The sequence below is a fragment of the Zosterops lateralis genome, assembly GCF_965231275.1.
Source record: "Zosterops lateralis genome assembly, chromosome: 2".
Lineage (NCBI taxonomy): Eukaryota > Metazoa > Chordata > Aves > Passeriformes > Zosteropidae > Zosterops > Zosterops lateralis.
Genome location: NC_139763.1, coordinates 72,928,208 through 72,993,238, shown reverse-complemented (window position 1 = coordinate 72,993,238; position 65,031 = coordinate 72,928,208). Strand labels below are relative to the sequence as shown.

At 41.9% G+C, this 65,031-nt stretch overlaps 1 protein-coding gene across 2 annotated transcripts; it reads right to left on the bottom strand.

Moving 5' to 3' along the window:
• Positions 1-15,906: 15,906 nt before the first annotated feature.
• LATS2 (large tumor suppressor kinase 2) lies at positions 15,907-64,661 on the bottom strand. Of its 2 annotated transcripts, XR_014589438.1 has the most exons (9): positions 64,615-64,661; positions 60,147-60,722; positions 28,122-28,254; positions 24,692-26,229; positions 21,387-21,969; positions 20,583-20,765; positions 19,289-19,395; positions 16,955-18,571; positions 15,907-16,924 (listed from the first exon to the last, which is right to left on the bottom strand). XR_014589438.1 is itself a non-coding variant. In XM_083855890.1 (8 exons), exons 2-8 carry the CDS (start codon positions 60,483-60,485, stop codon positions 18,077-18,079), a joined length of 3,378 nt encoding a protein of 1,125 aa, XP_083712016.1. In that variant the 5' UTR covers positions 60,486-60,722; positions 64,615-64,661; the 3' UTR covers positions 15,907-18,076. The 2 variants fall into 2 exon arrangements, 1 of the variants encoding a protein (XP_083712016.1); XM_083855890.1 differs by having other exon boundaries at positions 15,907-18,571.
• Between the last annotated feature and the right edge of the window lie 370 nt (positions 64,662-65,031).

The window sequence follows — 65,031 nt, the reverse complement described above, 5'->3', positions numbered from 1 at the left end:
CCATCTCTGTTCTTCAGCAGCAGCCCCTCAGGGACTTCACCATGGATTTTCTTAGTACTAGAATCAACTTTGCATAGGGCAAATTATTTAGACAACTATAAAGAAATTCTTAATCCTTATCATAAATAAGGAACAGGAATTCTCCATCTTGCAGGTGGACCTGGAGGTCTCAGGCAGCTCCATACAAATTTTAGATTATATCCTCATGCCGTGTATGTGCCCACCTCTTACTTGTTTAGCCAGCCCTTTCTAGGAGGAGTTCTAGAGATGCCCAGCCAGTCCCTCTTTCAGCAGCTGAGATCCCTGACCCTGCTTTGTCTTCTCTCTTTTGAGGTTTGATATGGTAGCAAATGGGTACCTTGGTGGCCAACCCTGTAACCTTAGCTGAAGAAAGTGGTCAGCAAATCCTTTTACTGCCACTCAATTTCTTGTATGAGCATGGGAGAACTAGGGGATAGTTATTTGAAGGTGCTTTTCCTAGTTAAGTTTCCCTTTGGTCCCCAGATGTGGTGTTCTAGGAGATTGATGGACAAGTCTCTCAGCTTGTCCCTTTTTTGCAAGGAGGGGTTTAGCAAGATCAGTTTTTCCCATAGAGATCTCACCTTAGTTAAGAGTTTTTTGCCTGGAAGCGACCAGAGAAGTCCAGGTGACTGCTGCTGCTTGCTTACCAATTATGTGCCCAGTTTTAATCTGTCCAGCTGGGGTTCCCTGACTGCACTGCTGAGACGCTGGATCTACTGCATGGCAGCTGGAAGCTGCCGCTGACAGGAACATGTGAGGAAAGCTGTCAATGAATTGATCTTCATGGCTCTAGATGCTCCTCTAGACTATCCTTTCATCTCATTTTCCTTCCAATACAACCCATTCTAGTTCTCTCTTTAATAATTTCTATTCTAATAAGTTCAAGCATTTTTAGTTTAACTAATAATTTCTTCGTGACAATGGAGCAACTGCTTTTGAACTCCAGAAAATTTTATCTGGAATAAAATAATGGTTTGACTCTGTAGTTTTTTTGTTTCTGTAAAACAAATTAATAGCTATGTAGGCTTTCCCATTCTGGATCAGACTTTATACAGATATAAAGACTCTCTTGTCTTGTCAGATACACATAAAAGGTTTAGTGACCATTCCACCACAGAGTTATTTTACAAAGTAAGAACAATCATGGCCAGCCCCTTAACCCTTTAGCACTGCAGCTGATTTAGGAGATGGGTTCACATAATGGCTGGGGCTGAAGACAAGTACTTTGAGCAGTATGGATATGTAGATTTTATAAGCCAATGCACTGTTAGAATGTGCTTCAACTCCTTGAAGCCATCACAGCTTTCTCATGTCACGACTTCCCTGTCTTCTTTCTCAGTTAGCAGAGTATTAATGGAATGCATAGTAAAAAGGATTTCAACAATGATTTCATTGTCAGTTGTCCATGTGTAATGTTGTCAGTGAAGTTACGTTCACATGATTATGCAGATAAATTCAGGTGAAGTTGCATTTGTTTCTTCGGATAAAGGTTTAGATTTATTTAACCACACAGCAGTTTTATTTTGTAATTACATTTGCATCGACTGGAAAAGAAAATGCATAATAATCTGGTTAGCCAGAAAGAAAGTGAAATATTACATTATGATATAAAGTATCATATCTCACAGATAAGCGGCTTTGACTTGTCAAAGGTATATTTGTAGTAAACAGATGAAATTTCCTGGGAACATAGCTTCCCAAATTAGATCTTTTAAGATTGCCATTGCTTGCAAATATTTTTGTGAATAAAGGAAAACATAATGTTGAATTGATTAAATAATCTTTTTTTCTTGATGAGCTCCTGGTCTCATAGGTGCAAAACCTTGAGACCTATTCCAGGTGTAATTCCCATGGAAGCCTGTGCACAGGGAAGGATTAGAGGCAAAAGCTGATGCCCTGAAATCAATGTGTGATCTGTTCCAAAAGAAAAACAGAAACACGGACACTGATGACTCATGTACTAATGGATTTTCCTGCAGTGACTGAACTACTTTCAATAGGATTACACTGACATTTTTCAACAAAAGTAACACTTCTGGCAGTCCCACCCTACCCACCCTGCCACTACCATTCCATGCCCTGCACTTCCTTGTGCTCCTCCGCTGTGCTGGCATGACTGTCTGTGTCACCATCACTGCAGTGGCTCAGAAAATCAATCCAGCTAAAATTAGCAGCCAGTGTTTCACTGGGTTGTTTTTTGACCTAAGGTCTCTGCTCTCAGTGTGCTGACCAGTGGCTCAGTTATGCCAGCACAGCCAAGGGGACGTGGCAAGGGCAGTGGGCAGCAGCAAATCCAACTGGCACCATTTGGGTCCTTCCATTGCCTCCAGCACTGCTCTGGCACAAGCATTTGTGAGGCTGCCACTGACCCTTGCCGGGCAGCTTTCCTAAAAAAACCCAAAAAACCCAAAAAACCAAAAAACCAAAAACCAAAAACCAAACCAAACCAAACCAAACCAAAACAAAACAAAACCAAACAAAAAAAAACCAACCAAAAAAAAAAAAAAAAAAAAAAAAAAAAAAAAAAAAAAAAAAAAAAAAAACAACCAAAAAACAAACAAAAAACAAACCAGAACAAAACCAAGTCATCCCTCCAGGTTTATTTTTCAGCAAGATTAATTCACTAATCTGGAAGGTGCCATCGATGGTCACAAAACCCCTCGTCTCAGGAACAGAATGACATGGGCCTGAAAAGCCAATGGAAAGAGTGAGCACGTATTCAGATAGTGCAGTTCCTGGATGTCACATTACAGATTTGGGAGCCTAGCAGTTCCTACTAGTAGCCTAGTCTGCCCCCCCCAAAAATACTCATTGAGGAAAGAACAATAACAATCTTATAATAGAGATACCTTTTATATCTTACATATTTTAAAAATTTACTTCCTAAATACCATGGGTTTGACAGAATCACTCCTACTCCTCCGGGGTTGAATTTAGTTTGGCTTGGGGACTTGGGGGGCATTGGTAGCATGCTTCATTATGAATTTATTGTACAAAGAGAATTCAAGTTTAAAGCCAGCTTAAACTAAAAAAAAAAAAAAAAAAACCAACAAAATTTAGCGAATGAACAACCAATGTCAAATTTAAATATTGAGAATAATTGTCCTCTACAATGAAAATAGTAGGTAAGGGTCCTGCTTTGGTGAATGGAAGGTAGCAATCCTAATTTGTAATCAGTATCCACACATGATTTCTACATGCTGTGACAGTTTGCCTTAAAATTTCAAAAGCAAATTGATAATGTATTGATGATTTGCCATAAGGAAAATATTCCCAATTAGGAGCTCAATGGAAAAAGACAAGATCATTTGTCACATTACTCATCTTTATAAGCAGAAGTTCTCCCTGTGCAAATCACCTATCTGCTTCACATTATTCTTAGCTGCAGTGTTTGCCAGCACACTTTTCAGTAATTCTACATAATGTGTCACTTGAAAGTGAGCATCAGAGTAAACAGTCTTGCCTAAATGACTAGAGCAACTGAGATAAACAGTTCTGTTAGCCTTGAGAAAAGCAGTATTGATGATTTACTCAGAGGATAGTTTTCCTCAGACTAATTGTTAAACAGTCCAGAGGGGCTGAGTTTTCAGGGTGTCACAATAAAATGCAGGACAATTCTAAAGCTTGGAAGTGACATTTTGTGTGCAGAAATACTGACTAAAAATTGGCATTTACCTTGTCTTAGAAAAAATGGTGTCATCCAAATGAACTTTTGATACAGATAAAGGAGGTAGAAATGCCACACGTGTAACAAGATTTCATGCTGAGTTAGATTTGCTCAGTTTGTGTCAGGCATTCAAAGGACTTTTGCATTGAGCAAAATGCTGAAGGAAGTTTCGTTTGGGATGTTGGGACAGTAAGTGTGATAGGAGTCAGGTTAGAACTGTGTTTACTCCTTCTATGGCTGCTGTTTCGAATCTCTCAATCTTTAAAGCTGTTAGTACAGAATTTGTTTGCTACCATCAGTATAACTGTCAGCAACTGCATTTAGAAATAACCCCTCCAGAATAATCTAAGTAAGATATGCATTAGTGCTCATGTGTTGGAAAATGGGAAGAAACACAACACAGCAGGCAATTGCAGGTCTGTGGGATCCAACAAAGGGACATTACAAGAGTTCAAACAAAGTAATGTCCCCTGTCCTGTTCCTTTGCTAGCTGTAGTTATGACATCAGGATGTGTCTGAAAAATAAAACAAACAAAGAAAGAAGAAAAGCAAGAGCATTGTTTTGGACTGGATGAACTCTGAAGCGGAAGGCCAAGGTGATTAAGGCAAATAATCTATGAGACTGTGTTTATTAGCCAGGAAATGGTCATTACTAAATTGTCAGGAAATGCGCTAGAGGCTGATGAACCAACCCCAACATAGCTGTATGTATCAGTCATATTTTCTCAGAGTTGTTGAAATCATGGAATAATCATGGCATCTGCATTAACTTTTGTTTGGGAACAAGCAATTTCATTTCTTTTCAGCCACTCTTGCAACTGTATCCATCTTTATTTAGAAGGGATGAACCTGGTTTCTCTGTTGTAAATATTTTGGTGAGGATGTTGCTCATGAAACAGGACTGGCTACCACTGTCACAGAGGGTGTTTGGACAGATGGCAGCTGCACTGTGTCATGATGTGAAATGGAAAGAGCAAGCAGGAGAGCCTTGAGGAACACCCGAGAGACCTCTTCAACATTTGTCACTGCTGGAGGCAGCTTCTTAAGAAATGCTATGACACTGTTTGGAGGGAAGGGGGTCCTAGAGGCACCCACCTTCTATTTCATGAAGTAGTTTTGACAAAACACTCCCTTCTGTGCTGGGAGCAGCCATGTAGCTTCCCAGCTGATCAACATCATCCTCAACTGGAGGAATCTCTCCTGGAAACCACAGCACCAATCAGCCTCCATGACCTGTTTAAGTCAGGACTGTATCCAGACACTGCTAGTAAATTTCCCCCATGGACTACCTGAGGCTGCCAAAGAGAACACCAGGTACCAGTGTTAGGATCCCATCCCTCCTTTCCTCATATCTTCTTTCCAAGTAAGACATTGTTGCACTTATTCCAGGGGCGCTGTATATTTGCAATGGAGGCAGAACAGATGGTCTAGCACAAATAAAGGCAAAAGAAAAATTGTATTCTCTGTCCATCTTGAGCAGTGGTCCTCTGCACACTTCTCACCTGATGCGGTTGAGGTTCTTCCCATCATCAATCTTTTATATGACCACAGATGGAAAGGTTGTTAGATGGGGACAATGACTCCTAAACTGAGATCCAGATTGGAAAAGAGCAGGGTAGGTCTGGCCCATCAAGCAATAGTAGTCCCCAGAGTAACATAGTGATTCATCCAGTTTCTCTGGCATGAAGAGATCTTTAAATATTTTGCTGTCACTTGTTATTTGAAGCAGAGTTGACCTTATAGCCAACTCTATGAATAGATGCTTTTTTGAAAACTGAGTATTAAAAATTAGATAGGTAAGTGCCCCTTGTTAGACACTGATATTAACTAAGCCTGCAGTCACAGTGTAACTTTGTTGTAAGCTCCTTGTAAGTTGACAGCTATCTTGGCTTTGCTTCAAAGAATACTGAATGTGTGTACATTTCTGCACTTTGGCCAAAATATGCAGCAATGGAGCATCTCCATTACATTTTCCAAAGCTATTGAGGTCTGGCAGCATCCTGTTCACTTCCTTGACTTGCTGTACAGTAGCCTGCTGTGCTCTGCTCTGGTGTGAAGATGATGACCTGACTGTGGCAGCCTGTGTTTAGCAGATTTGTTAGTCTTGTTTCAGCATACCTGTGGAGTTGTCATAACTATGGTATTTATTTTAAAAAGCATTCTTGGACACCATCTTTAAAACTACCCAACAATTAAATTTAAAACAAGAGAAGTTTCTAAAACATACCTCAAAAAGAAAACATCCATTTTTCTTTGCAGACCAGCTGTGACTGGGGCCAGAATGTCGCTCGTCCCTGTTGTCAAGCCCTTGCCCAGTATGCGCCTACTGGAAAATGTCATCTCCACTTTGGGTCCCTACAAGACCACCAGTGATGCAGAAAGGTGGGGATGGCTCAAGTTATTTCTTTTAACTTATGGGCATCTCCTGATGGACCATTTTTAAAATGACATCATAAGTGCCTTATCACAAGATGGTCTTTACCAACCACAGCTTTGGCTTCCATCTCCCACAGCATCTGGGGATTGTTATCATCACTGCATTTTACTCCACAAAATGGTTTTCCAACGTAGCAAGCCTGTGGGATGTGATTGCTGTTGGGCTCCACAGTTACTAAAAAATGAGTCCTCCTCTCTGCCCAGTTCATGAGGGCATAGACACCATGAACATAAATTTTTGTAGTTAACTTGGTTGTAGTTATGTGAAAGCCAAATAACACCTAAAGGGATCACATTTAGAACGAGATTTCAACATGGAATCAGCAGGTCCCTCAAAGCTGGTGACTGTGGCATTCTGTGAGAAGACAGTCCAGCAGCAGGGATGAGCCCCATGCTGGACACTCATGCTGAGAGATTAAATTAAATTTCCAGAACATTTTTCCTGTCCTTGGCTGCTGGTGTGGGAACATTTAGATCAGCAGTTATTAAGGTTAGCACTTAATCTAGTGAATTCATGGGGTGCTCTCGGCTCTCATTAGCATCAGCAGATGCTGAGGACATCCAGATCTCAGCCTTAAAATTCACCAAGAGTAGATCAACAAAAGGGACATCAGTGCCTGAACTTGTGTTGTCACCTCAAAGTACACAGCCAGGTCCCATAAATAATTCTTAGGGTGAGCTGGATATCTTATTAGAAGCTTATAATAAATGCAACCCTTTGTTGAAGGAACCACCAGAGACAACCAGTTTTGGTCTAGAGAAAAAACCAACACCTATGCCACCTATTTGGCACCTCTGACTAGAGCTTTGCGTCTGTTTGTGGGCAAGAGACACCCAGGTCCCAGCTTTCTCACCTGTGAACAAACAGGAGGCTGCTTTTGCTTGAGCACGGTCAGTGGCCTCATGGCTGGAGGTAGATGGGCTCAGGACCTTGGACCTCAGATCTCCTGGAGCCAAAAGTTTCTCTTACCCCTCTTGTGACAGTCTGTTTCATCAGAGCACTAGCTCTCATATAGTGGAAGCTCTCTTGATTTCACATGTTAAAGATGTTTTATTCTGTATAAATAGCAATATCAATCTAGAGAGGGACCAACTATCTCCAGTTAACAAGACACTCCTTTATAAGATTAATATATGCACTTACCAAAAAATCCCTTGCAGAAAACTCATATAAAATTATACAAGTTATACAGTAGCATCTACCTTCAGATATGGAATAAAGAAACTGAAAAATCATGTTCTGAAGCAGGAACCTCACCCTACACCACACTCCAGTACCCCAAGGAGACACAATTAGCCACCCTTTTCCTTAGAGATACCAGAAAATGTTTAACAAAATATTTTGTCCTGGTCAGGTAAGCACTCCCTTGCCTTCAGTGAGAATCTTGTTTGGTGCCAATCTGGCGTCATCTGGAAGAAGGATCCTTAGCAACCTGTAAGGAGTGGAGCAAGGTTTGGTGTTTGAGTGTCTTTGCACCATGAATTCAGAGACTCCATGGGATTTGGACTTGGGATGGGAGAGACAGTTTGTGATAGCTGTGCAGCAACCAGAGAGTTGCCAGAGCTGTCTAAATGGAGGAGAGGGAAATAAGAAATCAAATGCTTGTAAACACTTTTTAGGAATTGTTTTGCAGCTTCTTTCATAGATTTGACTTGTGATACATTCATCTTTCAAGCCACTGCTCAAGAGTCTGTCAGAGAGAGGGAAGGGAAGCTAATCCTAGTGACAAGCCTTTGCATCCCCTCTGCTTAGCCTCAGTGCTACAAGTGAAGCCAAAGGCAAGGGCAGGCTGATGAGACAGAACAACATGTTTTCTGAACCTGCATCTCCCTTATTTTACTTTTTGTCCATTGAAAGAAAGAGTGGCAGAGGAAGGAAAGCATGCCACCCAGGCACAGGCATTTTCCTCCAAAATCTTCACTGACTCCATACTGGTCACCTCTTGCTTCTTCTCACTGATCAGCTGTAGCTGCCTGTGCAAAGATTTAAAGGGAAATGCTTCACATTTGACTCATATCCCAAGATTTAAAAATAAACTAGAAGCTGATTTGCAAAGGCACAGGTGTTCTTTAATGCCTTTCCCCTGAGCTTCAAACATCCTTTCCTGCCTCTACATTTCTACTGCTTTTGTCTCAGGACATTCACCAGTATCTTTTCTGACAGATTCTGGTTATCCCCCTTGTGACCACTTAACTGCTGTTACTCACTTTAAAAATAAATACAAACACTAGGGGAAAGAATCTTAATAGAGGCGCAATATGTTCATGTTAATATAAGTACATATTAACTCTGGGCTTCCCAGCACAAGAGAAAACCATCTGAAAATCAGGCCACAGAGACTGGATAAATCCACACTATTCTCCTTGGTATTCTGCAAGCAATTAAAACTCATTTAAATCTCAGCCTGCAATCTGAGTTTGTGATCCACAGTGTCCTGCAGCACGGAGTTGTTCAGTGCCCACAGGAACTGTAAAAGAACAGAGAGACAAAGGAACTACCACTGCTGGCATAAATCCTTCATAGGCAAGGCACTGCTGATTGCAAAGTACAAGCAGCATGTTGAATCTGGGCTGTTCAAGGATATTACGCTGTGTACAGAACCATTCCACCACTGTGCTCCTGACGCAGAGTTAATTCTGTGTCTGTTGGTGGTAGAGCATCCCGACAGAGATAAGCAATAATTATCCTACCCAAAAGAGGGCAGCAGTTAAACTTCTATGGCGCAGATCGTGTTATTTTCAGAAATGGTTTTTAGCAATGACAAATGTTGTTTCAAGTAGCTCAATGACTGGGAATTGTGCCAGAGCCTGACAGTAGAAGCTGTTATTTTATTGATATTTCTCAAAAGGAAGTCAAGCCTGATTATGCATGTTGACACTCAGAAAATGCAAAGTAACATTTAAATTCATAATAAAGGGATGAGGATGCTTTCTGTAAAAGTGAGGATGTTAATCATTTAATTTAAGTCAGTCATTGAGCTGTGAAGTGAATTTCAGTGTATCAGAAAAGAGCAAACAGAACCAGAGATCTGCAACCTGTTTTGGAAAGTTTCCTCCCTGCCCCTTGAGCTCCAGCTGCTGTCACTGGGGTTGTCCAGTTGCTGTCTGTGCCACACCATGACTTGTCCTTACCACAAAGTGACCCCTAAGCCCACTGAACAGCACCGTTTTCTTCTTCTTGCTACTTACAGCAATGTTTCATGATTAAAGCTTTTCCCAACTGCTACTCGGCTGCTAGAAAAGAGTTTTTCTTCCAGATAAACTGCTGCTTCCCATCTTATTAATTTTTTTTTTTTTTTTTTTTTTTTTTCCCTGCAGCTGGGGCTTCCATGTTCTGGCCAGGGGAGCCTCCAGAAGCTCCTTGCCATCTTTGGCCCAGAACCCCAGAGTCCCAAGGCTCAAAGGAGTCCTGCAGGTCCAACCTCCTGTGCTGAACTCAGAGCAGGCAGCATAAGGTCATCTCAAGGTGTCTTACAGGAACCAAAGCAGGAATGTGCTGGAAGCAATTTACTCTGCTTTGGGAAAACCATGTATTAAATCAGCTGATTCTTGAGCCAGCTGTTATAAAACCCTCCAAGCTATTGCCACACTGAGCAATTAGAATTTTTGCAGCTTGCCACCAGGTTTCTCACCTCTGTGAAGGAGATCTTGAAGTGGGCTGAATTTAATAGAAACCAAACACAAGAGTCAAGCACTGCAGAGAGAGGCGCTGCTGTCACAGCTGCTCAGCAGGCTGCCTCCAGTCGCCTCCAACCTGCTTGAGGTTCTTCATTTTGCTGTGACTTTGAGTTACAGGCTTCAAGGTCGGGATTGTATTAACTGGCAAGGCCAAGTGCAACACTCTAAGGAATATGGAATTGGCTTTGGCTAGGGAGCTACATAAGGCAGGGGTTGGTCTTGATTGCTATGTGGAATTTGAGTTTAGTCAAACACAAGAAGACCTTTCCATCAAACAGCACCAGTTTATGGGGACATGAAATATGGAGGCACCCCAGAATATTTTTTCCTGTGGGCATCATATGCCACTCTTAGCCTGGTACCTGTGAGGCACCTGATGTTCCATGCTTAGCTATGACAGTAGAGACAAAGGCTTGGCTAACACCCTGGGTAGCTTCATGTCCCCCAGATATGTCCTTCTGTAGCAGCAAGATGAGAGCCATGACAATCTGCACTGCTTGGCTACTCACTGGCCCTGTGTCAGGCTGTCCCAACTAGTGGGGACAGAAAAACATCCCTAGAGGATGGGACACTAGTGCACTAGTGCCCCTAGTATGGGCACAAATGCTTGGGTACCACTTGGTTTTAGGAGTGGTGATTGCTCACTGCTCTGCTTCTGCCACAGCTCATGTAACAATTCTTGCCCTTGCACCACACTCGCTCCTGCTCCTCTGCTCTGGGCCTCGGGTTAAAGGCCTTAAACCTGCCAGCCCTGAAATGCTTCCACATCACTAGACCTTGTCATCGACACTCCTCTTTACCTTCCACTGGGAAAGCTGCCAAGCACATCTGGGCTATGGTTCTCTTTGAAAACAGCAATAACAAGACATTCCTGTATTGCTGCAAACATGCGGCCACTTGGGACACCAATTCCAGCCACCACTGTTCCCCTGACTTAACCATAGTAGAAAAGAATACCTCCAAATCAGCAAACCACAGCATTTCAACAAACTGAAGCAAACTGTGCGCACAGCAGTGTCAGTGCCTCAGCTACAAGCCGGGGTAAATCCCCTTTGCTTGTCCCACTCTGGCACTTCACAAAGCAACTCTTCCCAGTGATGGGCTCAGCCATGGGAATGGGCTGTGTGGAGCAGGCCCAGCAGCTTGGCCAGCTCCCCACTCAGGCTGAGGGTGCTGCTCTGTGTCCTCCTGCTCTGTCTGTCCCCAGTGTGTGACACCCTCCACCAACAGCACTGCAGGCACTGGCTCGCACCATCACATCCTCAGAACCCCTCCTGCTGTGATTCCCATTCCCAACCCTAGCTGGAATATGGATTAAACTTCAGAAGAGAGCAAGAAGATTGATAACATCAGAGCTACATGCAGGATGAGGATGTCAATTAGGTTCATTTTAATTTCAGATATTAGTTGGATTTTTTTGACCTCTTTTGTTATTTTTAGAGCTAGTTTAAGTTGGCAGGTCCTGCTATGTGGGAAATTGAATCTTAAAACAATCCTTCAGGACTGAATTGGAATGCACAGTTGGAAATTTCCATGAAATTGTATTTCCAAAATCTGTTCTGGAAACTTCAAAATGACATAGTCACAGCAGTTCATTTTAATGTTTGGAATTCTGAATATAGTGTGTTAAATATAAAATATAAGCCGTTGGCCTTTTTTATTACATTTTTTTGGTTTGATTTCTTTGGAAACAAAATATTTTTACCATGTTTTAGATATATGATTGTAAATGCACTGGTAAGTTCTCCCAAAATATTTCCATTTTGTCAAACCAGTATTTTCCTATGTGAAATATTTTCTTTGGGGGAAGAAAACCCACTGTGGATTTGAATTCACCTCCTGCCCAGGGATTTTGTCTTCAGCAACACAAATAGAGTTCCCTGAGGGAAACGGCCTGTCCCCAGCCAATCCCTGGGAACAGAAAGATAACTTTCTTCTGGGAGATACTTTTATTTAGATAATTCTTCCAGAATTAAGCATTTGGGGGGCAGAGCACTGACATGTGGCAGTGTCACAGTCCCTCTGCAGAGCAGGGATAAGGCACACATTGAGAAGATGGATAAAGAAAAGGCCTCATTACTCCCCTTGGTGACATACCATGGGTGTCCCACCAGATTTGCAGCAGATCATCATCATTCCTTTCAGTGCTCTGACATTTATCTGGCACTTCTGCCTGTGAAGAGGTGGCTGATCTGTGGCAGTCACCTCATTCACCTACGGCTGTGTGGGTGCACATTTTCTGAAATGGGCTCCTTTTATGTGAGAGTTGTGTTCTGGCCAAGCATGGCTGTACTCAGTGGTGGGCAAAGGCTGGGGAACAGTCAGGGTGGTCTGTGCCCCAACACCTCAACGGCTTCAGAATCCTTCATGCAGCCCTTTAGCTGTACTTTGTTTCAGGATCTTTTGGCTGGGTACTGTCTGACCATGCATTCCTACAGCTGTGGTACAACACTCAATGGTGATATGAGGCTTCTGTGTAGGGCCACAATACCAGGAAGAACAACCACAAACCCCCACAGCCAGGCTCCCAAGGGCTTGGAGACAGCAGATCTGGTTGGTGACAGCCATCTTCTGTTCCACTCAGCCTCAGGCCCTTGTGCTGGGGGAAGATGTGTCATTTCTGGAGGCTTTTCCTGGACAAAAGTCTGGCTGGCCAGTCCCAATATGGGCTGCAGCCCACGGTGAGTCAGAGGTTGGACTGCAGACCTCCAGAAATCTCTGTCAGCTGAGGCATTTCTGTGCTTCTATTGTCTGTTCATCCCTGGCCCCAGCCAAAGCATATCCAGCTTTAAAGCCAGCCTTGATACCTACTGCTCTTCCTGCCAGTCCCTGGTTGGCTTGGGTATCTTTAGTATTCCTGGTTTCCACCCAAGTGAGTTCCTCCTATAAATAAAACCCTTCCTTTTGTTGGAGTTCTGTCATAACATCAGGGTAAACCACACTCTACACAGGTGCTTTTGAAGCTGAATTTTGACCTTTCTTACCTGTTAGATTTCATGCCTAGAAAACCAAATCAAAAAACCTCTTACTCATCCTCCAATGTTGAGGCAAACCCAAACATATAAATAGCCGGAGAACATACCTGTGAACTATTGGACAACTGAGCCTTTCATAAGAATGTGCCAACACACACTTTTGTCCTTGTGCCAAGGTCCCAGTAGCAAAGTTAGACACATAAAAGGTAAATGCATGCTTCCTCCTTTCCTTTTTGCTGGCTGTACTATTGAGCACGATCAAGTCTCTTTTTGGTGAAATTAACTTTGAAATTGGCATCAGACCAGTAAAAAGCAACAGGCAGTTGCTGAGCTGAGCTTACTGCTGCTATTGAGGCCAAGAATGACCAATGCTATGGAAAGCAGTTGTCAAGAAGACAGTAATGCATCAGAGCATGAGGCCACCATGAGAGGCTGAGGAGAGGCTAAGGAGAGGCTGCCCTCAAGAGTGGTGATTTCATTTTCAGATTTTGCATTACTAAAGATAACCCACTTTAGTGGGTCAATTTTGCCATGTTACTGAGTGACCTGCAGATCCTTCTCCTTTGTAGTTCAGTTTCCCCTCTGGCCACAGAAAGCTATCAGAACTCCCTTTGGAAAGGAACAGAATTCTGCAGCCAACTGTTGCCTGAAAAAAGTAAGGAAAAAACCTCACTCATAGCTGCCCAACAGCATAAACGCAGGTAAAAAAAAAAAGCACTATAACTTATGACAAGCATATTTCTGGGAGGCTGATGTGGCCTTCATAGAAACAGCCAGGAGTTTAGGGGAAAAGCTTTCCATCTGTGGCTACACTTTGTGGCACATGATGAGCTCCTTTGTGGCACTTGGCTGGGCAAACCAGCAGCCTTGGGGTGAGCTGTTACTCCGCTTTGCCCTAAAGCAGCCCAGGGATAGAGGTGGTGTGGAAGTGCGGCAGCAATGCAGCTTCCCTGTACAGCAGCACCCAAAGCTGCAGGCCTGGCTCACTGTGAGGACATGTGCAGGGTCCCCCTCCTGTCCAGCAGGACTCCCTGGGAAGGCTGTTATGTTCCCAACAAGGGCGAGACCAACAGGAGGTGCCAAGAATGTTCTCCCCAGTACATGCACCCCCTGGAGTAACCATTGCATGCTGCAGCAAGGCTGAACCATCTTTAAAGTCTTTTCCCTGGCTGCCACTCACAGCCTAACAGGATCAGCTATCTCCCTCGACCCACTTGCACATTCTATTTCCCCACTTCTTATAACAGCTAAGTACCTGGGGCTTTCTTGGGTAATGGGGATGAGATGGGGTGTGCCTTAACTCTATTTTTTGAGCCCCACTGAAATTTGAGAAACACTTAACATCACCCAAGGCCTGCTTCATAAAGCCTCATTTTCTTCACACATTTAAAAATAATGGATGCTGTAACAGGTATTTTTCATTTCACAGCCCTGAAGTAAAGACACTTTCAAAACCATGAGAGCTGCAAGTAAGTGCATCCATCAGTCTGTTCAAATTTCTGTGGTCCATGTCACCAGGCTCCATTTTCTTCTGCAAGGCCGGGAGCTCCTGTTGCACTTGCAGAAGGTGACCCCAGCTTTATGGATCAGATCCTCAGTTTTGTAAGACAGAACCCAGGACTCCATTTTTACTAAAAGCTGCCCACTGTTCATTCACTGCTCAGAACAGAAACACGAAGGAGCCACAGTTTCCATGTTCTTTGCTGCAGCAGATTTCTCTGCCAGGAAAAACATTTTTACACTTTTTTTTGGGGTGTGTGTGTATGTGTGTGTGTGTTTTAATGGTTGCTATTTCTACATTATCTATTCCTAAGATTATTTCCTGTGGGAAAAACTTATTATTTTTAATTCCAATAATAAATTTAGTAACAGTTGCCGTTTTCTGCCAATGTTTCTGCATTTTGGGATAGTACCAAATTATATGTTCTAAATTCCTCTTCTTGTTGCAGTTTCTCTAGGAAGGCTTTTAAGGCAGTTATTTCATACCTCAAAAATTACAGGGAAAAGAATTTTCTTGTGCTCGTGAGACCAATTTTCCATCCAGTTCCAGGCTATCGCCTGCTTCCTGCATAGCCTCATTCTTCCATTTCCATTTAAAAGTCAAATGCTTCTCTCCCTCATTTAGCTTTCATGTTGCTCAAGCTAGGCACCTGGTTACAACTTCCACTGCTAGTTCTTTTGCATCCAGCTAGGAATAATTTGCTTCTCAAGAATTGTTGGTGCTCCTCAGCAAATCTGGCCCTGCTGAAGAGCACAGGTATGAAAGGTTTGCAGAGGCTCCTTTCTGTTCCTGGCAGCCCTCTGGTTTTTTATAAAGTTATCTGGGGTTTTTTTTGGTTTTATGTTTTGTTTGGGGTGTTTGTTTGTTTGTTTGTTTGTTTTGTTTTTGAGGAAGAAATATTTTAATACGAACCCTGAGTTTTTATAACCTCTGAAAAGAAGAGACTTGATTTTTCAGGAAGTCCAGCAGAAACAAGAACTAGAGCCGCCTCAGGAGGTGGCACAATGTTCACTCGTCCAAATTTCATAAAATTTGCTCCCAAGTTTTTGTTTACCTCTGCAATGTCTGCAAAGGACAAGAGGCTTCTACAGACAGTGTCTGATAAACTCAAAAGATCGGTTTTTCAAATCAGTTCTTATTTAGGCGAAAGGGGAGTTGGCTTCTGTTCCCTGCAACACAGATGGTGGTGGAAGCACCTGTTTCCTTCTGGGCTGGTTTCTCTTGTTTTGCTTAGTTGCAGAGATTCTGTATGTGCAGGTGAATTATCTACATTTTAAAAATGAATCAGAGGCAACAGGCAGAGGGGGCAAGCCAAGGTTGTGGCTGCCCTGGCAGCACCACCCCTGCACAGAAAGTGACTGCCTTCAGTTTTATCTATTCCATTCACTGACCTGGTCAGTCCAAGTTTTACCTGTAATCCTGCTCCTTATTCCTAAGGGCCATGAGAACAGAAGGAATTGTCTGAAGGTACCCGGCCAGAGATTCCACATCAAATGCTGCAGGAGAGATGAGATTTGGATCTTATGTTTGTAGCTCAACCCCATCAATAACATTACAAAAAGAAACCCACTAAAATTTCTGCCTTAAAGGACAATTGAATAACACATAACACATCGTAGATTTTGATTCAGATTTTTAATAAATTCTGCCAGTAGAAGCTTTCAAAGGCAATGATATATCAATAAATAACAGTTAAATTGAGTTCCTGAGAAAGAACCTACCACATGAAAGAATGTCAGATAGATGTAAATAACAAAAAATGGCATTACTATATAAAAAAGCAGTAATACTGAATCTTACATGAACTGTCACAACACAAGCACTGCATACCTCAGAACATTCCTTTCATACAAATGTAAACAAATACACAATCATTTTTGTTTAGTTTAGGCTGATGAATTCATATGTTGTTGCTTAGATATCTAAACAATGGATAGGATAGGATATGCTAAAACATTAAGGAATAATATGTGGAATAATATACGGAAAAAATAATGAAGCTCCAGATTTAAAAATAAAATAAAGCAAAAACACATTAAAGGAGTGTTTTCCTCAAATGTTATTAGGTCAATCACTTTAAATAGGACTGTTACACTAATCTGAATTATGGATTTTTGTGTGTGTTTACTTATTTAGTTATATAATATATATATGCAAATATGTATGGCTTAATTATCTTTAGTATTCTGATAACATCTTGAATAATTTTCACTTACATGTACAAGAAAAATGCATATTTTAATATAGTTAAGAACTGGTGTTTCAAAATACGCCTATAATTTGACAGAAATGAAGGCCTATTGTGCTCCATCACAGCAACATTTTAGCCTCTAGACAACGGGACAGAATGACCTGCCAACAATGCCAACATTTTCCAATGTCAATGCCTAAAACACTAGGGTCCTAAATGGATACACAGCCTGTTACATGTGGGGTCTGATGTCTGGAAAGCCACATACCTCCAGGTTCCAGAGGTATCTGTGGAGCTGCAGGCACCCAGCCTCAGCCTCGCTGCACCCGCGGCCTCGATGCATTACGGGAACCCCGTGCTGGGAGATGCTCTGGTCTGGATGCTGTGCTGCCTCTGCCAGCTGGAGCCTCTGTGCTGCTCCCTGCCTGAGCCACAGCCCCTGTGCTGCTCCCTGCCTGAGCCACAGCCCCTGTGCTGCTCCCTGCCCGAGCCAGCCCCATCCAGGCTCTCCCCACAAACCTGCTCCGTTGTGATGTTCTGGCTGCTGATCCTTGGTGGGGAAACATGTGTGCCTGTGACATGTGCTCGCTGAAACCATCTATTACATCAGACCAGAACAGCACTACTCAGGTATAACCTTTGCAATCTGTTTTACAAAATTAGTATTGGATACAATCATAAGAGAAAACCATCCACACAATACATTATCAACACGCGGTTTAAAATGGTCTAATTTTAGACCCTTAGAAAAATGAATCCACAGGACCTGCCTGTGAATGGCAAGAAAAGGCCATTTCAAATAGAAAAACACTGCTCATGCAACATTCTTCACACACTAGACAATGAAATCACACCCAAGTTGCCACTTGCTCACACTTTCTATTACACTCCAATAAGCAGAAGGAAATAAAGCAGCTTTAAGGTTATGTCACAATTTTGAAACGTGGAAAATACATATAATAAACAAAAATCACGGTGTAAATACAATGGCATCAGTAAATTTAGAAAATTAGAGAGCAGTTTTCTTTTTCTCATTTTTCTTTTTTTTTTTTCTTTCTTACATTATTGCACAGAGACCTTTCATCACATGTTCTTCAGCTTTATGCATCTTCCTAAATGTGAAGTAAGTGCTATGGATAAAATAAAAATGTATAAAAGAAGAACAGCAGCATGATTTGTCAAAGTTAATCCCTATAATTTAGTAGGAAAAAAACCCTGCTATAAACAAAATATAAGTGCTCTTTATTCATTTAAAAAATAACGCTGACAGTTGCAGAAGTCTGTAAGTGTTAATCAGAGTAAGGGGGGTGCTGACCTCAAATAAAAATAGGCCTAGAAGTGAAGGACTGCTGGCCTTGCAGATTTTGGTGAAGACCAGGATTTCAAGTGTAATTATCAACAAAGTTATTTACAGTAGAACTGACCTGAACTTTCAAGAGTGCCATCTTTAGGACCTGGCCCTGCAAGCTTCTTTTACTCCCCAGGATGTCTCCAGCCTCAGCTGAAAGTACACCTGAACAAGTGCTGCAGGATCAGCTCTTAAAGGATCAGTTAAAGGCCCTATTGGATTTGAGATTAGTCTTATCTGGAGTACTCTATACAATAATTTACACATATACAGGCTGACAAGCTCCAGTCTGATCCACCACACCTTTGTCTTCTACATCAGACTTCTCAGACTGGCAAACTTCCATTCCAGAAGGTTTGGGATACCTGAATGGATACCCATTGTCATCGAAGAATCTTCGGAAAGTAAATTCATAAAAAGCATGCTCTGTGTGTTTGTTGTTGGAAGAGGCTAGTGGATCCCAGGTCCTGGTGCTGTCACCACTAGCGTCATTCCAAGGACTTTCTTCTTCAACTGGATCAAAATTTGAAGTGTCCATTGGATGGCTGATCTTTGGAACATAGGGAGCTGGCTGCCTACGGATATCGGTAGAGAAGTCCATAGAGTGAAAGAAAGAATGGGCTTTAATATCATCTGCTCCATTTCTTCCAAGCCTGTCCTCGGCAGCACAGCAGAGCTTTGTGATCAGATCAGTTGCCTCAGGGCTCAGCTTGATCTGTGAGGGAATGTGCAGTGTGCTTTCCCAATTTATCACCTGCAGATAACAAAGGTATTAAGGAACTTCTGATCTGGAAACAGAACTCTTCCAATGGCCAACAGGAACTGTACAGGAGTGCACATGTAACGAGTCATCTCACAGTCAGCATAGTTCACAGTTTCAAGAACCCAATTACTAGACTGCATTTCTTTTTAGTAATTACTCTAATAAACTAGAAAAACATTGTTGGCTAGCACACAAAAGGAACAATTCCATTTTTCAAAAAGGCAAATTCCTTCCTGAATGTTCCCATAGTCAGATTTGAGAACATACTTAGTTTACGTATGATTTTGTGGAATGACTTCAAGGAATTACTTCTCCAAAATGTAAACTAGGAAAAGTGGTCACGAGACAGATCCTTTCTAATAAAGAACTGTCATTGCTCAACTTTGAAACACTTATATTGCCAACTACAATTGTCACTGGCATATCAGGTATTAATAGGCACCCTAAGGAATTTAAATGGATGAACCCGTGCTTGAGAAATCACAACTCTGCTGAGAAGACTCATAAAACTAACATCTATCTCTGCAGCTGAACATGTCAGTTCTAGTCTGATATTTGGTGTCTTCATTTACTAGCAAAGGACACGTGCTTGCACAGAACTATTTAAAATCAGTCTTTAGCAAAAGAAAGGGGCATAGGTCTGTACATGGAAGAGAAGGGAAGGGTTAAAATTTTGCTACCACAGACTGGAACTTTGCTTCAACTTACCTTCAGCTGGGTTTCTGTGGGTGTAGGAGCCAAGAAAGGAGGCTGTCCCACTAACATCTCAAAGAGGATCACACCAACACTCCACCAGTCACAGAGCTGAGTGTATCCTGAAAGGCAAGTCAAAAGGTTGACCTCCACTAGCCAAGGAGAATGTATTAAAGAGCTACTTGCAATTAAGTATTAATAGCACAAACTTCTGCCTTTTCTCAGACAAAAAGTTTGTGACTTCTGCTTGCTGACCTAAATTCTCTTGCTGTTAGTAAAGATCTAATCCTGTTGTCCTTGAACCTTTCTGAAGAAATTCTCAACAAAAGTGAGTCATGAAACTGTCATTAGTAAGAAGGAAGGAGGGTATTTTGTGCCCAGTCCCACAGCTACACAGCATAAACTGGACCTCAAAGAATAACAAAAATGTTTAGCAACTGATGTCCACCCTAGGTTCAGTGGAGATGACTCCATGACTTTGGAAAGTGGCTGAAAGACACAGCCTGGCTCTACAGACAGAAGAAAGCCACGGATGAATTTCTGAGCAAGTTTCAAGCAAAGAACAACTTCAATCACCTAAATGCTGTGACAAGAATGACAAGAACAATAAGGTAAATATTTAAGATCAGAAAAAAATTAAACACTGATTTCAATGGAATTTGTGTCATCAAATAATGTAGGATCCAATGTGAAATCTCTGTTAGAGAAGATTAGGCTTAGGATCTAGCTTGCAGATAATTCTGAACACCTAATCTCCTTACTATAGTGACCATGTCAGTTCTTCATGGATAGTCACCAAGTACTGTCCAAAATCCTCAAGCTAAGCTTTTGAATGCAGGGTGTCCGGAGTAAATAATAGAAAACTTTCTGTTGGATTCCACAGGTTTCAGCTGGGAATGTGGAGGCCATACTTCCACAAGTTTACATCATCCAAACTTAAGTGGCCCACCTGAATCTGTGATCCAGAACTATCAGCTGGCTACACACTGGTCTGTGTAAACTTGACAGGGGTCAGAGTTGTACTCCATAAGCCCAGATAATCTGCTTTATAATTGAAAAATATCACTGTTAAAATTATCCAGCACATTTATTAGCAACCTCACTCAAAGGCCTCAGAGTGTGGACATTACACACATAAAGTATGACCACCCCCAGTGTTAGTGAAGTGATGCTAAACACTGGAGCATGAGGAGCTCTCCTTAATCTGAGCTAATTGTTTGTGGCCTTCAGAATGACAATCTTCCAAAGCAGCAAGTTTATTCAAGGAAAGAAAAAAAAAGTGAAAGGAGAAAAATACAGGTTTACCTACCTTTACGAAGCAGGACTTCAGGAGCAATGTAATTAGGGGTTCCAACTAAGGAGTGGGCCAGACATCTCTGGTGCTGCTTCTTAGCTCTTTGTTCCAATGTCTTCAGCCTATCCCCACATCGACAGTTGGACACATCATCCCAAAGATCACTGGGCTCCATGCTGTCTTGTCTGATATGGCTCCCTTTCAAATGGGAGAGAAAGTTCACACTCATGGTCATAAAACTCAACACACAAAGACAGAAGTATTTACCCAGATCCAGAGCCACCTCCTACTCTCAGTGAAGAACAGCGTTTAAACTTTAAACCCAAGGTATTTTTTTATGCCCTCCCATTCACAGTTGGTTTTCCATACAAAATGTCCAACAAAACGTCTCTGTCTCAGCACAAGGAAGTGTAGTTCCATATGGAGGACACAGAACTATGGAGTATACTTAAGTTAGCTACACCAATTGTTTATAACCTTTTGCCAACAGACACCAGTACTCAATAGCATATGCAGGAGACGTATGGACCACTACTCCAAATCTGTGATTAAATAATTTCACCACCAAAAGAGACCCTCCAAACAAGTATAAACTGAAAAATTGCTCCTGCTCCAGCCACATTACTGACAGGGTTTTGAACAGTACTGGAAGGAAAAGGACTGGAAACAAGCTAATTGAGTGAGTCAGAGAGAGACAGACACATTATATTGCCGTTGACTGTTTGTCCAGTTTCCTGATCTAGTGTTTCTGCCAAGAAGTAGGTGCTTGTTTCAAACAAGTAACACAATAACATCCTTGAAAAAGGGTAAAAATATTACCTTTCTGATAGTATTTTGAATTGTGAGTCCATCTGAATCCAGTACACAGTCCAAAGTCAGTCAGTTTGATATGCCCATCAAGGTCTATCAGAATGTTGTCAGGCTTGATGTCTCGGTGAATAAATCCCATTTTGTGCACGCTCTCTATGGCCAATGTGAGCTCTGCAATATAAAATCTAGCCAGACGCTCTGGGAAGACCTCCATCCGAATCAGCAGGCTCATCATATCCCCTCCAGGGATGTAGTCCATCACAAAGTACAAATTGTCTTTATCTTGGAAGGAATAATAGAGTTTAACCACCCACTCATTGTCTGCCTCAGCAAGTATGTCCCTCTCTGCTTTGACGTGAGCCACCTGATTCCGGTTCAGCACATCCTTCTTTCGCAGAGTCTTCATGGCATACAGGGCATGGGTGTCCACTTTGCAGGCCAGGCATACTTCTCCAAATGCACCAATACCCAGAGTCTTGATTTTCACAAACATAGATTTGTCCATTTTGGCCCTTTTAAGTCTGTTGTAGTTGGACTCCTTCTGGTAGAGAATTTTCCTCATTTGTTCCTGTTCTGCTTCACAGAGGCCTGCCTTTACAAAGGAAAGCAAACCACAAGAGCTAGTACTGTTACATTCATAGCAAGAGAAAAATAAATGAGCATTCTCAAAACACATTTCTCCGAAAAATTAACCAAGAACCAGAAAATATGTATTCATGAAGGATATACTCTCTTGTCTGTCAGTTGAGGTACTTCTGAAAAAAGGGCATACCCACTGTGCCCAAACTTGCTGCCTGGATTTGCAATATCATATTGGTATGCCTGTCTCTTTTGGCTGAACAAGAATGCGTGGGGCAATATCGTCAGAGAGGGGAATACAACATAACAAACCTGACCATGGGATTTGGTTTACACCTTTCAAATGTGCACTTTGCCACTGCGTTCCACTATATGTATGTGCACTTAAGCCCAGCTTAATTTAAACTGAAACTTAAACCTACGTGCAGCAGTTCACTTTGTTCATGAATGGTTCCCCAGTGCAACTCACATTAACAGTTCCTACCTTGGGTGCTGTTTGTTTAGTTTTGTGTTGTAATTAAAAAGCTGGTTTTGACCCATACATTCCCAAGTGCCTTGTAACCTTCTTTAGAAATTGTGTTTCTTCCTCTGCCATACACAGCCTCCACTCTCAAGGGTTTTAGATCTCCTGAGCATCTGTTCTATAAACTTACCTTTTTCCCCTCCCAAAATACGTACATAAAATCCTCAGGCCTGGTCTCTCCCCAGCCACTGCAGCCCAAACCCTGGTGCTACTTCCCTCCTAAATGTAGCATTTTCCCTCTCCACCCAAGCTGTTGAACAGCTGGCTTGTCCACCTCCTGTCTCCAGAAAGCCTCCCAGCAACTGCAAGTAACATTTCACAGGACTGTGGGGAGAAACCTCCTAGAAAAGAGAGAAGCAGCAGGACCCAACCAGATTTTCCCCACCTTTCAAGACAGAGCCTACAGAGTGCCAACTCTGCCAACTTCAGTGTCTGGCCCTCTGCTGAGAGCCACTGGTGGCCTCCACCAGCAGAAACCCCTAGGCTGATCCCCAGGCTCCTCTGACAACACACTTCCTGCAGCATGCCTTTTCTTTCTGTACATCCCAGTTCCAAAACCCTGAATTAATTGGCATCAACTGAACTACTTTGAGAGAAAGATCAGTGCCCGGTGAGAAGGGGCCATTGGGAGGGTGGAGGGGGCTGAAGCAGCCTCCTGATCAGCAGGCTAGAAACTCAAGCATACACCCACAGGGCTGCTGCTTAGGCTGATTTAATTTCACATCTGTAGTCTAGGTATCTAAAGATGAATGTGGGCAGCCAGACTATGCAATGAGATCCCCATGGTATAAAAATTAAATCTGTATGAATAAAGGATGGGAGAAGTCTACAGAAACTTGCAGAACAGGTAGGATGAAGTTTCAGACTGAAGGAAACAACCAAATCAAAACAAGAAATACTGTTTTTGAAATGAAAGATAACTACATCAATCCATAATAAGAGAAATATTTATTTTTTAGGGTAAAATAATGAGTGTGCTCTGTTCTTGCTTATTCTAGAATAATGCAGCATTAAGACAGCCAAAAATCTCCTGCATGTGTATTTTCAGTCAGTGATATGGTTTCTAGGGTAAGGAGTTGTTTTTGTTTATAGCTGAATTATCTCTGAATGAGGGAAAGCTGAAGAGTCAGAAGAGAAGAACAAGCACAATTAGATGCTGTTATCTCTCTCTAGAGATCATCCCCTATCTCAGTCTCAGGAAAATATTCACTAAATTCAAACAACACAATACAACCTGTACTTGCAGTGAGGACAAACTATTAACTGTCAGTAAAATGCCAACATTTCAAAAGATTTTCCAAGAATATTCTTTTAATTCTAACCTCAACAAACTCCTGAGTTTTCTGGTGCAATGTGAGCGTCGAATCAATTGACTCTGGAAACTGAGCGTGCTAGGGAAGATTGGGCAGTTAATTATTACCCATTATGCTTTAATAACAGCTTTCCTTAGAGCTTATCCTTCAATGCAAAAGTAGAGTAGTCATATTCCAGTCATGCCTAGGAAGAAAAAAAAACCCTCTTCCACAAGTAAAAATTAAAAACACAACTGCCAGACCAACCATCAGAGTTTGGCAGCTTTGTTTTCAGCAGCACTATCAGAGAGTCAGCTTAGATTCAAGAGCTACAGTTAGGCATGAAAGAAGTTCTATCACTCAAAATGCATCTTCCTGAGACCTGCCTCTAGAACAAGTTCTGGCAGCGGTCCCAAAATCAATTCAAGATGGCCCAATATGGTTACTTGCACGGCATTATTACTTCCATGTGTTCAGCAGACAACTTTCAGTCACGTATTACACAGTCATCTGAAAATATGGCACAGTGACTGCCAAGCTGAACCATGGCTTTAGTGAATGAGCAGCAAACATGGAACAGGAGGAAGAACTAGAGCAAAGAGTTTTGCAAGAGATGCCAAAGTATTGACAGAATTATCTCAGCCTCAAGCCTGCCTTTTAAGTTCTTACCTATAATATGGGGGGGGATTTACTTCATTTTACTTTTCTGGTACAAGGAAATCCCATTTCAAATCTCAGGCTTTTCAAACAGCCTCCCAGACCTGCATCCACACTCCTAAGTGGACATAGTCTGGTATAGAGAAGTGTCTGATACCTACTACTTCAGTGAATTCCGCCTTTACGAATTTTTTTTACAAATTAAAAATAGCAATAATCAATTTGACCCTATTAGATGTTATTATAAAAAAAACAAGAATTACTTTTGCCATTTCTTGCTCCAGTTGTAACCTTCTGTTAATTTTCTGCTGGTAGGTCTTTATGACGTTCTCTACATGTTGCTCCATGTAGAACTTGAAGGCAAAAGGTGAGTAGCTCTTTATTCGGGATTCTCGCTTTTCCTCATCTTTGCCGTTTTTTCGCACAGGCACCGGAGACGTCTGAATCTGCTTTTTATCTTTGCTTGGTTTTTCAGCTTTAGTGCTCTTGCTGCTTTTATCATTTCGCTCGCTGCTCTCCTCAGCCTTGTTGCTTGTTGAACTGGGGACCACACGCAGAGTCTGCTCCACACCCATGCACAAGCAGTTGATATCAAACTGCTCAGAGGTGCCAGGAAGTAACAAATGCTTGGGATAGGGTGGGGGTGGACAACGCAGCTCCTGGTTACCATAATCCACATCCAGCTGATAGGCATTAGCTGCTCCAGGTGGTGGCACATGCTGCTCCATGATCTCCAAGCCATCCACAGCCGGTGCCTGTGCAGGCAACCAGCCAGGATGGGAAGGTCCCACTGCAGTCTGAGGCTCTGGTCTCATCACTCGCATGCTCTTCACTGGCTGGAGGATATGAGCAGACGTGACTGCCGTGATGGTGTTTGGAGATGTAATAGAAGGATCGGGTTTTCCTGGAGGAACCTGTCTCATAGACACTGTCACTTGTGGCTGCTGCTGGTGGTTGTTGAAGGAGTTTGTTCTGCTCGGCACAGTGGCATCAGGTCTGAAGGATACATGTTGCCGTGGAGATGTTTCTATTCCTGGGTTTTGTAAAGAATCTCTGCGAGATGCTGTTGCTGCTTGCCACTGCTGAACTTGAGGATTATTCATGTCATAGAGGTCCATGTTTAGGCTATTTCTAGATGGAGTTAATAGATTTTGTGGTGGACTGTCTGAAAAATCATTAGCAAAGGCTGGACCTCTGGATATCACATGCATTTGATGAGAAGAAGGACTTGTCTGTTTGTGATGAGAATGGGAGATATACAGGCCTGCTGGTGCCTGCTGAAATGCATGACCAGTATTGTTCTGAACAACTGCCCCTTTATTTGGGAGATTGGCATATCCCCCCTCCTGCTGCATCTTGTTTTGGAAGGATGGACTCCGCTGAACACCATATCCCATAGGTTCCCCCTGCACCATCATGTGCTGCCTGCTGTAATGTTGGCTGTTGCAGCCATGGGATGCCTGCAGCTGCAAGGCCTGACTGCTGTGATTAGCCACTGGATAATTAATCACAGAAGACTCCATATTTGCAGGGTAGGCTTTCTGCTGATGGCTCGTTGGTGTGCTGTGAGCACCTACTCCAGAGGGTCGCTGTACAGGAGCAGTCATAGCTGAAGACTGAGAAGTAGAGATTAAATAGTCCATGTATGGCCTTGGAACCTCAGTAAGCATATTTGCACCTTCTGCTCCAAAGCCTGTCCCTTCATAGGCTGCATTACTGATTTGATGGTAGGACGGAAAAGATTCATTTGATCCTTCAAAGCTTGGCCTGCGGGTTACGTTATTTGGCACAATACCCTTTCCTTTATAAAAAAACCACAGAAGAATGTTAGGAAACAATTCAGTGAACCAATTACTTCGTATTTCTCATGCATCTATACATACACACACACACACATGCACACTGCTCAGGGAGTGTGTGTTATAAAAACACCTTTCAAAATCTAAATCAAGCACTCTGAACATTTAAAGTTATAGGTGCCAAGTATTCCTACTGATAATGAGCTACTGGCTCACAATAATGTTCATGCCAGGAATCATCAGGGAGTCCTATCAAATCATGAAAATAGAAGCACAAATTCCCTAACTATGAACTCATCAGACTCTACAACCTGTTTCTTAAAGCTGGGCCAGTATTAGCAGTCATTGCTCTCAGACAGAAAGAAGCTACAGAGCAGAGTGTTAAGTACAACAATGGGAGGAACAAAAGCTCCTGGAAGGACTTTCTATACAACTTAAAGTCAATATTGCTATAAACTACTAGGCCCTCACATAGTCCATCTTCTGCACACTGAGCCGCCTGCTCACACTAGTTTTCTGTTTACGTCTCTCTCTTCCATCATTCTCGAAAATCCCTCTTTCCTTCTTCATTTAAACAAAGTCATCATACAGTTTGTCCTGTATTCTTGTTGGATACAGCATACCCCCTCATACTACTCATCTTCCATCTGTTGGGAAGGAAAACCTTTCAGGGTGTCAACATATTAATCTTAGCTTGAAGAATGTGCAGAGACAAGATAGCAGCATTCCTACAGTAGAAGTGTTAACAGCACTTTTCATCAGTTCTTTGATCTGAGGACAAATTGCAGGTGTATAAAGCACTGGCTGTGCTAAAAAGACAAGGGGAGACTCTGTGCTGTTGTTATGTTTTTGTTCCCCTTCTGGTTCTTTAGCTCTCACAAATCACGGGACTTGGCCCATTTATGCCTAAACTATTTCCTTTTAAAATACTGACTTCACAAAGCCTGTAAGAATAGTCGTACTGAACCAACAGGCTTGAACAGTGGATTACAAACTTTTTGCAGCACAGCACATCCCAGCTGGGCCAGATGCAGCACACCTGAGCACAGCTGCAGGCTCCTCACCTTAACACACAAGCCCTGTTGCCTACAGACACACAGGGACATGCATGGTATTAAGACAGGTTTATGCACAGTCTGCACACCAAGGGTGCGCACCACACTAAATGACACCTTCAAAAAGAATGCAATGTTTTGAAATGGAATCAGGTTGAACAAATAATCAGAGATCTTCAAAGTGAAATCTGTGATTGGCAGCTCTTTCTCCTATGATAACACAAGGCCAGCATTACTGAGGCTGTTCTTACAACATCCCTGACAGCTCATCTGCTGGGACACAGTGAGATGCCGTGGGTGAGGCTATGGCAATCCCAAGCATCCTAAAAAGTGGCTACTCTGGCCTGGAAGTGGGAGGCAGCCACAAGACCCATTTGTCATCTCTGTCAGCAGGATTCATGCTAAGCCTCGGGGCAAGCTGACTTTGCTTTCCCTTATCAGTGGCCACAAAACAAAGTAGCAGCAATTACTGTCCTTCTTTGGGGCACATAATTCAGCTTGCAAATAATCTTGATGTCAAGAGAGATATGATGTCCACCCCCTAGATATGTATACCAGTAAGTCTGTTCTGGTCCAGTGGGGGAATATTTAGATTCAAACAACAGATTTCTGTTTAAGAAGGTGGACTACGAATGTGTACAGAGACAAATCTTTGGAAGCAGGTGAGCTGTACTGAGGTTCCAGCCCAGCTGGCCTCGCAAGGCCAGGTCACTTCACTGTCTCCTACAAGACTGCTATGGAACACAGCTGTCCAACACTTCTCCCCAGTACTTTAAAAACTCGCTTTTTGTAAGAAAGAACACAATTAAAACAAACAAACAAAAAAAAATCATGCTCACCTGGTGAGGTTTGCTTAATTACACGTACTATCTGTTCATTTCTAGGGTCCAAGTAGCTCATCTTACTGATGTACTCCAGGGCTGCCTCAATACTTCTGCTCCCTGTCTGCTTCAGTGCTCGGACAGCCATCTCCTGTACAAAGCAAACAAGAATTGAATCACGTTGTGACAAAACCCAAGCACAAGCTGGAAAGCAGTAAGTGTTCTCACATTAACAGGAACATTTTAAACACCAGATCACAGCTGCCTGAAGCCAAATGGACTCATATTTTGAAAGCATTTGCATGCCTTACACAACTCAAAAATTTTAAGAAGAAAATAACAAAACACACAACCCACCTGGAATCTGGCAATTAAAGAAGCCTCAAATTAAAATATGTACTTTGAGAGGCCTTAAAACAATTTTTGAATCGGGTATGGAAAAGGCAGCATAGTTTCACAATGGATGAAATGAAATGAAAATTTAGCTGTTAGTATTTGAGAGCATGTCTCTTAGTCACACACCTGAACACAATAAAAACTTTATCGTTTCACAAATACCACAAAGAAGCTAATTATGCAGAGGTTGATTTCTGCTCACTAGAATCAATAGGGAAGAAAAACTGCTGTTTTCAGAACACCTAGGACATCATCCACGATTTGTCTGGAAAATGAATGGGCATCCCAAACTGAAAGCTACACTGTCAGTCTTTTTAGCTGTATTTTATTGTGCATTTGTCCATCACTGAGAAGTTAATATGGGTGCCAGACACACAGCCTGAAAACTAAAACTGGGGCAAATATGAATGCTCCAGCTAAGTTTCAAACACAACCATGGTTAACAATCCCTGCTCTACAGCTCCTTGCAGTTTGTTTGTACCTTTACTTATAGCTCAGGTATATTAAACACCTTTCAATGACTCTAGTACTGCATGGTTGCAAAGCAAAATTCACAAAATTGCTCATGAGGCTGCATGGTCTTTTGTGAAATGATGGAGAAACTGAAATCCAGAGCTTTAATGTTGAATTTAATTCACAGAACTTCACCCCTCAGAAAGCTGGATATCTACTCAAAAGTAGTTGCTGAGGACCTTTCTACAATCACCTCCAAAAGGTAAGTCCTAGAACAGGTATGAGGAGAACTACCTTAGTGACACATGAGCAGGTAACTAACTTGAACTGAACTCCCAGCTCCTAGATGGCTGAAGCTGAATGAAATGAATGCCACCAAGCATTTGCCTGCAAATGTCAGTATCCTATTCTCTTGCCACTTTATTGCTATTTTTAGGGGAACTCTGTCATTGTAACCTGCCCACCGAGCGCTGAATCAGGCGGAGGTTGTGTCCCCCTGGCCTGGCTGCAGATGTGGCAGCTGGGTTGGCACCGGTGCATGGCTCTCCCGCGGGTCAGCTCTGGACACTGCTGGCAGTGGGGAGCTCCAGCTGGAGCAAAGGGCACGTCAAACACCCGCTAACTGTTTACTTAGCAAGGGAGGCCCATCTCAAATGACATCAATTCACACCTAGCACAGAGCTACGTGCGGGCACTTGGCATCTTGTTTTGCTTAACTCAGACCCCTCCTACTCCCCCCAAAACGGCAGCAGTTTCTTCATTAGTCAGAGGTTCTGCTTATGGAACAGCTATAGCAGGCTGAATATTTTTCATACAATTTATGACTCATGATTCATAGAAAGGCAGTAGTTGGTTTTACATTTCCTATAGCTGAAATACTTCACTGGCATCAACACATAACTAAGAGCAATTTTAAATCAACAGAAAAATATTATGTATGAAGGAAAGAATTTCCCACAATGTTTCTTCCTCTTTCTTTTTTTCTTCTTGTGGATACATTTCTAAAGTATTAGCAAATTCACATCCTAGTGCTCACCATTCTCATCATCCAGGGACTCTGGGCTTTCCAGCCCTGTTCCACACGGCTGCTAACATACTCTGTCCCATTTACTGCAGTTGGATCTAACCTTAGGTCACAAGTCTTAGTTTCCTAAATTAAATGTTCTCTGTAAGCATATTTGGGCTGGTTTGGATATTGGGTAATGATTGTATTAATGATTAATAAAACAGTCCACATGGTCCATTCCTCCCTCTCTGATCTGTGCTGGCTGTATACAATTCAAAGGAGATAAAATAGAAGAATTTTTTATCACCAGCATAGTGATACCATCTATGAAAGCATGCTGTAAATGTTCTCCTCATTTGCCATTGCCTGTGTCTGAAAAGCAGATTAAAAATGACACTAGCCTTCCTGAAGCTGCATGTTCTACCTTCAGCACAGTTTAGGGATTCATATTTAAACTTCAGTGGGAATAATGTGATGGAATAGGCACAATACATTCCATGGTGCACAGCTGGATAACTTAAGAGGCCAGCAAGAGCCTAGATAACCTAAGGGACCAGCAGGTGTGTCAGTGGCAATGTCACCCATGCAAAACCCCAGTGCAATAGCAGCCTTGTGCTCCAGCTCCCCACTTCTCATCTTTCATTAGGTCAGCTCCCACCCTCCAAAGGGTTTCCTCATTACACACCCTGTTTGCTCAGCATTTACATTTCTGCTGGAAAAAATGAAGTAAGTTTTTTTGTACTTCAAAAGAACACCTGTGATTCTCCTGTACAGAATCCCACAGCTTGGGCCCTTTACCCTGTAATTCTCATTAGACACCAATAAGCCAAGTTTCTGATACTAATGCACAAAAACCTCACATCATCTCCAAGCAAATGGAGAGTGACCAAAAGAAAAAAAAAATCAAAAAATCCACATACAAAAGGAAAAACGTTTTCCTCAGAGGCAGATGATATATAATCACAATTCTCCACCCTGAGAGACAAATCTCTCTGGGGGCATGTGGTACTTAAGGAGAGTGGAGGGCCACAAGAAGCTCCAGCAGTGCTGCAGCTGTCCTTTGTCCTCTTCTGCATTGTTTTGCCCATTGCCACTGTCCATGCCCACAGCTCTCTTCTCTCTGGCAGTCACATGAAAACAGCTCCATTAGTCCCATCACCTTTTTCTTAGGGACAGAGGACATGCTGATGTGTGGCTGAGGATCACAGAGAGTGTGCTCTGCCCAAGGTGGCTGCTGGCTCCTGAGGCATGGTAGCCTTCTCCTTCCTATGGGCAACACAGGGATGAGCTGTGCCGAGCACAGAAGTGTGGCTGGCATGAGGCAGCAAAGGGCTGGCCTCCAGGAGCCTGCTGAAGGGGAAGTTGGCTCCCTGGAGAGCTGGGGCTGCATTTGCCAGAAATCAATATTAAGGACTGTTTTGAGGTTGAGGAAGAAGGGCAGAAGATGGATTAAACAATTACACTCGTTGGAGAGCAGAGGCTTAAGTGAGATGGAGGGTGTTTGTGAGAAGGAGCAGAATGGCTCAAAAAGGAGGGAAATCAGTGCCAAAATCCTGCAAATCATAGACAGTAGAAAGGCTGAGGAAATGAGGACAGACAGTGGGCGAGGATAAAAGTGCCCAGCTACAGTGACACGAATGGAGCTTCCTTGATTTTACACCACTGGAAGGTAAACACACTTTAGAAAGAGAAGGGGAAAAAAGGAAGCAGAAATGAGCCAGGGGAAAAAAAGCCAGTTGGAGCTGTAGCCAACATCAAAACACTCAAGTAGGCACAGGATCAAATCCAGCTCCCACTGAGGTCAACAAAGATTTCCATTAACTGCAAGGTACACTGCATTGGGCCCTCTGCTTCAGATTGTTTCCTTTTGACGAGGCCAAGCGCTGTCAGCCACAGTGTGGGTTGAGAAACTTGGCTGCTGGCTGTGCTCTTCTGCCCCACAGCAGCTGCCAGGCCCATGGAGAAACACCAGCCCCTGGCAGTGTGCACAGAAACCACAAGAGAACAGAGTGCTCCCAGGCCCAGCTCATTCTCTCTATATCTCTGGAGGATTCAAACATCTTTCTGTGCAGGGTTTTTATGCACCTTTTTGATTCCAGACATCACTAAGTATTGATGAAAATATCAACCAGAAAAAATAAAGGTGAAGAGCTACAAGGGGAAAAGTGTGCATTTACAATTAATGTGAAAAATGCTGCAATTAATGTAACAGCTGCAATATTAAGACAAGGTTTCAGTGGTCAGCTATGGTTTTGGACAGATCTAATGGAAAACCAGAGTCAGGCCATGAACCACAAAACAGACTGAGGAAACTGCGGGATCCCAAATTTGTGGACTGAAGTAGAAAAATGGGGAGGGTGGAGTTTCCCAGCCAATTCCTGTAGTGGACTACCTATACCTCACTGCTGCCAGGTCCACACGCTCTCTGTCATCTCCCCAATCTTGCACTGGTAGATGGCAGCTTTCCAACAGATTTCAGGATTCTGCCATAAGGAAGGCCACCTTTGAGCTCAGATGCTCAATAGAAAAAACCTCATTTGATGGTAAACAGGTATTTGGATGTGTGCATATAAAGACTTCATCTCACTCTGTGCTCTGCAGGCAGTGTGAAAGGCTTTCCCCATTTTACCCTCCCGCCTGGCTGCACTCCACCAGCATTGGCAGAGGTTTGCGTTCTTGCTGTACTACAGGGTTGTCCAGCAACATTTTTCATTCAGAAAGCTCCTTGTTGCCAAGATGTATTTATCATCCAAGTGAAGATTGCACAAGAGGTTACAATAAGTAAGACTTTTTCCCAAGAACATTGTGTCTGAAGGAAACAATAGGTCCTCCAAAATTTGGCAAGGGTAATTAATTGCTAACAACAACAAAAATTAATTACTTGCTTTCCATTCACTAAGAAGGATGGGTGACAGATGCAGGAAACAGATACAGGTTCCCTGCAGAAGGGAAAAACATAAAGCTCATGCCAAAAGACATGATCCAGCATTGATTAGAAGCCTTTCTGCGATAGCCCCCCATTGCAGGATTTTTCATTCATGATTTTAAGCATGCGAAACCCAAGCAGTTCAGGAAACAATGTGTACAATGTACTCTATCAGAACTGCTGCAGCCCCACAGAACAGAGAAACCTATTTTGCAATATTCTCTCTCTGTAATTATTCTCTAGTTGGACACTTCATCCAATTTTGCACTCTACTTTTGTTTTGCCTGTTTTCAGGTTGCTAACATCAGGGCTAAATTTTGCACATAAACTCCCATTCCAACCATAACCTTGATTAAAATATTCTGGCTACATAATTAAGATATTATCCTGAGTATCATCAGTGCTTTTCAGTTTTAGTGCATCCAAAATGCAGGAGGAAATTAACAGAGGCAGAAACCTACTGAGTGCTGCAGCATCACTTAGTCCATTCTGAAACCATGCGACCCATTCAGAAACTAATGGACATCTACCCCATAATTAGTTAAGGGTTTTCTGCCCCCACTGCTCCCGTTACATGCTTCTCCTGCTATCCTGCTTAGGCAGTAATAAACCTCCCTCTCAGCCTAAATTATGCAGGGTCAGTTTATTGCCTCTGATTTTAGATTTGTTTTTTCACAGCAGTTCTGCTGTTATCTACAGTGAGCCCCCTTCATCCTAAGAGATTCTCACAGCTTGGCCTCCATGGCTGAATTTGTTTTCTTTTGTTAAATAGGATTTTTGTTCCCTTTATTGGTGTAGTAGCCCACCTCTGTATCAAGGAAGATCAGACTGGGACATGATTTTGATAAGAGCTGCACACACCATTCTTGATGACAAACAGTGGTGGAAAAGTCATCCTTGTGATGAAGTCGCTCGGGGCTTTAATCCTGGCTTTTAGTCCTTGCTTAAAGCACTTCTACTTTTTGTGCTCCTGAATTATTTTCCATTCTACTACCACTCCAGCTCTGAAGGTCATCCATTCTTTTGGCTGGATGCTCTAGCTCTGCTTTGCACTGACTGTGCATTACCACCTCACATTGTCAGAGTGCTTCCTTCCTTTTTTTTCCCCCTCACAGCAGGCTTATGGGTTAAAGTATGCAGAGGGGATACACTGTAGTACATAAAACTGGGCAGACAGAAGAAGAATATAGACACAGGACAAAACGTAAGACTCACTAAATTAAATCACATCAACATATTAAAAAAAATACATGACTGTAAATTAGGAATGGGGTATTGCAGGTAAGGAACAGCTTTACTCATACGTTTTTTATATACATTTTCAAGGGATATTTGCACAACTAACAAAGGGAGTATGTGCAAAAAACAGAGGGAGGATTTTTAAAATTATACAGTGCTCTAGAATATGTCCTATCAGAAGAAAAACAAATAAAAATAAATCTAATGTGACAGTCATTGATATGCCACTGCTCATTCTGTTTGCCTTCCAACACTTTTAGTCTTTATTTAGCCAGTCACCTATAGAAGACTGATGTATTTACTACTCTCTTTGTACAGCATTCAGTATAATGGGATCCTATTATTGCTGTGTTTATAGCAGCATGACAACTTATTATTAATAAGTAAGGTAATTAAATCCAGGCCAAAATATGCAACTTGGAGCACTAGGCAAAAACATGTTGGAGGGTTGAAGTGTCAATTCTACTGGGTCCCAGTACAGAAACTCTTGTATCAAGACCACCACAAGCCAACTCTGAAATAAATTACCTTAATCCTCAAAGCCAGAGAATATGGCACATTTCAGAGAAGAATCACAAAAGTTGCAAAAGACCTTCAAGATCATCAAATCCAACTTCTGACTGAACATCACAATGTCACCTAGACCCACAGACGGTGACTCTACCACCTCCCTGGGCAGTCCACTCCAACGCTTAATCACCCTTTCTGTGAATAAATTCTCCCTGATGTCTAACTATATTCCTCCCATAACTATATTTACTATTGCTATGGAAGGAATGAGACAAAATAAAGCAAAAGTAACCAGATCATCTGGTTATGTTTTTTCACATTCAAAACCCCTTTTGGTGAAGAAAGTGTTTCTATCTTTTGGGATTTAAAAAAACTCTGGATGGTTAAAAATCAAACAAATGAATTAGAAAAGTGATAACAATATTTGAAATCTATCATTTAGTTTTTATATTTTAGTAGCCCTAGAGTGAATACAAAGTTCTTTCACAAGTATCACAGAAAAGACTTTTCTACTGTTTTTTCCCAGCTGCTTCTCCTTAAGTTGATGACTAATCAAAACTGTGTAAGTTCTTCCAAGAGAAGAAAAAAGTGCTATATAGATTTAGCAGCAGGATACTTATAAAGGACAGCTACCATAACACCTACACCAATTTATAAAGGGTAAGAGAGAAAAAAAATGGCGTTGAGAACAGCAACTGAAAATATGACATAACTCCTTGTCAGGTAACACAAAAGGTACTAGTTACATCAAAAATACTTTATAACACTATGCAACTTAGACTACCTAGTGGCATAGAACTTTTTTTTTTTTTCCTGGTATTTGTTTGTTCTTTTAACTAAGGCTGTATAGTCCATTCCCCCACCACAGCTCAATGCAAGACACACTGTGTTTGGCCATGGGTTTTCATGGGGGACACCTCCCATTTTACACTACAGTCCTTTTGTTCCAAGAGTTGCTCAAATATGGCTCTTCCCCTGAAAAGGAGAGATATGAACTGCAGGCTAAAAGCCAATCCATGGTCCCAAAGTTAAGACATTTGGAAATAAACCAAGTGCGGCTGCTCAACATATTTCCAAACAAATGCCTGTAAAATGAAGGAAGTATTTATAACAAGGCATCTCCAGAAAAGAGAGCATATGTAAACATTTCAAGAAGTTCTGATGAACTATTCAAGAGATGCAATCTGTTTAAAGAGAAAACACACAGGCATTGCAATGCCCATTTTCAAATCCAATCAGAAAATTTCATCAGACAACTCCTGTTGATGTCCCAGAGAGTGCGTATGTACTGACACACATTCAGGTATTACATAATGTGTGCACATCTGTGTAGAATATTTCCCTTAATCTAATTTCAACTGAATCCCCTAAAAACAGTATGTAAAAATTAAGAAGCCTCTTATTTGTGTCACCAGTCAACTAAACAAGTAATTTAGTTATAGTTATATTTACATTTCCATTTATTGTACCATTTGTGGAAGCACATCAGGCACTCTGGAAAGAATTTGTAAAGGGGGAGGCCAAAGGGAAGGGCTTTAGGAAAGGGGAAGGCTGAAGGAAGTTGGAAGAGGTCCTGCTCCAAGCAACAAAGCTGCACCCAGCACAAAGCTCACGTGCCATGAAAGAACTAACAGGCAAGGAAAGAGAGACCACAACATTAAGAACAATAATAAACTGAGTGAAAATAACTAAGAGCCACCACGAATATCACTTTTCTTTTTTTCTTTCTTTCAAGTAGTCTGGGAAGGAAATACAGACCTGAGCTGCTCTCTTCCAGCCAGGACACAGACATGAAAAGGAAGGGGACAAAGGTGCAGTGAACTTTATCATGGAGGCAACTTAATAGATGGACCTGAGGAGCAGTGACAACCTGTTCTCCCTGTCCACACCAGCCTTGGAAAAAGCACATCTGAGTCTGAAAAGGTGATGGCACAAGCCTTATTTCCCCAGACATTTGGTGAAGGGGGTGATACTGTAAACATCCAAGATCTGTGGTGATTTGCTGCCTACCTCAAAGGCTCTAATAACCCTTTCTGAAGGCACCTGCTTGCTCCCCCAGCTTTTCAAAGAGCACACACTCCTGGTTTAGCAATCATACTTGGCCAACAGTAAAAGGCAATAGTAGTAGTTCCCCTTGTACAGAAAATTCCCCTTCTGGAAAACACACTACTTCAGATCCCACATCAACAGACAGTTGTGAGGAGCAAGCACACAGCATTCCATTTTGAACATGAAGTACTCGAGGACTATCTATATTCCAAAATTCACAGGGGTCAGGTTTACATTAATGATGCAATAAAGGAGGAAGGGGAAACGTACTTGTACTTCTACAGTGCTCAAATTATCTCCTAACTGCACAAAATCCTTTCTACTGTGATGGCACCCCAAAGCCTTCTGCACTGTGCTGAGCCCTACACAGACACAAGAGAAGAATCCTATTTTGAAAAGGATTTCTAATTTAAAACAGAACAAACAATTGTATATACAGCCCTAACTGTTCCTCATTACTCTTGAAGCATGCTCATTGGAGAGCTATTTAAACTATTTAGAGTTCAAGTCTAACCAAATGACCCATGTCAGGTCCATCAACAGACAGAAAGTTTGAAGTTGGACAAATCTCTCCTAATCTTTCCTTAGCACTGGAGCAGGAGCAATATTGTGTGCTAATTCAGAAACCTTATAGTGAGACCAATCCTGTCGTAAGCAGCATTTACAAGTCACTGCACTGCCAGGTTTACATTACAGAGCAGCATGGGAGAGCTTTGCTTACTTCATGCATGAGTGAATGCACACGCACACACGTGCAACTGCGTGCATAACTCCTTTTCAAAGATCCTGTGTTACTTCCCTGAAACCCTCTCACTTTGGTTGAGAAACAGGGAACTTCCCAGCCTCTGGACACAGTCTGTAGCAGTTTCAGCCTGGGCTCCAGTTGACTCCTGTCTGGCAGCCACTGTAGTGACCTGTATTCTGTCACACAGTGATTCAGCCACATGCCTTGCATTAACCAGTGTGGCTTAAGAGCTTCTCCTGATCTCACAAGGCAAGGCACAGCACTATTTATCCACACCTTTGGTGTTGGAAAGGTAAAGTAGCATCCTACAACAGCTTTTGAACCCTGAGGGAAAGGAAACAGAGGGCAATTTGTAAACAAATTCAAGTATAAACTCATGAATTCTCTCAAACCAAGCATCACTATCATCTTCCTGTAATGTTCACTGAAACCCTTTTTCAGGTTCCTGTTCACGTTTTTTAGTAACTAGAAGTGTGATCACACACATCATCCCCTTTTCATACCAAGCCCAACACTGGGCAAACTCTGATGGTTACAACTATAACTCAAAGAACAGGAGTTACCTACCTGGTACTCTAAAGCAAATCCTTTCTACATGGCACAGAAGTCCAAGCCAGTAGAGTATTTTACTAAGCCTCTGGATTTTAATTCATCTTACTAAAATATTAAATACCACACCTCCCATCTCCCTGTTTTCTACTTTCTTCATCCTAACAGTAAAGCAGTGGAGTTGATGTAGAGGGAAGCAAACGCTTTCAGCAGCAGCACTGAGCAGCAGAATTTGCCAAAAGCTAGTAGCAAACAATATCAGGTGTTACAGCCTTCATAACTAGGAGGAAGGTATGCACAGGGCAAGAATCTTCAAATTCTTGGTATAAAAAACCCAGTCTCCATTTGGTTTCAAACTTTCCTCTGGATTGGCATGATTTACATCCTGAAAGCAACAATGAGTCCAGAAACTCAATTTAAAGACAGAATTCAGCTTGAAAAGACAAGAACAGTAACACACACAGGAAGTGTTTTTATTATCGTTTCCTCATAAAGCACATTGAAGTAATTAGCAGAGCAGGAAAGGAGGTGCTGTGCACATCACCAATACAATCAGAAAGTTTTCCCACCCAAGAGAATGGGTAGACTTTAGCCAGACTAATTCCTCCACTTTTGCCCTTGTCTGACTCAGCCTAATGAAACATTGCAAATTCGGCCAACCGTGCTGATATTAATACCACCCTAAGTATTAATCTGAGGATATTAATAACACTGCAGCACCCAGCAAAGAACCTATACCAGTTCCTGGGGAAAAAAAAAAAAAAAACCACGTCATAGCAAGCTGCCTTCAGGAGTTTATTGATTCCACTGGAATCTCACAAACTCTCAACACACACAGAACACAGCAAAGAGCCTTGCTCAGAAGGAATCTGCAGAGTTGAGGTAGAACTGAGCCCAGCCTCAAGGGAACGGTGCAGCACACAGCAGAACAACACTGTTGTTTCCAGAAAGGTGCCCCAGGACAGCTTCACTGCCAGTTGTGAGCCAGGATCCTCATATATGGAATCCGGCCATGAATAAGATATTAACCTACCACTCTGCATGTCGGGAGTCCAAATGAAGGTCTCTACACTCAAGGTGTACAATCTTAAAACATAAAAACCAAAACCTCACCTATTCCTGATACAATGCATCTTAAATCACTAAATACATTAAGATGGCAAATTCCTGCAAAATAGCAGCTTGATTTCAATCTTCTCTTGCAACTGGGTTCTCTCATGTTCTTTCTCTCAGGTGGGATATTTTGTGGTATTACTATTTACACTTATTAGCAACCAGGGCATATTTGCTGCAAGATCAGCAGGCCATCCATGCCCTCCTCTAGACCTTCTTTTCACATCCTGAGCTATGAGAATGATAGCATGACCCCGTCCTGTTAGCACAGGTATCTCCCCCCAGCCTTGTTTGTTTGTGGGCTTTTTTTTGTTTTTGTTGGAGACAGCAGTTTCTTACTCTATCAGGGTGAGTAAATCAAGCTGGATAGAATAGCAGTTCAGTGAAGGTTTCATGATGAGCTTATTCCTCTTCATTAGCAGCAAGTGATGTGTTTGCTAATTTTATTGCTCACGCATTAGCAAAAAACACACTTGGCTGGCATTACATTTACAATAATGCTATTTGTGTAGCAAAGTGTTTCTTTTCAGACACCAAGATGAGGGCTTCTCACTGCTCTTCTTTTTACTAAAAAGATACATATATATTGAGTTACGTAGAAAACAGGATTTCCACAGATATTCACAGACTTTACAAATTATTTCTTAGACAAATTGGATACGAGGAACTTGTCAACTGGGTATTTAGATGCAGCAAGATGAGTTATGAAGTTTGCTGTCTAGGAACAAAGCCCCAAAGCATAGAAAAAATTGTGTCAAAGACTGAGAGAGTTTTTTTGTGCTGTCAGAGACAGTTGTTACCCACAAAGTTACATGGTGCTACAAATTTACAATGCATTAGTACTGTTTATTGCATTCCTCCATCTTCAACTCTACAAATTGAATTTTGCACCTATTCCTGTTAACAGTGCCTCTGTCACTTTTATTGAGCTACCTACTGAAGGCATTACAAATTTTCTTTTACTTCATAAGATTTTAACGTTTAAAGAGTGACACTCTTCTACCTGCTTTTTCTTGTAACATTACATGGTGGTTTGTTCAGTTTTAAACCATTAGAACTTTGAAGTGTTGTTTTAAAACCTCCAAGGCAAGGAAAATTCAAGTGAAGACAGCAAAATTAAGCTGTCCATTTATATTCAAGGTCAAGTACTAACAATTTTTCAAACAAGGTTCCAGTGTATTCCTGATACGGCCTTTAGAAGTTTATGAGAGTTTGGTTCCCCTAATTTTTCTTTGGGGAGTACTTTAAAAGAACTTATAAAACCTCCAGGATATCTGGCTGGAATTCATTACTAGTGAACTGTTCTCTCCTTTGAGGATTTGTACCACAATGGGACCCCAACTGACATCAAGCAGTAATGCAGAGTCTAAAATAAAGAATGTATCAGAGAAATAGAGCTCTACTGTGAGACAAATGAAGGCAACTTTCTCAGCCTCCCAGTGGAACACACCACATCTCACATGACTGAAGAAACATCTGGGTTTTATCTTGAGATAAGATTCCTAATATTTTTCTGTAGAGAGACACACACAGAGAATGCAAGTGCTGTGCAAGGCAACTTGCCATATTTAATGTTCAGAGTACAAAGAGGCAAAACTTTTACATAAAATACTATTTAAAAAAAAATGGCATTTTGAATTTTAAGAGTTAGTTGTAATGCTGTCTTTGTTTTTTCTCCCCAAATTCTCATTATAAAATATAAAAAGTCATTCATTCAGTTTTTAACATTTTAAAATCAATCTTGTAATGCAATATACACTGCAGCACTAGGGATCTCATTAGACATTTTCCAGAAGTCTCCATGTAGCTCTTGACTAAGTTTCATTAACTCTATCAAATACATATATATAACTACAGCTCCAAAAGTAAGAACTACTATACAGCACTGACTGACATTTAATGATTTTCAAGGCTACAAAAAAATCTCTTTGTACTAAATGCTTTATACGACTCAAAGTTACCACAGCTTTCTGCAGTTGCAAGATAAAACTCAAATCTACCAGTGCTAGAGGCAAAAGAAGAAAAAGAGAAAGAAAGAAAGAAAGAAAGAAAGAAAGAAAGAAAGAAAGAAAGAAAGAAAGAAAGAAAGAAAGAAAGAAAGAAAGAAAGAAAGAAAGAAAGAAAGAAAGAAAGAAAGAAAGAAAGAAAGAAAGAAAGAAAGAAAGAAAGAAAGAAAGAAAGAAAGAAAGAAAGAAAGAAAAGCCTCAGCTGGATAAAATATCTTAAGGTCCAGCTTTTTACATGTAAAGCAGCCGCAGCAAAATTATTCACATTCTTAGCACATAGCTGACCAGGACAAGATTCCACAGAGAGGTAAACAATTCCCCAAAGAGAGCAGCTGCATCTTCTTCAGATTGGGAGCTACCAGGGGGAGGGAGAAATGCCCACTGAGGTCCCCAAAATTGAAGAAAAGCATGAAGAAAAGACTACTTCTTCATGATAATGCTTCACTCCACTGATCCTTTACTGTGTTCTATGAGAATAGAGAAGCATAGAAATAGAGTAAACAAATAAATAAATAAATAAATGTAAAATAAATTGAAGCCAGTTAGCAACACATGCTTAAATTAGTGTCCTAGAAGAACAATGTAAGCAGGAATCCAAGTCCAGTTCAACACAGAGAGTACAGGATAAATATTAGACAGTGTTGAACAGAACCGAAAGGAACTGAAACAACTAAGTTACCCAGCTTTGCTTTCATTGTGCAATTATTTTCAAAAGTATATATGAAAGTATAAAACTATTTGTTTCTAGGTTTTCACATTATCGTTGAAACTGTCCTTTTTAAAATTGTTTTTTTCCCCTTTAACAGTATCTTTACTCAGTTCACCTCAATGTTACTTCTGATGGCTACCAGCCAAGTGGCACACTTTAACAGTCAAGACACACAGTCCTGAAGAAGCATCTTTCTCATTCCACTCCATTTACATGCAAAAGCTGTGAGATGTATTTTAGGTTGTTGTAAGAAAAGAAATCCTCTGGGAAGATTCTCCTCAATTAGTATCATCTCACAAACCTGCCACGAGCCATCAATGAAATCAGCACAGAAATGTAGAAAACAACCACATCAATACTTTTAGCATTCATAACTTACTATTCACATATCTGCTCCAGCTGCAAGTGTGTTGGCAGAAAACTATTTCTGTCTTGTCCCTGGCTGCCTGTCACTTCTCCCTGTGCTGGAGGTATTGCCTGCTTCTCCCTTTCCTGACCACACTTGCCACCAGAGCCAGCTGGGTTAGCACAGACCCGTGATTCAGCTGTTGAAGCATTTTGCCCCATGACAGTCAGGGTTAACTCCAGCAGCAGCTCAGCTGGGGCAGTATGAAGTCCTGAGAGGAGGAGTAAGATAACACAGCATGGAGCAGATGGCCCTTTCTGGAGCACAGCTGGAAGGAGGAGAGCATGTGAGTGCAAGGCTGAGCTTTCTCTCGGCATTTCCTCTGATGGTGGTTGACAGCCAAGGCAGCTGCCACCACTCTTAACTTCTCTGCTGCTTTCTGTGCCTTCCCTCTGTCGTACCCCTCAATTGTGCTTGTGTCCCTCCCATCATACCAAAAAATATTTTTATCCTGGATCACTTCTCTGATCAGTCACTGCTCAGCTCCACAAACACAGCGCTGGCACAGCTTGCCAGAGTGAACTGGGGAGAAACAAGAGGGAAGACGGGCGGCTCTGGCAGCAACAACAACAAAAGCTGCTCTCCTGGAGCTCCAGCCCAGGAGTCTCCTTTACTTCCTTCACATCAGCCTACAGACTTCCCAGGTGAAGGGAATATGCTTGTGATTGCTCAGAACATAAGGTTTTTCTTTTTCTTTTTTTGGCCTCTGTGTTGCATTAAGAAAGATTTTAATTGCTGTATTTTGTATGTTGGTATCATACTAAGTTTAACAAACTAATCCCTCCCTTACTTGTACAGTTATCACCCAATATTTCAAGGCAAAACTAGGACATTTTTCAGAAATACAGCTGATCATTTAAAAAGATATAGCCAAGGGGAAACAATCTTACATGACAGGTTATAAATCAACATGTTAGAAGAGTAATTTTAAACCACAGGAGAAGTAAAAAAAAAATAAATCCCACTGTATCAAGCCAATAAAAACCCTCTAACACTCTAGAATATATTGGATCTATTCCACAGCAACTATATTTCTTATGAAAATACAGTATTTTGAACTCTAGAGAAGTCTGAACCTGATTAAACTGAAACAAAAGAGAGGGAGGAAAGAGGAGTGGAGGACATGATTCTACTCATCCTTCCTTCACAACTGAAGTCTGAAGAGGGAGTTTGAGAAAGTTCAAACAGATACACTCTCTCGAATAAGTCACTTAGGGTTGACACATTTGCTTAGTATTGACACATTTGCTTAGTAGTTCTCAGTAATGCTGGCAGGGGACCAGTATTCCTCACCTCTCTCCTTCCAGTCTGTATTCAAACTTCTAGGAGATTCATATTTTCCAATGCTTTCAACCTATATAATTTGATAGGAGAACTGCCAATTGTTTTTCACACTTCATTATTACTATTAAGTTCAGTACTTGGCCAGTATCATTTTGGCAAATGCTCACTGATGACACAAATCTGGGAGGAGTGGCCAATACCCCAGAGGTCGGTGGAGCCCCCCACAAGGACCTTGACAGGTTGGAAAGATGGGCAGAGAGGAACTGTCTGGAATTCAAGAGGCAAATGCAGAGTTCTGCACCTGGGGAGGAATAACCACAGGCACCATCATAGGCTGGAGGGGACCTGCTGGAAAGCAGCTCTGTGGAGAAGGACCTGAGGGTCCTGGTGGACAACAAGCTGTCCATGAGTCAGCAGTGCTCTTGTGGCCAAGAAGGCCACTGGGATCCTGGGGTGCATTAGGAAGAGCAGGGCCAGCAGGTCAGGGGAGGTGATCCTGCTCTTCTACTCTGCCCTGGTGAGGCACATCTGGAGTGCTGTGTCCAGGCCTGGGCTCCTCAGTACATGGACAAAGACACAGAGCTCCTGGAGGGGGCCCAGCAGAGCGTTACAAAGATGATTTAGGTGCCAGAGCATCTGTTCTGAGTAGAGACTGAGGGAGCTGGGCTGTTCGGCCTTGAGAAGGGAAAACAGAGAAAACCTCAACAATGTATATAAATGTATAAAGGGAGGGTGTCAAGAGGATGGATCCAGGCTCTTCTCAGTAGTGCCAAGCAATAGGACAACAGGCAACAGGAAGAAACTGATGCACAGAAGTTCCACTTGAGCATAAGGTGGAACTACTTTACCATGCAGGTGACCAAGCACAGGAACAGATTGCCCAGAGAAGTTGTGGAGTCTCCCTTACTGGAGATATTCAAGAGCCATCTGGACACAAATCCTGCGCCATGTGCTCTAGGATGGCCCTGCTTGAGCAGGAAAGTTGAACCAGATGACCCACTGTGGTCCCATCAAACCTGACTCATTCTGTGGTTCTGTAAATCTTACAACCATCATTTCAATAGCCCATGCTCAGTTGCCTAAATACTATTTAAAGACAGCAGTGTTTCTTCTAAGATCTTAAGGGTGCAAAATATTAAGAAACAAAAAGAGACAAATGATCACTTTTCTTCCTTGAGGAAACATATTCTTAAAATTGAGGCCTACAGCAAAACCACACTGAGTGGTTCTTCTTGAGTATTTCAGAAGCAGAATGAAACTGGCCCATGCTTTAATGGGGTAACACTAGCAGCAGCAAGCACAACACTACATGGCATGGGAGGGAAAATTCGTAAGACAGAATTCCAGAAACTAAGACTCAATAATGTGCAGCAGTGCACAGATGAATGTCTTGATTTCTGCAGGAAGTAAAGTTTGACACAGCTGCCAAAGGTAAGGACATATGCCTGGTTAGGCAATCAATTTTCAACTTCCTAAACTTGCCCTAAGAGAACTGGGTGGAGACAGTCCTCCTACTGCCTGCTAACCTGTGTGTTGCCAAGTACTGTTAAACATGTCCCTGCATCATACCACACTGCAGGTTCATGGGAAGAGCTGTGTTTGTATTCTTCAAGAATGCCAAGTGCAAAAACAAAGCTAAAGCTCCATAATGATGACACATGGAGACAGTCCCTTGTATTTTGATGATCAGGTTCATTCTACACTGAGAGGTCATCTTGGAGTAGTTTCTACAGCTCCAGAGAAACGGTCTTTCCTCACTTCCACTTACTTGTGCTTCCAGCTGTGTGCACACTGCCCTGGACAGTGCTGTGAGATGCAGAGTCACAGATGCAGTGACTCCTGAACAGCAGTATTCAAGCAATGCTTCCAAGGCCAACATCTGCTTCCTGTAACAGGCATTGTAACTGTCTATTCCTCTTCTCCAAGGCATCCATCAGCATTTAAAATTGTTGGCACTATGGTTAATTACTTTTAATCAAGCTCTCCAGTGTCTGCCATCACCTTCAGAGACTAACTACAGAGGCTAATGATAGGCAGGCTTAGAAGTATGTGCATACATATATATATACACACACATAGAAAACTATGTGTGAAAACCTGAATTCAGGCATGTTTTCCCACAAATGAAATGTGTAGGATTTATGTTTCAGAACATGCAATAGCTGAGATTGTTGGAACTATCTGAAGAACTGCCTTGCAAAAGAAAACAGTAATACAGCCATAGTAGTTCCATACGTAGCCCATTACTTGAATGACTATAATGATTCCTGTATATCAATTTTAATAGTCAGTTTTCAACTTGCAGCTTTTCTCTGCAGAAGTTTACAGCCAGGAAACTAGAGTAAAAGTACCCTAGACCGTAATAATCCAGCAGCCTAAATTTTAAATAGGATCTATGCGCTAAAAGCCAAATGAGCTTTCAATGAGTATTACAATGCCTCCATCTAAGCCATCTCTCCACCAAGTGACTTAGCATTCTTTCCAACCCAAAGCAGATGGACTGGGACGTCCCACCAGCTGACTACTTATTGACTCCTGCCCTGAACATTTAGCCATTTTTTCAGTCAACCTCAAGGTGTCCTCTTGTAGGATGTTAAATAAGCAGACAGTAAGAACGGCAGAGATGTCTATGCAAACAATAAAACCACTGAACATCATTATCCTTTCATCTTTTCTGCATTGCAATCTTCTTACATCTCTACTCTAGATAAATCAATCCAGCTTATAATGCCTTCTGGGTAGAGAACTAATTTTTTACAACAATGTTGCACCAAACAGCTTTACTCCAATCTCGGGGTGAAATGGTGGCTTTTTATTTGATTTTCACTGCAACGCAAATGTGAAAACTAAAGTGAGTAGTAAAACTCTTGTTAGCCATTTACACTGGTAATACCATCCGTATAACACTGAGGTTTTATGAGTCTAACATGCAGGTCATAAACCAAAGATCTTGTTCTGCTAGGAAAGGTGTGATCATTTTTTTTTATAATGTCATTACAAATGCTTGGAAAATTCTGTGAACACTGACATCATGATTTAGAGAAGAAAGAGGGAGACTACCAGGTATGCTACAAGTTACAGGAGTATCTTGGCTGGTTATTAGAACTGGTTATTCAGTCATGCATGCAACCTGAAATCCAAGCAACCAATATTAAAGAAAATTGAACATACTTCCATTTAAGGACAAAATCTGTGCCAAACCCCAAGTCTCAATAAATGGACTTAGCATGTGTGTGTACTGGTGAAACAGGAGGACTCTTTTATTACTCAAAATAGGCAGCAAAACTCTCACCTGATGAAATCACTGGGAATTTTACAGCTGATTCCAGTGAGGGCAGAAATTCAGCTCACAAATCTTCATATTCTAGCATGGTGGGGCTGGTGATACGATCCCAATCTATATGCATAGTTGATCTGTAATCCCAAACACACTGCTTTCACACAACTTTCACATCTCACTGCATTCTGCACAGAGGTGCTCAGACAACAGATGGGTTCTGAGCAGATTCTGGAGGCAAAAACCTCACTTTTTGTCTTCTGACCCAAGCAACCAAGGCGGACCCTCTGTTATTGCAGGTGGGGTCTGAGGAAGGACACTGTTACTCCATAGCTGATGAAATTAAAAGGCCTTCCCATCCCCCTGCAGCACTTCCTGCAATGCTCCATACACTAGAAGTCGTATAACACTACAAGCTGGATCACAGCTCAGTGCATTCCACTGCACTTTGTCACGCTTCCCTGACCGATACTATGCCAAAAATTACTAGCTTTAACAGTTCTCTAGTGAATAAAAGAGCTTTTGCAACTCTGAAACAGAGCTGAGTTTTTTAATTCATGTTAAATCTGCTTTTCTGTTCTGAAGGAACATTTTTAATGCTGCCTGTAATTCCCCTTCTGTGCTTTTTTTACTTCTGTAGTGACTTTTGTGAAGCTAAAGGAAAAATTCAAGCTGACTAATTTTAAAAGCCTTAAAGAGACCTCTAAAATACACCTAAAGGAAGTAAGAATATGACCGAGCAAAATAGAAAGATGAAAAAGATCCACATCACATTCATATAAATCTAGGAACACATGGCAATAAGATTCACAGGAAGGCTACTATAGACAACAAAATCCAAAGTACAGTTGCCAACTGAGCACAATCTTGGAACAATACAAGACTGCAAATGTCTTCTACTCAGATATTCTTGCAGTATAGAACTGTGTCTTAAGAACCTTTCCTTTGTAATCTTTTATGCAAAACTAAAGCCTACAATTACCGAAAGAACCTGATTATGAGAAAACTGTAAAACAAACACAAGCACTTAACAGAGTAAAATGCTCATTATGGCAATGCTTGACTCCTCTCCAGAGCAGAAGAATACCAGCACGATGCATGTGCACCCAAAAAAGGTATCCCACCTCCCTCCAAGGCAGTTAGCTTTGCTCAGCAGATCAAGAACTGTTGCCGGCTCCAGCTCATTTTTGGAACAGGTGGTTTCACTATCCAACCCCATCTCCAGGCCGACCTGGAAACATGCCTGCCCTGATTTCTCCTTGCATATGGAAATAATAAAGCTATTTTTACATGAAAAGTAAACCCTTTATTTTCTCAAAAACAAGAATAATCATTTGCAACAAGCACAGAAGCCAGGCTTTTGGAATAGAGGAGGGTGTTACCTGAAAGTACAAAAAGTAATTAAGCCTTGGGAGCAGAACATGTGGGCAGAATGGGGGGTTAAGCATGAGTTTAGAGAGCAAGCAAACAAAAAACTGAAAAGAGGCTGGGAAGGAGGAATGCAAGGTAACCTTGAGCTCTTAAATTCAGTAAGCTGAGAAGGTGGGGAATGCACCTCTGCAGTGACACCAGCTAGAGCCAGCAGCAGGCACACACTGGGGGAACTCTGGTGGGAACCCCACACTGCTCTCCCTGGTGCGCAGGGAGCAGTTCAGGCTCAGGCTGCTGCTTCTTCCACCCTGCAGAGTGGAAGACAAGGGCTTTCCCAACATCCTGAGCATTGATCTCTTCAAGCCAGATACTCCAGTTAAAACAATCAGTTTGCTATTAATGGTTGAGCTCAGCACTACCACCTTTGAGACCCAACTGCCCTTGCCCCTCAAGTAAATGCCAAATATCATCCTCCCTACTCATACACTCAGTTCCTGCTTCTTAGCAGGAGCTTCATCCCTGTTATGCTTCCCACTGGCCATCATCATTGTCAGATATCACTCTCCTGGTGTAAACCTCAACAGCAATACTTCCTCTATCCATTAGCTGCCATGATCTGCCAAATGAGGGAAACCACAAAACTACTGTGTGAATCAGCAAAACAAACTATCTCTCTGCTTAGTGGCAGGAGTTTCCTCAAATTCATGGGCTCAATAGTTTGTGTGCAAGGAGAGTTCCACTAGTTTGACCCAGGGCTTTGTCTAATGATAGACAATGGTCCTTCTTCCCTAAGTTAATGGGAGAGAGAAAGAGAAGGAAGTTATATGCATGGCAGAAACTAAGGTAACTGGCCTGCCCCAGACAGATGTAGATGCTGTGCTGATGCTACAGATGTTGCTGTTTGGGCTTGTGTAGGGCAGGGTGAAGACTGAGTTCATATCCCATTACACAGCGGTGAGCTTGGGAGCACAAAGCCTCCTGCTCAAAGCAAGAAATGGCTCTTTGCAAAAAACCAAGAGATCTTGCTAAGCATGTAGCACTGCTATTTGCCCAAAATAGTGCTCCTGGAGGTGCTGAACACATAGCAGGACACTCTGACCTTCCCAGGAATCTGGGAGAAGGCAGAGCTGTGTCCCAGACTCTCCCTCTCCTGAGCAGTGGTGTTCCAGGCTCGGGGGCCAACAGATTCCCCCTGGCAGCAAATCTGAGAGCCCATTTCTGCCTGAGTGAGTAGCAGGGCCTGCAACAGCAAGTTCTCAACCTCCACCACTTTCTAACGCTTACAAATCACAGAGAAGTTCCAGGAAAAATCTGTTGCAAATGATTGTACAGCACCAAAGTAATACTGAAAAAAATACTTTTTCTAGTTACTTTCATGTGGTAAAGAGCCCTGAAGGTTCACTTCTCAGCAAACAGAGAGATGAGGGGCGGGGGGAGGCACACCAACGCAAATGAAAATTCTTGTGGTTTGCTTTCGAATTTGCTGGCACTTCCCAGTGAGGTCCTCTTGTAGGATGGGGGAACTTGCTCACCACGTGTCCTGGCTGATGACTTTCACCCACTTGTAGATTCCTAGGCTCTAGGTCTTCAATTTGCACTGCTGAACACTGCGCCAGTAACTTCTCTCCACTGCTTGCCTGACCACAACACCACACATTCCATAGGTTTGTCATAAAACACCTTCCAAAAAGCACTCAATGGATATAGTGCTTACATTAAAGAGAGTAAAATGATTTTATAAACAAGAGGGATGGCCAACGTGTAAGAAATGATCACAGGAAGGAGATGGAAGTGAGTTTCCAACATAGCGACTGCTGAAGCACATGGAAGAAAAAGAAAAATTCCACCCTGCTCCAGCACACAGCCAGCAGGTTGTCACCATGTCTGGGCAGATCACACGGGCAATCAGGGGATCATTTAAAATACAGGGATCATCTGAAATAGAATCAAGTGCTGGACAACCAGAAAACACAGGCTCCACCAAGGTGTAATGCATATTGTTTGGAGCCAGGACAAAAATAGCCCAACATGGAGTGCATTTATCTTGATTCAAAGGTCTCTGTCTTTTGACCACAACGTTTTATATTTTTAATTGGTACAACCAGGGTTTTTTTTGTTGTTGTTGTTTGGGGTTTTTTTGCAAACAAGGATACCCCACACAAATTAGTATTTCAAGGTTCCAATTACATTGATTAAATTGGATTTTATGCATCTTTATCAGGCTGACGTCTGGCAGGATGGCGGAATGAATACAGCAACTGTGGCAATGCTGGAAGAAAAACATGAATGGGACAGGTGGCTGCTTTAAGCACAGCCTATGAAGCCCTGACACTGAATGGAAGAAAAGAAAACATACAGGGTGTGTTGGCAAAGTCACATTACAGTTGCATTGATAATTCTTTAACATGTCACATCGAAGATTTTTATATGAAAGGCTAAAGTCTATAAAAAAAGTTATTCCTTAGTAGTTTGCAATTATATTTTAAGAAAATCAACTCAGTTTGGGTATTCAGAGGCACATAAAGAAAGGCCTACAGGAGGTATTAAATATTAGTCACTCAAACCAATGGAGCAGAAAAAGCAATGCAATAGGACAACAGGTAAAGAAAGAAAGGTATAGCCTTAAATAGCTTGGAAGATAAGAACTGATACAGTGAGAGAACAAAACAAAAGGGAGGGAATGAAGCTGCGGATCAGCAACAGTGATCTCTGAGTCTCTGCTGGCATTTTCTTTTGTTTTGAAATAACCCCTATCCAACAGATTCAAATAGTGGATAAAATCATAGCCATATAAAGACTTTTACAGGAGTAATTTTACACTGGTAGTTCTCCTTCTAAAGTCAGTCTCTTTAAAGGGCAGAAACTTAACCATATTATCACCCAGTAGCAGTAGTCTTCTTTCTAGTATTTTATGCATGTGAGGTGCAAGACCCTGCATCTTTGCATGCTTTGGATTAAATGAGCAATTTACAAATCTTGCGTTAGAGTAATGAGGGATATAGAAAAGAAGGATAATGAAGGGCATATAAAACAGTTGCAAAATGCTTGGTCATTCAAGCAGTATACATTTAAATCTCACCATTTCCCCAATTCCCACTGTGTTTGTATTTCTCCAAGTGCTTAAGTGACTCTGTGTGTCACAGTAAGTTTCACACATGCACAAATCCATATTTATATGATAACAATTAAAGACAAAGCAGCAGCACAGAACAGAGTTATTTTCACAGACCACAGACTGTCCTTGCCACAGCCATTACCTGATTCACAAAGTTACAGGTACACAACGTTCTTTAGCCTCAGCCTTCTGAAAATTAACTGACCTAGAAATATTTTAAGTATTTTTCATATCCTCTCTTGTTCTTTTCATCCTTTGCCTCCCTAGGGAAATATTTTTAATTACTTGGATTCACTCAAAATGAAGAGCACAAGTTTCTCATCAGGAAAAATCCATCTCTTGCACTGCAGGGAAGCAGAACACAGCCTCAAACATTAGAATATTGTTTCCTTAGACTGAAAAAGAAATCTTCAATGCAGTATCAAATCCTGTGGATTAAGTTCTTCACAAACAGTTGGTACCATGCAGACGCTGCAGTCATCCCAATACATACATGCACATATGCATTGCTCATATGAAACCGAATTTTTAATGTGTCCATTTGTAACCCAGAAGTTTCTTGTGAACTGCCAGCCACTGCCCAGATGGCAGGACAGGACCATTAGGAACAAACCAGTTTTGCTGTGCTCCAGCCACAGCTGGGAGAATCCATGAAGATCAGAGCTGAGAGAACCACCTCAACAGAAGCTGCCCAGTAACATGAAGTCAAAAGTATTTCTATCAGCAACAGTATTTTAAGTGATGTGCAGCAGATATGTAGAGCAGGCTGACAGCAAGAGTTTGACTAGCTGACTTTCATCAGGCTTTTATTAAAGCATCTTCTGGAGATGGGAAATTAGGATCCCTCTCAAGCCTGGGCAATGTGAGACTGCTACTGCTACGATAAGACCACAGACCACAACACGACAGCAACTTCAGCCTCTAATTTGGTAATCCAAGGCATTGTAAATTTAATTTTGTATTTTTCCAAAAAGCAAGGGAATTATAAAAACTTAGAAATAAGGGCCAGCATTTCCCACTCTTAGCCTCAGCTCCAAGCAACATAAAAATATCAGATCTAATCTACAGTCACAATTAGGTTATGAACATAAGCAGCAGTGGAAGAAGTTAGACGCATTTCAGGTGCTGTACACATAACCTACACAAGTTTAAAGCCCAAGTTAACACAAACATTTGTAGCTTTAAACAAACAATGATCATATGTCTGTCCCTGCTTGATTTTACTAGTGCAAATTGCATTTGTTTCAGCAGTACTTGATTGTGGAACATCTACCCTAGAGTAGCTATAGCCACAGGCAGCTTGTAATCCAGTCATAATACTTTCTGAGGTCAAAGAAAGGAAAAACTGGGTGTCTAACCAGCCGTTTCTTAAGAGTGATTCAAGGCAATGGTGGAGAATTAATGGATGCATACTCTACATGAGAAAAACAGCAGTTGGCACCACCAAGTAAAAAGATTTGAAGGGCTCCTTCACATCTCAGCTCATCTACTTCACACAGCTCTGCATACAAGCATTTGCAAGTCACAGAGACAGGCAGCACCCAAGGAGCAAAGAATGCAAGTACTGGAGCCTGATTTATGGAATATTAGGGAGACATGTGGACAACACACATGGGACATGGACATTCTATAGGAGTTGCCACCACAAGCAGCTGTCGAGCAGAATTTGAATGCTGGGCCCATGGGAGCACCAACAAGGTCTGCTCGAGATGGGGGTACGGCAAGAAAAAACTGAGAAAAAATGAATGTAATTGTATGTTATGTATATTTGCCCATGCTTTAGGAAAAAGAAAATGAATTTAAAGAAAATCACTCCACAGAAGTATGGCACATACCTGCACATCACATGAGTAGCAATGAATTTTTATTTTTATTCTACTGATATTCAATTAGCAGCTTTAACATAAGCTTCTAATTAGTCTAGTAACTACTAAAAAACATTCCTAGGTTGAACTGAGTTCTAAATGTATTGCATGACCTACCCCTAAAGACCGTAGAATGTAAAAGTCTTATATTAAGTTCTCCTGCTGAAATCTAAGTTTAAAAGTGTCATTCAATTTCTTTAATAAAAAAAAGGAATGACCACAGACAAGCAAAAAACACTCAACATCCTCCTCCCAATGCAGAGATGCTATTTTGCAGTATAAAATATAAAATCACATTGGTTCCTCTCAGATACAAGCTGAAAGAACAGCAGAGATTTAGGCTGAAAACAACATAAAAACGCAAAAGGAACAGTTACACCCTACTACTATTGTGATATCAGCTTCCTGTTAGAATAATAATGGCAATCTTCACTTTTGGTCACAAGGGCTTTTTATTCAGACACTGAAGTAAACGCTTATGCACATTTTTAGTGACTGTGAAGAAGTCATTTCCTTTCTCACTAAGAAAAAAATAACCATAGCTCAAAATTCTACTAGCAATTAAATGTTAATAAATACAATTTAACTATCCAGTGCAAGTTAATCCTGTACCCTGTTATAGCAAGTTTTATATTTTTATATTAACTCCCAAGCTTCTATAATGTTTATCTGAAATGAGGAATAGAAAAGTTTAAGATAACTCAAGATTCACACTTATCTCCAGTTGAAGTCTAGCATCTGATTCCTGTCGTGTCGTTTCAAACAAACAATCCTGCTGCCAGGATGTAATTTATTCTATAGTTTGATAAAGAAGAAAAAAAAGACTAACAAGAATTAAGGGCAGAGTTTAAAATACTCTTGTTCAGTGCAATATTACTGCCCAGCTGCCAAATCTTGTCATGCGAAGGAGAACATGCAATCATTTGCAACTGTTAATAAATATTTCCACCACCACAAAAACTCAAGGGAAAATACTTTTCTTCCTTCTGCAGGATAAGCATATTCCAAGCCACGCTCACCCAATACCAAGAGCACCTACACAACTACACTGTGGGAGTTGTGTCATGACACAGAGAATCTAAGTATGCTCACTAAGCCAGCATCATCAAGAAGAGGCAGAAACATAGGAAGATTGGAGACAAGAGAAAAGGCTTAGGAGAGAAAGGTGCCAGAAGCTATCAGCTGAAGAGCAATCTCCACCTCTTGCATTCAGCCCCTGGAAAGCTATGACTCACTTTTTCTTCTGAAGCAAGTAAGAACTGAAATGACTTAAGTTGCTAACCTCAGGCATATTAGTGGGAAAACACATTCCGTTAGATGCTTTGATGGAAGAACACTGCATTATGCTGGAAATCTCTCAGAAAGATTGAAACCAAAAAGGGAGGTTAGAAAGAAAAAAGTGTAGGAAAAGGTTATGAAACAAGCCCTCAATACATGTGGTAGAGAGAAGGCAGAGTGAACAACTTACCTTCAAATGATGGATGCAAATGGAACACCCAAGAGACTGTTGGCCTGAATTATCAGATCTATTTCAGTTGCTAAAATAAAACCTTTCTCCTGCATTCAGCAGTGAGTGCCCTCATTTGAACATCCCTTTTTGCCTCCCTGTAACCCAAAACACTTCTAGAAGCAGCACAGCTTGTAATGACTTGCACCACATTAGCTCAGCTGGTCAGAGCATGGTGCTCAAACACCAAGGGCGCAGGTTAGATCCCTGTATGGTTTACTCACTTAAGGACTGGACTTGATGATCCTTGTGGATTCCTTCCAATTCAGAATATTCTGTGATCCTCACCTTTAATATATGACCCACAGAACAACCCAGGCAATCTTATAACAGCTCATTCTTCAGTCATTTTTCATTAAACAAACAATCTAGACTGAAAACATCCAGAAGATGACTAAGATGTTCATCCTGGGCAGGGAAAACTCCTAACACAGTTAAAGTTTACTCAATCAAACACAAAATTTTGTTACAGGATAGGCCAATGTTATGGAAAGAATTTTCTTGTTTGCTATTACAAAATTTTCTGTCCTTCATCTTGAAGGAAAGCTGTCTTTTTAGACTTGTCCTCTTAACAAATACATCACAACAGATATTTTACTACAGCAAAGCTTCAGCAAGTCTGTCACCAAAACAAAACTCTACACTGTATCTGCCTCCTGTCATCACTCCAACAATATGGTGAGAAGTCCTACTGCTCAGTAACACACTGCTGGATGGCACATGGATCATAGGTGGACAAGCATGACCCATACAGAACAGGAATAGAACACTAGTTCTACATGTGAAATGCAAAAAAGGACTTTTTGCCCAAAAGTCCTTTTTGTCCTATTTGAGAGAACAGAATTTTCCTCACTTAAAGAATTGCAAATATTTGCTCTAATTGAGAGAAATACTTTATTTCTCATTTTCAAAACCTGAAACCAATCAGCATTCCCAGACCAGGGTAGAATCTTTGCCAAATGGTTCAATAAAAAGAAGGCCAACCATGATGTAGAGATTGAAAGAATCCTGGAATGCAAGGAGGAATTAAAAAAAAAAAAAAAAAAAAAAAAAAAAGGCAAGAAAACCCCCCACCCCATTTCTACAAACTGAATATCATTAATTCAGCACAACACTGATGACAAGGTAGTCAGCTTGAAATTCTTACACACATTACACCATTCCACAGACATCATTACCATTAGTAACTAATGGACAGATCTTCCCCTTCAAAACATCCTGATATTGGCACAAGGGGTACATGTTTTACTCCAGGTATTTATAAAAGCCTCTGGAGAAAATGAAGCATAAGAATTTCCCCACTTCACATATTCATAGTTGTACAGCAAGATAGCATGTTACCAACAGTATGTAGCCTGTAAAAAATCCTAGAACATGATTTTTTCTTAAAAATAGCTGCCCAAACAAACAAACCATGTCTAGAAATCTTCATCCAGAAAAGGCACCCTTTGCTCAAAGGAAAGTTCGCTTGAGGGAAAGGAAAAAAACCCCACAGAAGTGACAAGTGTGTAATGTTCCACAGCTCATCTAGAACTGCTGCAGCCCACTGGAAATCACAATGTCAGTGGCTGTTTATGCTCTAAGGAAGTACAGTAAGTACAGTACAGCCCATTCAGGTTGTTGGAATGCCACTGATCATACACTCAATTGCATCTATTCATTAGAAACACCCAGTTCACAACAGCAGCTGCATTTACCACCACACCCCAAACACCACCCACTTGCCTCAGGTGATTCCAGTGGTTTACCAGCCCACAGGACAGACGCTCCACACTCTTGTCCCCCTACAGTGACTGCAAGTTACACTTCCAAGCCCAAGGACTTTTATTTACGAAAGAATGGCGTGTTAGGTGTGCTTTTGGCTTCAAGCTTTTACAACGAAAAAGGTCTGGTCTTTTGCAGTCATGTTCTGCGAGTTTCAAAACTATTTAGGCTGCACTAATTAATTTTGATTGAAACTCACTAAATGATTACTGTTGAAAAGATGACTTAAGCTAACAACAGACAAGTTGCTCCATTTGTTTCAGAAAAACAATGACTAATTATGTGTGTTATTTTGGTTTTTATCTCTTAAAAAAATTAAAATGTAATCTTGGCTTCTCTCAGGTCTACCGTGAAGTCTCCATTAAGTTTAGGAGATCAGATTTCACTAGAAAACCATAAACTACACAATGGCTGAAAAAAAAAAATCTTTCTGGAAGAAAACAGGTCAATTAAAAGAATACTGACAACTTCCTAACCAATTAAAAACAAAAAATAAAGGTCTGTTTTCACATGTAACACCTATGATGACTGTAACTGAAAGACATGAGAATTTGATATTTACTTTACGAATTACACTGAATTTCATATACTTGCTAAGTCTACCAATTGGTTTATAATGAACTTCCTGGCTGTGTGGGACTTTCATAGAGCAAGAGTAAAGTAATAAAACGTTATGCTCCTTTTTTATTTAATAAAACCAATTCCAATTTCATCTTAAAACTTAAGAGTCATTTTAGGCAGAACAGGGAGCTACAAACCCCAATAAGCAACATCTCTTGTAGGAAGTGAAATGGTTGTTGTTAAAATCTATCCATGCTACAGATAGGACAGATGAGTGGAGCTGGTGAGAGTATTAAACAGAAGTATCCTTTCCCTAGGCTCTAATTTTTTTTTTCCTTTTCAATTGTCACTACTTCCCTTCACCCTTCCAAAAATCCTCACTGTGGCCTAATAAACAGACTGAAGAAGAATCCTGATCCTTGCATGCTGTCCACCACAACATTTCCCAGAAGGTTACTGTTACTTTTCCGTGTTCCATCTAGAACACCAAAAAGCATCAGCCCAAATCCAGCTGGCAAACAGAGTTCCCATAAGCTCAAACTGAGTGTTACAGCCCTCGACTCCTTCACGGCTTCCTAGAATGCTCATGATTAGAGCTTCTTATGACAAACTGCCAGACCCTTCAGGATGCTTGCAGCTGCTGAACAGCTGATTTGTGTACCATGAAGCACATGGTAAGAGGGATAAGATTTTGTATTCTGCAGGCTTGCTCTAGTGGAAGGCTCAAGTAGAGCATGAGCTGCTCATGGACTGAAATCTTTAACCTCAACAGCGCTGCTCCTGGCTTTTGAAAGGGGAAGGTTGAGTGTGGGCTTCAATTCCCATTTACCAACCTCACATGAGCATTGGGTTCAGAGGTAAATAAAAACATCCCCAAAGAAACTGAAGCTGCCTTCACTCCTCTGTTAAATCAGAGATCTGTTAGCTGCCTACAGGACTACAGAAGATGTCCATGTGGTAGGCATTTAAAGGCTTTGATGCACAAGCAGGGACAGGGTAGGGTATGTCACTGATTTACAACATATCGTGATATGAAACAGTTCAGCATCTGATTCAAAACAGCTCAGGCACCAGGGGAAAAAGAAGAATCTAGAGGTAGTAATCAGGTGTGTCACCCTACACCATGCCATCTCCAAGGTCAGATACCATTCACATCATCTCAAGAAGCTCCAATCATCCACAACCTTTCAGGACAGTGAATCCTCATGTGGACTCACACCTTCCAGAATCTTCTTCTGGACTCACACTGGGAAGCTCAGCATTTTTATTCACAGGATTCCAGTCCTGAAACCTCTATTTGGACTCTATGGACTCTAGCCGAATATGATCCTGATTAAGCCTAGACCTGAGTGCCAAACACACCTAAAGAATAGGCCCAATAATGCCATTGCCTGGCAACAAGTCACAGCCAGGGACAAACAACAAATGGGGGGATGGAAAGATCATGGCCAATTAGGAGGGGCAAAAAAAAAAAAAAAAGCCCAACTGAAAATGTGAGCAAAATTTAAGGAGCAAAAATCTCCACATCAGAGTCAGAACTGGGTTCAATGCTCTAGAAGCAGCAAAATCACTGTATGAACACTGAAGTCAAAATAGCTGAATATATTAAAAAAATTTACACATATACTTCATTACACTGCTTTGAATACAAGACATTTTAACAGGTGTTCAGGTATTTCTGTTTTATACATTGGCTTAACTTTACTGTGCTGTAGTGTGCTCAAAGTACTTTCCAAGATTTCAGCTCAACGAGCCAAGTTCTATGTGTGAACGATTTGTCCCTGTAACCTACCAAATGTGCATTTCCAATTCAGAATCCAGCTGTGCTCATTTAACCCTGGCTCATATGCACAGGGAGTGTTCCCATCCTAAACAGCTAGGGAAATTCAGAGGCTAGAGTTCTAAAAAAACAGTTTCCATGGCATGCTAGAGATCAGAGAAAATCCTTGGTTCCTCCAGGTAAATAATTCAGTACTGCATCTTGGTTCACTGGACTAGCAAGTGTTCAGTTGTTCTGCAGCACTTCTTATTAGATATGCAATCTACTCTAGCTCTGATTATCTTGTATAGCATAAAGTCTTTGGCATAGAAACAGCACTAATTAATATTTATATAGCTCCAGGGAAATGCATACTGTTATACTGTTTATAATAATGCTTGATGCTAGTTTTGTTATACAGAATCAGATTATAGTCTAGGAGAGTCAAGAGACTCACATTCTGCTGTGACTGAAGGAGGGGGGCAAGTTTTGAAATCCAGGAGATGCCACTGGAAGTACTTTGGTTTTAAATCTCTCCAATTTGTATCAGACTATAAATGAAAATATTTCAGCTTGTCAACAACTGCTATTCAATCACATGGGAATAAATGTTCCTACAACACAGAATCTGAACCCAAACCAGCATTTTTTCTCTAAAAAGCAAAATTTTGAACTACTCCTGGACAAAGGTGAAAGTTGACACCAACACTGGAAGCCCAAGCAAGATGAATGCAGCTCAACACAAAGACTTTGTTCTGCACCATGTGAAAGGTGTCTCAATTAAGAATATACTCTAGCATCAATCCCAGGATGACAAAGAAAAGCACCTATACATCAAGTCTCTGATCTGAGCAGTGCTACCACCCCTTAATAGAAGCAGAGAAAGAGAAGAAGAAAAGGTGTGGACAGAATCACTGCAGTCAGCTGAACATCCATCCAAGCCCTCCTGCTTCTGGCCAACAGCAAACAAAATTCTTCAAATACCAGATATTGTCTCTATCATTTCTTACAGTTATTTCTGACAGTGAGCTGGGCTTCGATGTGCTAGACAAAATTCCACCCTATTACTCACAAGTAAGGCTTGTTACTAAGCATTGCAGGGAAAATGAAGAAACAAAAAGCAAAATGGAGAAAAGAAAGATTTAAAAAAAAAAAAAAGACAAGCTACCCTGTTCAGTCTCATACATCAACTGGGGAAATCATAGAAGAATCCTAGAGGTCACTGTGACTGTCTTTAACACAAATGAACCCCACATTAGGCACATCTGTCCCCAGTAAGTCCATCTGCTCTGCTGCTCATACAGCAATACAACTGCCAGAAGAATCAGTGCATTTCCGTGACTTTGACAGCCACCATCAAAATCCTTTCTTCAGCCCAGAGTATAAACTTGTTTTGGCAGCAGTGCCAATCCCTCCTCCCAGCTGACACATACCTGATCACAACCTGCATTCACCAGTTCCTGGAGCATTTGCCTGTTGACTTCCACGGCTGCTGTGGAGCTTGATTCATTAGCAAAGGGCAGCAGAGAATATCTGATTTCTCGCAGAGCTTTCTGATACGGCCCAAACTTGGGTGTTTGTCTCATCTGCTGCTGCCTTGCAGCATCCTTCCCTATTAAAATCTTAGGGTCCAGAGAAGTTTCACTGCCTGCTCCAATGGGCAGTCCCTGACCTGAAGATTTGGATGGCTGCTTTAAACCTTCTCGAATCTCTTGCAACCTTTGTCTGCTGTTTCCAGAATATGTCGTAGCAGGAAAAGTCTTTGGCCTCATTGTTGATCCAGTTTTCTCTGAGCATAAATACAGCTTTATTCCTTGTTTCTTTTAAATTATTTCAAAAACATGTCACTTGATGGTATCAATTTATTGTAAACATAATCCTTCAAAGAGAAGAAGAAAAGGCAAAATTCTCGAGAGATTTCTGCCAGTGTTTCACTTCAGCTCACAATCTTCATATTTCCCACGGAAAATGAAAATATGTTGAATCATCATTTTGCAGACTGACAGTGTCTGAAACAAAAGAAAAATGAAAAGTACAGTCAATTAGGTTGATATTGTAAATGCCTCTGAAGGGACAGTAAGACAATTAATCAAGTGAAAATTAATCAGTTTAACCTCTTAAGCTGTCACAGTTGGATACCCTTTAATGATTTTCACTCTGTTTTCAACAGGATTTTAGAAGGCTTTCTCAACATAACCAATAAACAACTCATTTTTCTTTTAAATTTAGTTTTCAAAATAAATTAAAATAAGGTTTAAAGGTCTAAGATAAAGGTTTAAAATAAGGTTTAAAAAAATAATTTAAGAATTTTACAGGACCTAATTGTGGCAAGTTTCCTACCCAATTGCATAACCAAATTCTGGACAAGCCTATCCTATTTCATAATTAGGGAAGAGTATGCTCATGAAATGTTTTTCTCCCACTTAAGATTTTGTTTGTTTTACACTAGCTGAGCACAGTTTCAGTTTTTACGAAAAAGATTTATAATGGAAATATTGATGACTCTAACCATAGTAACTTCTAGTATTTCAATAACAAACTGAATAACAGAAAGAACATGCCTTTCCACGTGAATAACTTAGCAAAGCCTGAAGTTCTCACCAAAAGTGGAAGGAAGAGGGGAGAAAAAAAAAAAAAAGAAGTGAGGAAATGATATAGGATACTTCATTAGCTGTGCCTTATAGCAAAGAAAGGGAAAAGAGAGGTAAATGGAGCTCCACAGTATGAGCAGAAGATGAAGAACCAGATCATACAGCATCCTAACACAGAAGGAGATGACTTTTGAGACAGCTTTATGTTCTCTGCTGCATGTCAGCTCTTCTGACACGCAGCAGAGAACACCCATGCAGCACAGCTAAGCTACTGTACAACTTGTGATCTCCATGCAGCACAAAGTTACAACAAGAATCCTACCTTAACTAAATCTTTATGCATCACCGTAATGCAAACATGAAACAATGGTGTGTTTGGAACGGGATTAGAAAGACAGCCTAATCAGAAATGCAACCTAGCTATTCGATGCTGGTTATGCAAGTTGGCTTCTTCTGCTGCCATTTGCACTTGCAAAGTGACTTCTGAATGGTGCTCCAGCCACCTTGCTGGTAAGGGAAGAATTTTATTCAATTGTTTCCAAATTGCAAATACAGAGGATGGTAACACACTGTATGTTTCTCACCAGCACCCAGAAGTTAATTGGATTTTTTTTTTTAAGGTGCTTCACTTTTGGTCATAGGACATTTATCACTGAAAAGGGTTTTTCTGGGAAGTATTGTTCTTTATTTTCCCATACTCATACTAAAAATTCTTTTTGTTGTGATAGCTATAGCATTTCCCAGAAAAATCAACCATTTCCACGCATTTGCCATCACTTCTCACTGCCAAGCAAACAGCTTACTGCTGTGAAGCCCAACAGAATCAGGACACATTCACCTCTGAAGCCCACCACCACGTCCTCAGCAGGACAGAGTCCACTTCAAGCTTTCCTCTACAACCAAGGTCTGAAATGCAACAGTGCAGTCAGACCCAGACTCTTCTATGATGGTTCACCAGGCTGAAATGCAGGAGCACAGATCAGTCACTTGAGATTAACCTAAGTAAACATTTTTTGTTAGGATTTAAATGCTCCATTAACTAAAAACACCTATAAAGTGTTTGAGGGCTTGAGCTCTTCCATTCAGTGCTCTCCATGAACACCCTGCAACATGAACCAACAGAGAAGCAACAGTGACATTTGCCAATGGTTTTAAGGGAAGTGCTAAAGCTGTTCATCAGATTTTGATGTTTCCACAAACCAGCTATTGGTCAGTAACAGATCAAGCTTTCATTGTCCCAAGTGAGGACAAAAGCAACTGCAGGATCTCAAGCACAGATTTTTTTTCCACTTGGACAGAATGTAACAAAAGATAATACACAGACTTGGTAAAAAACAAAGCACAATAGTATTGCAGCCTTCTTTGGATTACATCATAACTAGCTAGTGCTTAGAAGATACAGAGCAATTAATTGGTCTATAATTGTCTTTCTTTTCCTGACAGCAGCAGGCACCATATGGCTTGGTTTAGGCCTCTGGGTTGTTCTTCCTTTTCAGTCCCTGTGCCAATCCTCAGGCCTGGGACACGCTGGGAAAGCTTGCAAGGCCCCCACCTTTTTGCAGCAAAAGACTGCTTTCCCACTTCCACACATGCTTCACATAAAGAACTTCTGTGACCTTTAGCCTAAGCTCGAGTCTAATAATGCTGGGTCAAGCCAGCTGGCAGCTTCCTCAGCTTACATTTACAACACTGCTTAAACCAGAAAGAAATGTTGGTCGCTTTGACAGCATGGATGAGAGCAGCAACAGCAGTAAGTACTGGAGCTAACTACAAACCTGATTCATATTTTGCAGGTTTTGTGGGTTTTTTTTAACTAAACATGTAAAATAAGCAAAAAAAAAAAAAAAAAAAAAAAAAAAGGAACAGTAAATATTACAAGGAAAGACAAGCTGCTGGCTTTTTTTGTATCTTCCTGTGATTCTCATTTTTCAGAAAAAAAAAATAGAATGGTTGTATGCTTTAAGAGATATGCAGTGTGTCTCATTCTGTCTAAGCATTTCTAACTGTACATGTGGATTTGGACAACTTCAAATCCTTCTAATCTGCACCCTGCTTGCAGCATGAATGTATCAATAGCCTTCCTGCCATCAGAAGAAATTATTTTTGAATTCTTAGCCATTCTGACAAAACAGTCTTAAGGTCTTTTCCAAAACGTTACTGTTCTGTACTAATTAGAAGCTTGTCCATTATCCTGAAGACACAACACTTCAAGCAGGTGCAGCATTACTTTAATTACACCGAGTTAAACAATTTTTGAGTAACTGATTGTTTCATTTGAGATACACCAACAGCTGATCTATCAACAACCAAACGACACACTGAAATGATATGCTGATGTCTGTTGTGCCAGCAGCAACATCTATCCACTCTCCTGTCTCTTCATTCACTAACAGGCTGGGTGTGCTGGTGGCTCCATGGACACAAGGCAAGAAACCAAAACTCACCCGAGCTGGTGAGCTGTTCCCTGTAACTGGACTGAGCTGAACTTGAAATCGCTGCAGTATAGGAAGGAGTAAAGTTTTAAGAAACTGCTACGACTTCCTTCCCTCTCTCAGTTTATAGGTATGGCTTTGGGGACTTTTTTGGAACACAAATTCAAGGGAGCAGGGACTGCTCACTTTGTACAGCAGGAGCACGATGCGGGGGGAAGCGTTTCAGGGATTTTATTATGCTACAAACCGTGAAGAAAAATTGGAAAGGGGATTTTCCCTAAAACGACTCCGCCTCTCCTCCTGCTAACAGGACTGTCCAAGAGTGACTGTGCCCGTGTCCCACTGGAGTGGGAAAACAGCTCACCTTCCCCTCCAGAGCAGCGACTGACCGCAGAGCCCGGACACTCCAAACCAGCCCCTTTTGCGTCATTTGCGCCGGTGCCTTTCCCGGGAAAAGGGGTATTTCAACACGCACGGGCTCAGGGGGCAGCGGGGAGGGCTGGGCAGTGACCTTCAGCTGGGTGGGCACGGCGGGGCCCCAGACGGGACCCCCGGGCTGTGGGTGCCCCCGCGGCTCCCGGGCCCCTTCCTGCCCCGCTCCTTCCTGGGCAGAACGCTCCCGAAATAAACCCCGGCCGGCAGGGCAGAGGCCTGGGCCGGGCCGGGCTGTCACACGAGTGTCCGGAAAGTGCCGTGGGGCGCGGGCAGGGCGCCAGGGCTGTCCCCACGGCCGGACACACACACGGGACACCCGCCCCCGCCTCCGGGACCGGCCCCTCTCCGCTCAGCGCTCCCCCCGCTCGCCCAAGGGACTCTCCCTCCCGCGGGGAGAGGTTTGGGGGGATGGGGAGCGCTCCCCCCGCGCCCCCCGCGCTCACCTCCCTGCGGGGCCCGGCTCGGTTCGGCTCGGCTCGGTTCGGCTCGGAGGCTCGCTGGGCTCAGCGGCGGCGGCGGCGGCGCGGGCCGCTCTCCATCTCTTCCCCCGTGGCCGTCCCGGGCGCCGAGTGCGGGGCGCAGTCGGGACATTCGCTACATTGTTGGCATTCCATCGGCGCCACGTGACCCCGCGTCACTCCACTCCCCTCCCGCCGCATTCCAGCGGGGGCAGGGCCTTCCAGGGCGGGAAGGGCCGGGAAGGGCTGCAGCACCCTCCGGGGCCGCCCGCCCATGGCCCGCCCGTCCCCTCGGGGCGCCCGTCCGCGGGGCCACCGCACGGAGAGGTGACTCCTTTTCCCCTCCAAAACCCGCTCCTTGTCACAGCAGCTCCTCGCTGGGCTCTAGCGGGAAGGGGGAGC

Coding starts and splice junctions, on each gene's coding strand:
- LATS2 (XM_083855890.1), bottom strand. CDS start 60,485: ATGAGGCCAAAGACTTTTCCTGCTACGACATATTCTGGAAACAGCAGA. Junction 21,970..24,691: donor TGGAGCAAGAAATGGCAAAA/GTAATTCTTGTT, acceptor TCCTTTGTAAAG/GCAGGCCTCTGTGAAGCAGA. Junction 18,572..19,288: donor CCACAGAAACCCAGCTGAAG/GTAAGTTGAAGC, acceptor TGTTATCTGCAG/GTGATAAATTGGGAAAGCAC.